General features: G+C 48.6%; 4 protein-coding genes across 12 annotated transcripts in view; 2 read left to right on the plus strand and 2 right to left on the minus strand.

The window, feature by feature from the left end:
- The window catches only part of LOC123463942 (GTPase IMAP family member 5-like), a 23,359-nt gene extending 21,552 nt beyond the window's left edge, over window positions 1–1,807 (plus strand). For all 9 annotated transcript variants that reach the window (XM_045160002.1, XM_045159998.1, XM_045160000.1 and 6 more), the window contains one exon: window positions 764–1,807. In XM_045160002.1, the coding sequence (XP_045015937.1) occupies window positions 764–1,650 (887 nt within the window). In that variant the 3' untranslated portion in view covers window positions 1,651–1,807. The remainder of the gene's footprint in view (window positions 1–763) is intronic.
- A 12,178-nt stretch (window positions 1,808–13,985) lies between these two features.
- Window positions 13,986–26,304, minus strand: LOC101607803 (GTPase IMAP family member 8). Its single transcript, XM_045160706.1, has 4 exons — window positions 25,995–26,304; window positions 22,543–23,200; window positions 19,338–19,383; window positions 13,986–15,257 (listed from the first exon to the last, which is right to left on the minus strand). Exons 1-4 carry the CDS (start codon window positions 26,090–26,092, stop codon window positions 14,626–14,628), a joined length of 1,434 nt encoding a protein of 477 aa, XP_045016641.1. The 5' UTR covers window positions 26,093–26,304; the 3' UTR covers window positions 13,986–14,625.
- An 11,602-nt stretch (window positions 26,305–37,906) lies between these two features.
- On the minus strand, window positions 37,907–43,757 carry Gimap6 (GTPase, IMAP family member 6). The gene is made up of 3 exons (XM_045160701.1): window positions 43,551–43,757; window positions 41,407–41,491; window positions 37,907–39,139 (listed from the first exon to the last, which is right to left on the minus strand). Exons 1-3 carry the CDS (start codon window positions 43,716–43,718, stop codon window positions 38,424–38,426), a joined length of 969 nt encoding a protein of 322 aa, XP_045016636.1. The 5' UTR covers window positions 43,719–43,757; the 3' UTR covers window positions 37,907–38,423.
- Window positions 43,758–51,409: 7,652 nt separating this feature from the next.
- Window positions 51,410–55,175, plus strand: LOC105945022 (GTPase IMAP family member 7). The gene is made up of 2 exons (XM_012952101.2): window positions 51,410–51,472; window positions 54,253–55,175. The coding sequence occupies exon 2, from the start codon at window positions 54,288–54,290 to the stop codon at window positions 55,173–55,175; it is 888 nt and encodes a 295-aa protein (XP_012807555.2). The 5' UTR covers window positions 51,410–51,472; window positions 54,253–54,287.
- The last annotated feature ends 6,776 nt before the right edge of the window (window positions 55,176–61,951 follow it).

The raw sequence follows: 61,951 nt of genomic DNA on the forward strand, positions 1-61,951 counted from the left end.
TCACGTCTGCTATGTTTTCCAGTGCTGCAAGCAGCCCGAGTCTTACTCAAGCGTCTCATGGATTTCTCTTTTACTTTCTCCTGCCCACCCAGCTGCCATTCCCCACACTTTGCCCTGGCATTAACTGCCACCTCCCTCGTCTCCAACTCAAGCCCTCACTTTCCTTCCCAGGGCATTCAGCTGGTCCTTGCTGGGGTCGCCACAGCTCCAGCACCTGGCCTCCTTTCCCCTCAAGGGCTGGGACGCATGCGCTGAGCATCTACATAGAGTGCCCGGGGCTTGTGTGTGATTCTGTTTCCTCATTCCCGAGTTCTCACCTCAGCTTCTCTCCACACTCACATTTATTTGGCAACTGGTTCTCTGTGAAGCTGCCCTGAGCTCCACAATAGCCTGCACTTTCCCACTCCATGACGGTTTGCCAGAAGAGAGAGAAGGCCTCCAGCTTAGTCCCAGCTTGAGTTCTCCAGGGAAGAGCACAGGTCCCCTTTTCTTCACAAGTTACACACGTGCCATGATCCCAATGAAGGGCAGAGGCCCTCCTGACCACAGTGGTTCTGACCTTAGCTGTGGGTCCAAGTTGGGCACTTAGGCTAGTTCAACCCAAGACCACCCAAGCTTGTATGCCAACATTTGGGTGTGTTTGAATAATACTTGTTTCCTTTCATGGGAAGAAGGTCTATAGTTTTGATGAGTCACCCAAGAGGACTCGTGACCTGCAAGTCACGAGAACCACCAAGAGAGGCTCAAATGTCTTTCTTTGCAGGGACAGGAGACGATGACTGGCTTGCAGCGTGTTCCGCACTGAGGATCCTCCTGGTGGGCAGGTCAGGCAGTGGGAAAAGCGCCACAGGGAACAGCATCCTCTGCAGGCCAGCGTTCGAGTCCAAGCTGGGGGCCCAGTCGGTGACCAGGACATGCCAGCGGGAGATGAGCACGTGGAATGGGAGAAGCATCCTGGTGGTGGACACGCCCAATATCTTCGAGTCAAAGGCCCAGAACCAAGAGATGGACAAGGACATTGCAGACTGTTACCTGCTGTGTGCCCCAGGGCCCCACGTGCTGCTGCTGGTCACCCAGCTGGGGCGCTTCACGGCCCAGGATGCCATGGCTGTGAGGAGGGTGAAGGAGGTGTTTGGGTCAGGGGCCACAAGATACATGGTCGTCCTCTTCACCCACAAGGAAGACCTGGCGGACGAGTGCTTGGATGACTACGTGGCCCACACGGAGAACCACAGCCTGCAGCGCCTGATCCAGGAGTGCGGCAGGAGATACTGTGCCTTCAACAACCGGGCCACGGGCCAGGAGCAGAGGAGGCAGCTGGACGAGTTCATGGCCCTGGTGGAGAGGCTGGAGCGGGAGTGTGGCGGCTCCTTCCACAGCAATGAGCTCTTCTTTCATGCCCAGAGGGTGTGGCAATGTGGGGCTGGTGCCTACCAGCAAGACTACAGGCACTTCCTGGCCGAGGTGAGGCAGCAGCTGGACAAGCAGAAGCAGGGGCTGGAGGAGCAGGAGAGGAACTGTGCGCTCAAGGCGCTCCTCAGAGTCAGACGGTGGATGGCTTCCCACGTCGCGCTCTCTGCTGGTCTCATTATCTGTGGTTTGATTCTTCTTGCCCTCATAATCAACTTGTGTATTATTCAATGGAAATGAGCCTTTTCAGGTGAAGTCTACAGTCATCACTCCCCCTGATTCACCATCTCTGTCTTTGTGGGTCACTTCTCCTGTCACATAATTTCACACTCAGTTTGGCTTCCTGGCATCAGACATGTCCTGTAATGCCTCTAAGTAAATAAAACGTGAATGAAAATGGTTCTCTTTTTTTTTTTTTGGTAAAAAATTATGAGGGAAAATAATAAATGGATTGGGATATATCTTCCAGCCCACTTTCCATATTACCTGTCCTTCCTCTTGATCCAGGTTTTTGCCCTCTGCCTCCTGATTCTTGTTGGCGGTTCTGTCCAGACTCCACTGAAGAATGGCTTCTAAACTTTGTTACTGGGAAGAACCTATGTAGCATTCCAAAGCGAACATAGGTCCTGAGGGGCACAATGCATCCAGATACTGCTTTGTGATGGGTACAACAAGTGAGTGCTCAAAATGAATGTGTAATCATGGAATCCCAGGCTCTATTATGGGTCAATTAAAAGTACTTTTTGGAGCAAATGGATTTTCTTGGTTCTTCCCACAATGATGGTTAATCTCAATTGTCAATTTGATTGAATCAGGAATCAAGTCATGAGACTGGGGAGATGGCTCCGTGGGAAGAGCACTTACTGTACAAGAAAAAGGACCTGAGTTCAATTCCCGGTACCCCTGTAGAAAGCCAGGTGAATCTATGAGTGCCCATGATTCCAGGGTAGAGGAGGCTGGGGTAGGAGGGGTGCTGGGGCTTGCTCGTCAACAAGCCTAACTGAGAAACATCTCGAACTCCAAGACTCTGCCTTGATGAAACCAGGTTGAAGAGCAGTCGAGGAGGACTCCGGACAGCCTCCTCTGGCCTCTGTGTCTGTGAGCACAGGCACACACATCTCCATGCATGTGCAGACACCCACAGCACACTTACTACTATGTGGGTGGTGAATGCATGTGTCTGCATAAATGCACAATTCCTGTGCACTTTCATGCACATGCATACTTCACACACATCAGGACAACTCATATAGGTAGAAATTGGAGGAATGTGTGAGAATGGATTTTAAGTGTGGGATGGTAGTGAAAGGAACATGAAATTAGATCAGATTGAGTTTATTGATGTGGGCCCATTGAGCAGAAACTTAGTGTTGCGGCTCACCATCACAGCTGACATCTCTTTAAAGGCTTCTCTTTATAGCAATGCCTTCCCTTCACACCTGTGAACCTCCACCTGCAAGCGACCTACCATGAAAATGGAACGCTCCAGTTTAAGTTAAACAGTATAATGTCACCAGTATAGACAGCATCCTTTTCATGATCAGATTTCAGAACTCTAAAAGAAGTGCATAGAGGCACTTGTTGGCTTTTTTTGTTTGTTTGTCTATTTTTATTTGTTTGAGAGCGACAGACAGAGAAAGAGGCAGACAGAGAGAATAGGCATGCCAGGGCCTCCAGCCACTGCAAATGAACTCCAGATGCATGTGCCATCTTGTACATCTGGCTTACGTGGATGCTGGGGAATTGAGCCTCAAACCTGGGTCCTTAGGCTTCACAGGCAAGCACTTAACCACTAAGCCATCTCTCCAGCCCTTGTTGGCATTTTTATTGAACAGCAAAAAGAAAAAAAAAAAACAACACAATATGTGAACAAGTAGTACATTGCATGAGAAAAGTTTAAGGAACTTTTTATGTTTTATTTTTATGAGGTGGGGGGAGAGGGAGCGAATAGGCTCACCAGGGCCTCTAGCCACCACAAACCAACTTCAGATGCATGCACCACCTTGTACATCTGGCTTATGTATGTTGTTACTGCATCTGTCCACAGGGAAGGGTGTCACAGGAGTTTCTGAGTAGTAACCAAATGACCTTCATGTTAGCTAAGTAACAAACATGCCAACCACAGAGGTACCCAACCACAACTGAAGCCAGCCAACCACATTTGTTTTGTCTTGGGGACTTTTCGTTCTGCCTGAACTTCTGCCATAGGTATCCCCAGATACCTATAGTCTTCTATCTTTCCCTCAATTCCCACCCCACAAAGTTGGTTTGCTTTCTTTGTATTTATTTGTTTGTTTATTTGAGAGAGGAAAAGAGGGAAAGAGAGAGAGAAAGAGAGAGAGAGAGAGAGAGAGAGAGAGAGAGAGAGAGGGAGGGAGGGAGGGGGAAAGAATGGATGTACCGGGGCTTCTAGCCACTGCAAAAGAACTCCAGATGGATGCATGCACCTCCTTGTGCATCTGGCTTATGTGGATACTAGGGAATCGAACTGAGGCCCCTTGGCTTTCCAGACAAGTGCCTTAACCACTAAGCCATCTCTCCAGTACCGGTTGGCTTAACTTCTGTTGGGTGTAGGGGTGACAACCATTCTGGCTGCTTTAATGATGGACAGGACCAGTGTAGGAGTTGACAATTACCAAAGGGGGTGAGCCAGTGGTTGGGAAGAAGCCACAGTAGTCCCAGATGGTGTCCCAAGGGTCCTCCGTAAAGGTGGGAATCATCCAGGATTCCAGATGCAGAATCATCTGGAGCTTTGTGGCCTCTAGGCAGGAGGAGACAAAATGTGCGATTAAGCTAACTATGCAAGAGCAAAATAATAGAAGTTCTAGAAGGAGCCCCAACCAACTAGCCAGGTGGAAGATCAAAGCCACGAGTTAGCTTTTTCCCTGATCTTAGAGGCTTGACCTCATTCATCTCTGACCAGTCCTGAGTTATTGTAGAAGAAACAACATTCCTCTTCTGGAGCCAGGCAGAATCCACCCTTGCTAGCAAGTACAAGAGCTAGCTAGGCCTCTTGGATTTTGTAAGACCATGCCAGCCAGGGAGTCCATTTGATATTGGAGGCAACTTAGTCTTGGCTACTTGGCACTGGGAATCTGCTGTAGCTTCTGAGAATTGAAGGGGTCAAGCTATCACTCTCTGTTCCCACCCTGGCTGAGACCCGTCCAGGGAACCAGTAAGGGTCGATCAGTCAAAGCCAACTGGACACTGGGATTTAGAAATTTGAGGGCACAGAGTCCAGTCCAATTGTTCGGTAGGCCTAGGTATACAGAGGTTCCACAGAGGAAAAAAGTCCCCCAAGCTGGGCAGACAGGGCTTTGGATGGGCCCTGGAGATGGCTAAGGAGGCCATGGTTAGTTTCTGAACCTTGTACTTGTTTTAGCGGTCATAGCCCAGTGGGGCTGGTGTGGCTGTGAGGGCAGTGGGCGAGAAGGAAGGGATGGGACAGGAAGTTAGTAGTTTTATTTTCAAGCATGAAGACGAAGTGGTCTTCATCTGGGAATATCCTGTGGCTCAGGACCCATGGTCATTTGTGAGCACTTAGCTTTGGTGTCCTTTCTGCAGGAAGGCTAGTAGGGTAAAAAGGAACTGGGAAAGGGCACCTGGGATTATCAGGTAACCTGGTACCGAACTGGGAGTTAATGTTAATGACAGAATGAACTAACTTGGGCGGGCCAGAAAAGTGGAAGGAGTTGACTTTGTTGAAACTTGATTTGATGAATGTGTACTTAGCAGCGCGTAGTGAGCCCACGGGGGAAGGAGAAAGAAGGCCTTGAGCATAGGGCGAGGCAGAGGGGAGCTTGGCATTCTAAGTGGACCCTTGTATAAAGGGTTCCTTCAATTACTGTCCCCAGTGAGAAGAAAAGTCCCTGAAACTGTGACTTCATATCAGCAGGAGAACGTTACTATCTTGGATATTGTTGTGCAGTTCTGGGTTCCACTGGTAAGAGGGCCACAGGGTGGAGTAAGAGTGGCCCCCAAGGAGGGAAGCAGGCTGACCCCGAGGTAGACTGAAAGGAAGGCGTATCCAGCAGTTAGAAAAGTAGGTAGTATTTGGTTTTTTTGCTAACTCACGTGCCGTTGAGTGTCAGTGTAGCCAACGTTTGATGCTTCTAGCTGGTGGAGGAAACCTAGAATGGGGACAACAGGAGACCACAGCCCAAGTAGGGAGTGGCGTGGCTTCCGAACGTTCCCGAACATCAAGCTATTGAAAGAGGTTCATTTGTAAATATGAGCAACCTTATTAGGCTAATAGAAGAAGAGAGCAAGAATAGACTAGGTAGATGTATTAGAAGTGACACGCGATCAGTTTATTGGGACAGCATGAAAATAAATTTTAAAAAGCCAGAAAGATAAGCGCCAGTTTTATGCTAACGACTGATGCCACCCCTTAGGGCTGGGGCTGTTCATTTTTAAGCATCTTAAGTATGAGAAGTAGAAACTTACTTTAGGGTCGAGCCGGCTGGCATCTGAAGGGCAGCTCTTCTACGGGCTCACAGGCGTAGGACTGTGCTCCTGCCACGTTGTGCCCATCATGATAAAGTACCCCCCCAAACTGTAAGCCAAAATAAACTGTTTTCTTATGTAAGCTGCTTCTGGTTGGATGTTTTGTCCCAGCAATGAGAAAGACCCTGCCTGGTGGGCCCAGCTACAGTTATAAGTGGAAGGCATATTTTGCCCTACAAGTTGTGGGAAGCTGAGTTTAGAAGAGATGGCCTAGTTCATCTAGTGGTAAAGAATGCATCATGTCATGACATTTAGGCAGTGGCATGGACATTGGTGGCCACATTTAACGTGATGTATTAAGAGCATCAGAAGCAAAAAGCAGAGTAGAATGTTTAGAACAGTTTGTTCAGCTAGCAAATGCGGCGACTCCAGCTATGGGCATCAGGGGAGAGAGGCCCGAGCGCTTTGCACCACAACAACGTGAGCGATGTCTGGAGAGCATCTCGGCAACTGGCAAGACTGCCCTTTGCAGGCGCAGGAGTTTGGAAGTGTGAACTTACTAGAGATGGGAGCAACCTGCCGTCGCAGGGAAGCCCAGGCAGCCGTCTGCCAGGACTGGGATCCGCTCCTCATGTGCACTCACGACACCATTGCAGGTCCTGGGAGAGTTTGCACAGGGGCAGTATATGACATTTTCTGTGTAATACTGATTTTCCAGGCAGGCAGAATGTAAGAGTTATGGGATTCTGGAGTCTTCAACCACAATTAAAAAAAAAAAATCAGGGAGACCAAGCAGGGTATGGCAGGGTCGGGATCCAGAAAGCAGCTCCTGTATGATGCGTGGAGATGTGAGAGGAGCCGCGTGATGGCTGTAAATCTCGATGGATGGATGGGTGTTAGTAGGAATGTAGGGTTTTTTTTTTATGTGATATCTATCTCTTGAGGAAGAGATCTAACTTTATTTATTAGAAATCAACCCTGAGGGAGCCAAATGGATGCAGTTACCATTCAATCTTCTGAAAGTACTTAGCAATCTCAGCAAAATGAACATGTGCAGTGGTGGAGGTAAAAAAAAAAAAAATCCCTTTTACATTTGTTTGCAGTTTTTTTTTGTTTGAGGTAGGGTCTCACTCTAGCCCAGGCTAACCTGGAATGCACTCTGTAGTCTCAGGGTGGCCTTGAACTCACAGCAATCCTCCTACCTCTGCCTCCCGAGTGCTGGGATTAAAGACATGCGCCACCATGCCCGGCTGCAGTTTTGTTTTTTTTTGAGATGGGCACCTAGCTATGTAGTTCTGTCTGGCCTGCTTCTGGCTCTGCACCCAGACTGGCCTTGAACTTATGACAATCCTCTGATTGCTCCTCTAGAATTCTATGATTAAAAGGTATGCTCCATCACTCCTGAATGTAAAGTATATCTTTTTGTAAAAAATATTTTATTTATTCATGAGAGATGAGAGAGTAAGAGACAGAGAGAGAGAGAGAGAGAGAGAGGGAAAGAGCGAAAGAGTGAAAGAGAATGGGCATGAACTCCAGACACATGGTTTACATGGGTACTGGGGAATCAAACCTGGGTCTTTAGGCTTCACAGGCAAGTGCCTTAACCACTAAACCATCTCTTCAGCCCCACAACCTATCTTTTTTGACTTATATATTTTAATTAGGCTTCCATATGGCTTATTCATAAACTCTTCACTTGTCATTGTGTAGTACGTGTGGTGTCCGAACATGCGTGTTCACGTAAGTGCACCCCATGCACACTCATGTGGAGGCTACAGAAAAAGTTGGGTGTCACCAGTGATTCCCTGGTCTCCTGTCTCACACCTCCACCAAAACTGGGGTTCCAGGTGTGTGTTACTGCAGTCAGCTGTTTGTGGGGGTACTGAAAGCTTGACGTAAGGAGGATTCAGGGGCCCTTCCAGACCTTCATCCTGGCAAGACAGGTGCTCTTCTCTCTTTTTCTCTCTCCCTCTCTCTATCTGCCTCTTTCTCTTGCTGTCTGTTGCTCTCAAATAAATAAATAAAAATTTAAAAAAACTTTAAAAATTATTTTATTTTTGAGAGAGATTGGGAGAGAGAGAGAGAATGGGTGCGGCAGGGCTTCCAGCCACTGCAAACAAACTCCAGATGCATGTGCCCCCAGTGCATCTGGCTTACATGGGTCCTGGGGAATTGAACCTGGGCCTTTTACCTTTGCAGGCAAGTGCCTTTAACTGCTAAGCCATCTCTCCAGCCCAAGCAGATATTCTTATCAAGCCATATCTTAGGGAGGTATTTACTGTTCGGAAGAGTATCATCTGTTTCTGGGCCTTTCTGGAGGTCAGCATGCCCTGGTTACTTTGTAACTCACTAACCCTTCAATTTCCAGGGCTTAGCTGTTCTCAGTGCTGTCCTTCAGTGGCCTTTCATTGTGATGGGCTGATCTGTGGAGAAGGTTCTAGAAAAATGTTGTGGTTGCTTCTTCTTTCTGAGGCTTGTGGGATTTCTTTCCCTTTAGTCTGTCCCAAAATTCTGTCTCTACTCCTAACACTGCTCTCTGTAATCCTGGAGGTGTTCTCTGGCACCCGCCCTCTGGTGAGAGCACACATCTTCCAGGTCGTGGAACTAAAACCCTCACCAGTGATGTCCATCTTAGGAAGAGTGAGTTTTCAGGCCGTGTCCTGAGAGGTGCTGAAAGAAAGGGGAGCCCTAGGGGAGAAAAGACTCGGTGACTGGGAGCCTAGCTCTGAACCCACACAGCCCCCTGGGAAGCAGGCACAGCTCACGAGGGGGGCCAGTGGTGCGCGACCCAGGCTGGCTCTGCCTTGCTTGGATCTCCTGCTTCTTACCTCTGGGTCTCCTTGTCCCAGATGAGGATAAAAATGATCACAGAACCCGAATTCTCTTTTGTTTTGTCTTGGTTTCCTGTCTCTGGAGCTCTACGTGGAAGTGTGTGGCTGTGTTCCTGCCCTTCCTGCTTCTGGTCTCACAGGCGGAGCTGCTCTTCTCAGGGGGGATTTTGAACCCCAATGACATTGTGCAGAAAAAGAAATACAAGCATCAGCCTTATTCTGCATAAATTCATACATCATGACACCTGTGCTCTCGCTCATCATCCATTCATTCCCCCAAAGGCAAAAGGAAGCCAGACAGTTCATGGGGCACATGGCCACAGGTAACTGCTCCTGCAACTTGTCAACCAGCCAGAGGTACGTCTCAGCGTGTGTGTGTGTGTGTGTGTGTGTATGTGTGTGTGTGTAACATGTTTGTATTAATGGTGTGTGTACTTGCATATGCTGTATTACTACACTGTATGTTTATAAGCATGTATGTAATTGCATTTCTGTGTAAAATGTGTGTGCTTTATTTGGATATACATATAGTTCACATGTGTGATTATACTGTGTATATGTATGCATTGTACAATTCTGTGTCATCTCAGACATGTGAATTCATGTGTGCTGTGTGTTCATATGTATGTGGTGGGCAAGAAAGAGGTGTGACTGAGAAGTCAATTTAGCAGTGAATTTAATACCTAATTGATATTTTTTTTACTCCCAGAGCCTTGAGCATACTAGGCAAGGGCTCTACCAGTGAGCTCTGCCCAGCTCCTCAGTGGAGAATGCTTAGTAGACGGTCTGTGAGTTTCACTTTCTTTCTGAGCATTATAATAAAGGTGATAACAGCTGCACTATCTGAGCTGGAGGGAAAAATGGCCAATGTGATCAGGGGACGTTGCACTGCCCAGTACAGAGCCAAGGGTGAGGCAGGGAGGCTGAGGGTTTAGACTCACACTTGGGCCCGGGCAGGGCAGGGTGCAGGGTCAGTAAATACTGCTCCCAGTACCTCCCAGTGGGTTCCACGCCCCACTCAGCTCTATCTGCGGGACATGGTTTTATGTTAAGCCACCTGATCTCTACAAATGAGGGACAAGGGTTCAGTGACAATGACCTGCCTCATTTCCTTGTAGGGAAGCCAGGGACAAAGAAACAGAGTGGCCTGTAGTTTGGAGGCCGACAGTCCAAAGACAGAGGAGGCAGTGACCTCCCTGTGGCCAAAGTCTCCTGCAGAATTGGAACACTGCTCTTGTCAGCGTGTGGCTGGCCGGGTCTGCATGAGGCTGTCCACCCAGCCTGCTTCCTCTGTCTTTCTGCAAAGCACCGAACCTTCCTCAGCTACTTGCATTCCCAGCCTGACTGCATGTCACTGGATGTCAGAAGGGCACGATCAGGGGCCTCCCGCCGGCTTGCTCTTGGGACCCGTAGAGAGCAGAGTAACTTGTCATTGAGGTAGCGTGGAGCGTCCCACCGTGCTGTGGTGCTGAAAATGCTGTCTCGGTCTCCTGCTACCCTAGAGGTTTCATCTGGACATGGTTAGCCTGGTTATCATGGTCCTACACATCCTGAAAAAGCAGACATGGATGTGCAATTTTCTGCCCAGTCCTACAGAGTCCACAGGCTCTGGAAATAGAAAACTACATTACACCATGAAGCCAGCACGTTGCCCTCCCACAAGATGGGTGACTGGGGTTCCTGGCTGGGAGTGTGGGGACCCTGATTAAAACAGAGAACTATGAAACCAAGAAACCAGCACACACTGCTATCCCACCGTGTGGGTGGTGGGAGTTCCCAGTTGGGGTGGGGAAGGGACCCTGCTTTGCAGAGAGAACGAAGAGCTGCTCTGATGTGTGGAGAGCCTGCGGTGAGAAGAGGACTTCACGGTCTTGTCTGGTTCATGCACAACCAGCGATCCCTCGTCCACGGCGTGGCGAGGGGCTCAGCTTCCAGCAGGGTCTGCATCTGCAGTGCACCGAGGAGGTGCCCATGGCTGCCCTCCTCCTCACTTGATGAAAACAACTTAGTCAGGGCTTAGAGACCAGTCCCTGTGTATGTGTCTCTGTGTGTGTGTGTGTGTCTGTATGTGTGTGTGGGGGGGGGTGTCGGCTGGCTTGAGTGTCCTGTTGGTTGACAGCCCCATGCAAGGATGTCCTCAGGGGCCACTGTTGGGAACTGGACTCAACCCTCTCACAGGTTCAGCTTTACCATCTAACTGGAGGAGACAGATTTTAAAGTGCTGGAGATCCACCCAGTTTCTGTCCAGAGAAATTATGTGAGATTTATTAGAAGTTTAGTGTGAATAGGGTTTTGCTTTATGAACTTGAAGTGTCGGGACAGTCAGGGAAATTTTCATGCTAACCTACCCACAGGAAAACCAGCGGCACATGATAATCTTTGTCCCCTCTGCCTACAGGAAACAAGATGCTGTGGTCAGCTCCAAACAGACACAGTTTATGTGAGGATGGGGCTTGTTTCATGCTTACAGATCCCAGGGAACGTTCCATCAGGAAGGAGGAAGCTGCTCCCTTCCACACACCCAAGCAGAGAGAAACAACAAACACCAAGCATCAAGCAGGGGCCTGCCGAAGCTCAAGGGCTCTCCACACCTCAGGGCTGGAATTCGGATCCATCCCCCATAGCAGGCATCGGCTGCCAGCTCAGTTTTAATAAAGTGCCCTAGTCTGTGGGGCTGCACTTTACATTATCACATTCAAACCAGCATGGAAGGTGACATAGTGATTCTAAAACTCTCCAGTCTAGCTGGGTGTGGTGGCGCACGCCTTTAATCCCACTTGGGAGGCAGTGGTAGGAGCATTGCTGTGAGTTTGAGGCCAGCCCGAGACTACATAGTGAATTCCAGGTCAGCCTGGGCTAGAGCAAGACCCTCCCTCAACAAAAAGAACACCCAAAAAACAAAAACTAAGAACTCCTCTGCAAGCCTGGAGAGAGTGCTCAGTGGTTAGATGCACTTCCCGTGTAGGCATGATGGCCTGAGGGGTCCTGACACTGCCTGAGTTCAAATCTCCAGACCCCTCACAAAACAATGCCTGTAACCTCAGTACTATGATGAAGCAAAGATCCCATGAGGCTCTGCAAGCTCCAGAAACATTATACAGTAAGACCCAGGGTCAAAACTACACCAAGCTTAAGAGCAGTCGAGTGGGAAACCCTGTGCTCCACAGGCAAGCCACCCCCCACCACAGGTGAACATGAGACAATGCCAGGGCTGTACACATGAGCCCATGACATCACACACACACACACACACACACACACACACACAAAAAAAAAATCTTAGCATTAGATTAACCAGTGTTTGGTTGGCACCTCCCAGTCTCCTCTCTCAGCCGATGGCTCTAAAGTACCATTGGGTAGTAATGTTCCACTCCAACTTGAAGGACGTGGGCTAAGAATGCGAGCCAAGCGGGGAGGGTTCAGGAAACATGGTTTGCTGCTCTCTGCCCCACCCTGGGATAGCCTGTCCCTCAACGTAACACAGGGACTCCACATAGCTAAGTAGTTTGGAGGCCGACACTGAATTCTCTTCACCATTCAGACAAGTATAGGGTGCAGTGGGTGTTCATGGGAACCCGCAATGTGTAGGCAGTACGTGAGAAGTGCTGGCGGCCTGGACTTGACATTGGCCTCTGAGGTGAGATCAGCCTTGGTGGGACTGAGCCACCAACTTGTGGTTTCTGACAGTCTCTCCAGGTTCCTTTAGTGAGAAGTGGATCTCATTGCAGGTAACCCAGCTAGGGTTGGAGAATGGGTCAGTGTCAGGAAATGTTCACACCTGTACGGTCAGAGGTGTGCTGTGTGGGTGTGTGGAGAAGCTGTTACGTCTGCTCACCTTGGCCTCCTGGTGTTCATGGACAGCTTAGGCATCCTTACAAAATGGTGGCCATGGGCTGGAGAGATGGCTTAGCGGTTAAGCGCTTGCCTGTGAAGCCTAAGGACTCCGGTTCGAGGCTCGGTTCCCCAGGTCCCACGTTAGCCAGATGCACAAGGGGGCGCACGCGTCTGGAGTTCGTTTGCAGAGGCTCGAAGCCCTGGCGTGCCCATTCTCTCTCTCTCCCTCTATCTGTCTTTCTCCCTGTGTCTGTCGCTCTCAAATAAATAAATAAAAATGAACAAAAAAAAAATTAAAAAAAAATGGTGGCCATGTTGCAAGGGCAAATACAAGTGAGAAATCTTAGGATCAGGAACATGGGAGGAATCAGGTCTGGGAGACAGACCTGAGAAGCAAAACCAAGAGATACTGAACAGCATTTCCCAATTTGAGCTTGTAAAGGCACATTACTTCAACAACCCTCTGTTTCTCAATGCAATGAAAAAGGCATCCATCCAACATAAGAGGAAGGGTCACAACCTTCAGTGCCCATCATTCATAATAAACACCTACTGGGAGGCGAGTCTGCCTGGGAGCATGCCAATCAGCATGGCCACCATGAAGCGTCTCTAGAGCCACTTGCCAGTCAGCCTCAGGAAGCGCGCTTAACTGGCAGCGTCTGAAGGCAGCCATTTAAAAGACCCACCCTCACTTTTGAGACGAACGCATCTTCTTCACAAGAAGTTCCCAGCCCCAAACGGAGCATAGCATGACTTGGCTGATGGCCAATCACCACTCCAGAGCTGCCACATCATCACAAAGCACAGGCTGTGTCTCCGAGGCTCTCGTGCCCCTCTGTGTTCCTGTTACAGGTGTCACACCAACACCACGGCCGTGCCCCATTCTGCTGCTTCTGTCATTTGTGTTCACGGTCAGGGTCCCTCGGTAAACCCAAACTCTCCTCTGGCTTCACATGCGCATCTCAGAGTGACTGACGTTGCCCCACACAGAAGTAGACCTAATGAAAAACCCCAATGTGTATTAGACTCTACTTGTAGGAAGAACCCATGCTCCTTATGCAGTGCATCCCTTGCCTCAAACAGGTTCCGGTGTCCCCTGCCCAGCCAGGGGTAGCACACAGAGAAGTGGTCCTGCTCTCAAGCAGAAGAGAAGTTCAGAAAAGAGACAGAGACTGCCTCCTAGACCTGATTCCTCCCATGTTCCTGGTCCTAAGATTGCTCACTTGTATTTGCCCTTGCCGTGGTGAAATGTCCAGAGTAGAAGATTCCTGAGCTGGCAGAGCCTTGCCATCCAAGGGACCTTCATCCACGTGAAAGATCCCCAGGCACCACACATGTGAAAACTTCACCTGGTTCAAGGCATCTAAATACCTCACTGGCCTCTTCACGGCCCTTCCCTGATTCAATAACATGGCATCAGAAGAAGAGGGGGAAATCAGAAGCCAATTCATCTTTATTGTTTGTTTGGTTCAATTTAATTTATTTACACACACATTTCTGAGAAGTTAATGTGTTAAGAAGCAGGTAGCATTCAACTGTATTAGTGGGATCACTTCCTGGACTTTGGGTTAGATCATGAATATTCATGGTGGCAGTCCATTCTCTTATAAATCATTTGATCTTGATGCACTAACACCGTCAGAGAGAAAAAACACAGATGACATAGATCCTGTCATCAAAGCACAGATTATTTGTGATATTATGAAGCACCTGACCTTCTTTATAGCTTGAAGAAGATTCTCATATTTCTCATCTCATATATTGCCCACCTCAAGCAGCTCTCAAGAGAACTTCCTGGGTTGTGGTAGGACACCGTGGCCTTGGAACCAAGAAGCACATTTCAAAACCACTCTAGTGAAGGTGGGGAAGAAAGACTGAATGAAGTTGGAATGCTGATGCCAACCCACCCCAGACTGATGACTCCTGGAGCTAACATAGCTCATAGTAAGACACACAAAAACAATTATTTTTTTCCTGGGTTTCTTGTCACACTCCTCCACGCCCATCCCTGATCACTCCTGCCTTATGCAGACCCTAACTGGTTATGTTCACTGTGCGTTTTAGCACATTTTAAATGTCTTGGAAAGTGTTTTTTTATATTAAGCTAGTTATGGACATGTATAAATGGCTTTCTTGTATCACCCCTTTCAAAGTCATACCCATGCCCATCAAAGTTCTTTCTCAGATCATTGACCATTTTCAGAAGTGTTTTCACCTGGTTTTCCTGGGCTGGGCCAGTCTCTCTGTTATTAAAAGCACAGACTCGCCCCTTACACTTTCGGAGTATTTTTTTAAGGGTTTTGTTTTTTGTGGCACTGATGTAATCTTCAAACTTGTCATCCCCAAGATCTTCCTTCCGTGTGAACAACACAATCACATATTTCATGACATCCTTCCCAAAAACGGTCTTAAGTTGCTTCACTGCTATTCTGTCCTCTTCAGTGATCCGTCCCACCTGGAGAACCAAGACGAAAATCTTTGGCCCCTTTGGGCAGCAGCGGCTGACCTGCTCCTTTATCCAGGAAGGGTCCCTTGGAACACCTCGCATCTGGTGGAACGACGGCGTGTCCACAACCACGACGTCCTGCCAGTCCACTCTCCTGGTGCCACTCTGGCAGGTCTCGGTGACTGGCTGGGCTCGGAGTTGAGAGAGGAAGGCGGTCCTCCCCAGGACACTGTTCCCCGTGGCGCTCTTGCCAGCCCCGCTCCTCCCCACGAGGACGATGGTCAAGGTTTCTGTGCAGGGGAAAGTGGAAAAGACTCATGACGGTAGCTGACAGGGAAGAATCTTATTAGACACTCACATAACAGGTTAAACCACTGAACTCAGGCAGTACCGAGCCTCCCACCCACCCAGCAGGGCCGTCCCCACACCTGTGAATGGCGTGTCTCTCAGTTCACATGGCCTATGAACGCAGAAGCATGACTCGAACCACAGTGTGACCGGTGCTCACCCAATGACACCGACTGTTCCTATCTATGCATCTGCTCTCCTCTCCTCCCCCAGACCTTCTCTTAATTCCTGGTCCTGCAATTGACACTGGACTTATATCTGCCTCCTTCATCTGGGTCAAGTGGACACATCTCATTTCCTACGTGACTCAGTCTCCCCATCGCCAAGTATGTGAACTGCCTGAGGTATGTGGAAAGATATTCTTTCCAATAAACTGTACATGAAAAACCCGATCACCTATCAATAGATGACTGGTTCCATTGGTTTTATCACACGAGGTTTCATCAAAAGCCCGAGGACTCCCATTGTATCTTTCACTGTTGAGTCAAAGGAGCCTCATGGTTACAACACCCAATGCCACTGCTCTGTGCAATGTCACTGATGGAGCAAGTGCCCCGAGCGTGGGATGTGCAGGTCACAGAGACGTGACTACTGGAGGTCTCTGGGGCTTTGCCCTCACACTGGCACTCTGTCTCCTCACAGCAGGGGCCCGTCGGGAGTTTCTTGTCAAGTCCCTGCATCCTCCTGGACGCACAGACAGAGGACAGGCTGCCTTGCTCTTCCTCCCGTGAGAAGTCGTTGGGCGGCTTGTGCTGAACTCACAGCTCATGAGGAAGCTCATGAATACCAAACAGATTCACCTCTGAGCCGCCACACTGGTCCTGTTCGCCAGTCCTGCTGCTGTTCCTATTGTGCAGGCTCTGGGGGTCGCGCCTCTCTGAGATCTGGTCACCTCCCTGTGCTGCAGTCCTGTCCCTCTGAGGCCTGTCTCCAGCAAGGCCACTCTCCTTAATCCCTCAGCCGAGACACGCTCCGTCGTCCTTTTCTCAAAGGTGCCAGCGTGCTCTCTGGGACGTCTCCCAGCTTCCACACGCCCCCTCCTGACCTCCTCTCATGTCTATGCCTCTTCAGGAGGCTCCCGAGAACCTGGTCCTCTGGGGGGAATGTGAAAGGCCAGAATCAGTGACACCCTTCACAGTTAGTGACCTTGGATGAGGACAAGTGCGTCAGAAGAGAACAGAGGAGGAGGAATGGGAAGGTCCCAGCCCAGGATAACGGAGACACACACAGGTGCTGAGACGTGAGTCTTCCTTTCCTCCGAGGTGAGCGCAGCGTGGCTGCCTCATGGGGACCCAGCCACCGAGAGCTCTGGGGCTCCCTGTCCTTGTCCAGTCTTGTGTCCTGACTGCCTTACGCCATTGCCATACTAAGTATTGCTGCCACTTATACTTTTAAATGGTTTCTTGCATTGCCTGGTTTGTGTGCTATGGAGTGTGCATGTGCAGTGCACACACACGTGTGTGCAGATGTGTACCCATTTCATATGGTGTGCAGAGGCCAAAAGAGAACATTGAATGTTCAACTTTTTTGCTCATCTGTGTGTTTTCTTGAGATAGAGTCTCCCAGTGGGGACAGAGCTGCTGCTTTTCAGTCACTCTCGCTGACCTACGAGTTATTCTTCGATGTCCACTTCCCATAGGACTGGGGTTACAGACACGTGTGGCCATGCTTACCTGTTTACGTGGGTGCTGGGAAGTCAAACTCAGGGCAACTCAGGCCCTCTCAGGTCCTCATGGTTATATAGCACGGACGCTTTCCCACTGAGCCATCTCCCCAGCCCAGCATGCTGCATCTCCAAAGCAATGAAGTGTCAATCCCGAGCATGTTATGTCTGCTATAATTATTGCTAAAATGCCATTTCGTTTTATTGTTTTTTCAATTTTTGTTTATTTTCATTTATTTATTTGAGAGTGACAGAGAGAAAGAGGCAGAGAGAGAGAGAGAGAGAGAGAGAGAGAGAGAGAGAGAGAGAGAGAGAGCCACTGCAAACGAACTCCAGATGCATGTGCCACCTTGTGCATCTGGCTTACGTGGGTCCTGGGGAATTGAGCCTTGAACAGGGGTCCTTAGACTTCACAGGCAAGTGCTTAACCACTAAGTTATCTCTCTAGTCCTCATTTTATTGTTTTGAGGTATTCCATGAAGACAGGGATCTTGCCTGTTTTACTTATTGCTCATTTATCTGTTCTTACCCTGTGTTGTTCCAGAAACAATCTAAAAGTGCAGTATGGAACATTGCACTTGTTAACATGTACTGACGTGTGTGTGTGTGTGTGTGTGTGTGTGTGTGTGTGTGTGTGTGCCAGATGCACCATTATTTGACCAGCATGTGGATGCTTCAAGGTGGTGTTGTCCATAAGGAGTCTACTTTGACCTTCAGGTCAGTCAAAATGGGCAGCACAGACCAGTGCTGTCGTAACCCTTAATCAGAGCAGCCTCTAAGAATTGGCTATGAGGGAGACTCAAAACTCATCAAAGTGCTGAGAATATGTCATGTGGAGTGCTCAGTTCTAAGTGATGCTTCTGTATAACTTCCTCCAGGGCCCAGGTAACACTGTGGAAGAGGGGATGGACAGAATGTAAAAGCGAGTGGATCGGGAAGAGTGCTGTAGAACACCGTTTCCATAAATGACATGGCTGATGCATTCACGCCTTCACAGTGACTGTCATCACCTGCACAATACTGGGCCCAACAACATTTCAGTCTTGATGGTAGAGGGGGGCAAAATCACTCCCAAACAGTGTTGGAGCAATGGCTTAGTGGTTAAGGTGCTTGCCTGTAAAGCCTAAGGACCCAGGTTCGATTCTCTAGGACCCACGTAAACCACATGCATCTGGAGTTGGTTTGCAATGGTGGGGGCCCTGGAACACCCATTCTCTTTCTGTCTTAAATAAATAAATAAATCCTCTTTCTTTCTCAAATAAATAAATAAATAAATAAATAAATAAATAAATAAAAGATTTTAGGGGCTGAAGAGATGGCTTAGTGGTTAGGCGCTTGCCTGTGAAGCCTAAGGACCCCAGTTTGAGGCTGAATTCCCCAGGACCCATGTTAGCCAGATGCACAAGCGGGGGCACATGTCTGGAGTTCATTTGCAGTGGCTGGAAGTCCTGGCGTGCCCATTTTCTCTCCGTCTAACTCTTTCTCTCTCTCTTAAATAAATAAATAAATAAATAAATAAATAAATAAATAAATAAATAAAAGAATTAAAAAATCCCAACATCTAGGCATCAAAACTGAAGAGGGTTTAGTTGGAAAACATGAAACAATTCACTGGAACAGGAATAAACGAAGGCAACAGGAGGGGATTGTGACCAAAACACACTGAACACGAGCATGAAAATTGTCAATAAAAACTTAAGAGGGTGCAGTGGGGGGGGGAGGGGCAGCGCTGGATCCAGGACCGGGAAGGGCAGGCAGAACCAGAGAAGAAGCTGTTGGAGACAAAGTTACTCCTCGACGTGGCGGAGGATGCTGGGGACGCCTGCACGATGCCCAGGACTGGAGGAGCCGTGGACGGCCCGGCACCTCCTCTGTGCGCAGGGTGGGAACCTGCCTGGGGTGAATCTCCAGGAGAAGAAATTTTCATTTTGCTGTTCGGCGCATTAAGGCAATATGTAAATGAAGCTGAGGAGATGCTCAGTGGGTAAAGTGTTCGCCACACAAGCATGAGGACCTGAGTTTTGATTCCGGCACCCACATAAAATTCCTGTACGGCAGCACACGTGCTCGTGATCACAGCCCTGACGGAGCAAACAGCCTGGAACCTATCGGCCACCCAGGCCAGCCAACTTGACTCAACGGGAGATTCTGTCTCCAAGAAAGGTGAGAGTGAAGGAGGAAGACATCTGACCTTGACTGACCTCTAGCCTCTACATGCACACACACACCACACACATCCACATACCCCCCACACACATGTTCATATGAACATGCATACACACACCCCACACACACACACACACACACTCGCAAAAAAGAAAAGAATGTAGATATGAGCTTTAAATGTTGACCAACTCACCACATGGACGTTCCCCTCCTTGACTTGGTGCTTCATGCCCGTAAGCCTGGAAAATAAAAAGGGGAACAGTGCACAGAGATCTGCCCGTGTCGTCTTTTCACAAAATAAGCATAGGGAGACACAAGTTCATAGCTCAGAGTGACCTTCTGACTAGAACCAGACCACAGCCGTGGCTTTGTTGATGTTTGTGGGCCTGTCAAGAGTGATAGATAAACCCATCTCACTGATGCTGCTGAGATGGGTTCCCAGGGGTGGAGACACCTCTGGCCCCTCCTTCCCTTGTGGGTCACCAGTTTAGAACTGGACCAGTTAACCATGGCACCTCCACCAGGTCCGGAAACTGGAGCTATAAGTACCATCCTCCTCTCCTGTGTGGAGGATGGTACTTATACTTCCTCTAAACTTCCTCCTACAGTGAGCACGGTGCTCTGCATCCAGGTGACCTGCTCCTAGTAGACCTGTCCTGGATGTCATTCTCATCTCTGTGAATTCCCCTTGCCAACCAAGAAAAGCCTCCCCTGCTTTCTTACCTGATCTCACCCTCACCCAACATCATGGATACCTTTGATTCTCATAGTCTCTCTCTCTCTTTCCCTCCCTCCCTCTGTCCTTCCACTTATATCTGATTTATGATGTTCTTTAGGCGCAAAAGATTGTTCTATTATATAAACCATTAATCACCTTCCTGATTCCCCAGTCCACCAGGAAAGAGAGTGATTGCCTCATCCGTATCCTCCTGTGTTTCCACGAATCCTGCAGCAGCAGCACACGCGGACACAGGAGAGCCGGGCGAGGCTGCTGAGTCAGCCACCTGCGGGATGCTCTCTGCTCAGTCCTGCACGCCAGTGTGCACAGAGCCACTGCGGGAAGCTCTCTCTTGCACAACCAGTGTGCACAGAGCCACTGCGGGATGCCCTCTCCTCAGTCCTGCACAACCGGTGTGCACAGAGCCACTGCGGGATGCCCTCTCCTCAGTCCTGCACGCCAGTGTGCATAGAGCCACCAGCATCTTTTTGTTTTTTTTTAAATTTATTTGTTGTTTATTTATTTGAGAGCAACAGACAGAAAGAGGCAGAGAGAGAGAGAGAGAGAGAGAGGAGAATGGACACTCCAGGGCCTCCAGCCACTGCAAACAAACTCCAGACGAGTGCGCCCCCTTGTGCATCTGGCTAATGTGGGTCCTTAGGCTTCACAGGCAAGCGCTTAACCTCTAAGCCACCTTTCCAGCCCCAATAGCTTCTTGTAGTGGAAACCATGGGTTCTACACTCTGAACACACAAAACTGGAGAAACCGCCCTCTGGTTGTCATCTTCAGGTTATTTCTGATTTTACTGTCTCAAAAGGTGCTGTGATGAGTGTCCCTGGACATCTGTGTTTTTAGGCACAAGTGCCTTTCCTTAATGTTTTCATAATTTGTTTGACCCTCATAAATCTCAACATTATGAAAGGAGCAACAACTACATTCTAACTATATTCTAACAACTATAGGACATCTACCCAGCTTCAGGTGAATGTTAGTGACTTTGTAAGCATCTCATTTAACGCCCTCGGCAATTCCTGAGGACATATTTCTATTCTACTTGTTTCCCAGACGACAGAGGGTGGAGTGGCCAACAAAACAGACAGGTTTTCTATCCTCGTGGGGTTTGGGGTGATGCAGCCATTTAAATCTGTCCTCGGAAGCCCCGATGGGGTGGTGAGCAGTGTGCGCAGGGCGCTGGGGGCAGAGACGCGGGCAGTGCAGGGCCAGGGAGGCAGGGGTGAGTTGGAGCGGGGTAATCGGGTATGCAGAAGTAGAGCTGGTGCCAGGTTGGGGGAGGAAGGACCGGAGCTGGGAGAGCCAGGCGCCCAGCACTGGCGCGGGCACAAGTATAACTCAAGGACCAACAGGAAAGAGCTGGGTTCAGGGCAGGAGCCGGGCTCGGTCAAGAGCTGTGCTGCACCAGGCGCGGTGACGCACACCTTTAATCCCAGCACTTTAATCCAGGGAGGGGTAGGAGGACTGCCGTGAGTTCGAGGCCACCATGAGACTACATAGTGAATTCCAGGTCAGCTTGGGCTAGATCAAGACCCTACCTCGAAAGACAAAAAAAATAAAGAAGAAAAAATAAACCTGTGCTCCATCGTAAGGTCAGCGGGAAGCATTTGGAGGGCGTCCTGTTCCCGCTCCTTTGGAGCCATGTCTGCTCTCTGCCAGCGCCCGGGCCAGGCCGCCCTCGGGGAAGAGACAGGTCAAGGCCGAGGGCAGCTTGCTCTCCTCCCGCCCTGCCTGCCTGATCAGTGCTCACAGCTGGGGTGTCGCTGAGCAGATCTTCCCAAGGCTCCCCTCTGCTTGACTCTTGCCTTGGTGACCACCCCTTCCGGAAGGTTCTGGGCATGTGTGACTCAGCTACGGTGTTGGTGCTTGTAAGGAAAACTGCATTTCTGTAACTCCAATGGCTGCCATTTCATTTTCCTTTCATCCTACACAACTGGATGCAGGTGACATCCTGGCTGTTGTGTGTGAGAGGGGTGGGCCTGAGAGGAACGTCCCTGCACAAGGAGGGACGCTGGCGGGCCCGAGGGTGCTCATGGGGATGGAGAGAAGGGGGGTCCGGAAGGTGACCCCCAGAGCTCGGCCTCCTGAGCCCTCCCTGGGAGCACAGTGCTCTCAAGGCTGACGCCAGGCCTCGGCTGTGAGCAGTGTGGTGGGCAACCCTGCCAGCAAAAGGCAGGGTGGGAGAGTCAAGAGGAAACTGGCAGGGTGCGCTTGGCAAGTGTGGGCCCTGTGAGAAAGCTCAGAGGGGTCCAAGACTCCAGCCCGGGCATCGCGGGCAGCACAGGGCCGCGCTAGGGCCGCTGCTCCGGAAAGTGTCGGGAAGGTGGAGCGGAGCGGGAGAAGCAGCGAGGACGAGAGCAGAGCCCCAGCCAAGCCCGGAGCATCACGGTGGAGAAGCCGGACGGAGGAAGAGGACAGACAGCCTTGGGAGGATGCAGAAAGGAGGGGAAAGGCAAAAGGAAGCTGATTTTCTGTGCAGCAGGGAAGAGAACCTCCTCTAAGCCTTGTGTCCAGCAGCAGGACAGCCCAAGGGCAGCAACACCCGCATGTGCCCATCCAGCTCAGCCCGCCAGTCTGGTCCCTCTTTCACTCCGCGGCATATGCGGGCATCTCCTGAGGAAGCTGCCACTGACCTGTGCTCTCCTCCTCCCAGTAGCTGATGCCTACCTGGAGTCGGCTGTCTTCTATGAAGTCCACAAGATATGGCCGAGGACTTTTCTCCACCAACCGCTGGACCATGCCAAGGAGCTGGCGCACCTGCGAGCCGCGCTGCCCCTCGTCCACCTTGTTGTTGAAAGCGCAGCAGCCTCCCCCAGCAGCTCGAGCCAGCTCCTGAAGAGACTCCTTGCTGTCGATGTAATCCTGCAGCGAGCCGTGGTCCTGCTCATCCGCCCGCGTGAAGACCACAACCATGCGCCTCATGGCTTCAGCCCCAAGCGCCCTCCGGATGCCCTCAATGGTCTCCTCGTCCTCCACCGTGTAGTGACCAATGGGGGTGACCAGGAGAAGAGCGTGGAGGCCTGGAGTGCAGAGCTCCTGGCATCTCTGCAGGTGGCCCTGCCTGACGTCAGCGCTGGTCCGTGCCAGTGAGGAGAAGAGGTCAGGAGTGTCGATGACTGTGACCGTTCTCCCTCTCACGACCCCGCTCTCTCTCTGGCACGACTGAGTCACCATGTGGTGACTGAACTCGGATTTGAACACTGCTCTGCCCAGAATGGTGTTTCCGGTGGCGCTTTTCCCTGAGCCACGTTTCCCCAGCAGGAGGAGCCTCAGCAGACCTGTCCCCTGGCTCTGCTCATGTGCGCCCTGGGGGCTCCCAGACGTGCTGTGGAGACAGGAGGCTGCGCATCAGTGTCCACTCCACTGAGCCCACCCTCAGTTCCCACAGTCTGCGCTGCGTACTGAGGGCCTGGCCTCACGCCGAACTGTCCCCAGGGTCTCCCTGTGCTCCTGACCAGAAGCAAATCCAGAGATCCTTACCAAGGGGAGCCGCAGGAGTCACCACCTGTGCTGTGCTGTGCATATTACACTGGCACCATAGGAAGCTGGCAGCTTTCACAATGGGAGCACAGCGCATCCCACAAGTGACAGTCACCACCACGTGTCACAAGTACAGACTTTACAGGGCTGGAGTGTGGTGCACAGCAGGGCACTTGCCCAGCATTCATGAGTCCCTGGGTTCAATCCTAGCACAATTAATCCATTAATAATACAGATTTAATGAAGACCTGCCCAGTCAGAATCTGAAATACTATGCAAATATGATTAGCAAACTTTGGGAAGCATTGCCCTATAAAAAACTGAAGGATTAATGGACCACTACCCTCAGACCGCCAACTAAGTTGACCATAAAACTTTCCTGGAATCCCATGAAAACCAAGATTATGGACTCCACTGAGAAGCTTCCTCCAGTCTTTGGCCAAAAGTGAGGTTACACCCATCAGAATCTCTCTAAATTAACAATGCTTCTAACCTTTAACCTAGCCTGACCTCACTCTCCATTGAAGAACCTGCTTTTCCCTTTTTCAGAAAGCAGTGAGAACCAAGGACCACCAAAATCTGTCCGCGGGACAAGGAGAGCTGAGTCATGTCAGCAGGCGGACCACCTGAGCCAAGGTGATGGAGACGGACATTGAAGATACCCAAAACGCATCAAAGCAGAAATCCAGAAGCTTCTGAGAGTTCAACGCTACTGTGGACTGACAGGGGATGTTGCGGAAGAGGGGGCAGAAAGAAGAGCCACAGGGTGGGGGGAATTACCCGCGGGCATTGCCCCCTCCCCCAACGACTGACTGCTGCTCTCATAACTCATAACCCACAACGGCAGGGTGAACACGGCAATGCTCTAAGGGGGCCCTTCAGTGGAGTGGGACCAGAGAGGGGAATGATGGTACCGACACTTGATGTATCCATACAAAGTTTCAAATTAATAAGGAAAAGACAAGACAAAAAGGGCCTTCTGTTACAAAGCAAGCTCATCACTCAAAGATTGGCCACGTTGGACTTCAAGAGCTACCAGGCCACCTGGGGAACGGCTCTAATCTGCTCTCAGCAGCCCATTATTAAAAACAAGAAAGGCCTGCCTGGCATGGTGGCGCACGCCTTTAATCCCAGCACTCAGGAGGCAGAGGTAGGAGGATCACCATGAGTTCGAGGCCACCCTGACAGGACATAGTGAATTTCAGGTCAGCCTGGGCTGGAGTGAGAGCCTACCTCAAAAAGAGAAAAAAAAAAAGAGAGAGAAAAGGCCTTATTTTCCCATTCTCCACTCCCAAGGAAAAGCAAACAGCACACAGAAATAACCAAATGTTTGTTTAACTCTACCCCATCCTGCAGCCCTTAAAAAAAAAAATCTCCAATCCTGGGCTGCAGAGATGGCTTAGTGGTTAAGGCACTTGCCTGTGAAGCCTAAGGACCCATGTTTGACTCTTCAGATCCCACGTAAGGCTCACGGTGACAAGAGCACAAGGCTGCACGTGCCCACAAGGAAGTGCACACGTCTAGAGTTTGGTTGCAGTGGCTGGAGGCCCCGGCGTGCCCGTTCTCTCCCCCCGCCCCTCTCTTTCTCTCTCTCTCTCTCTTTCTCTCTCTCTCTCTCTTTCACTCCCACTCTCTCACATTATGAAGAAAAGCCAGTCTATTGGGCTTGCCTCAAAAACATAAAAAATAAATCTCCAACCCCAAAGTGGGAGAGGGGAGGGAATTATCATGGTTTATTGTCTGTAATTATGGAAGTGGTTAATTAAGAATGTTTTAAAAAGACAAATAAATAAAACCTCCAGCCCCTCACACTCAAGCGCTGCCACCATGCTCATGCCCATGGGCGAACGGCTGCCCGTTGGCATTCCAAAACAAGAAGAGACTGGGCCGGCTGCTCTCTTCCCTCGAGTATTTCTCACATCACTCCAATCACTCCCGAATCCCAACAGTAACCATTGCGGCCTTTTCCACAGCACGGCAGCAAAAGTAATGTGAGGTGTGCCCAATGCTCTGAAAACGGGACCCCAGGGGACAAATGCAGACGCGTCCGTTTGAGGAACTCCTGAGTGCCATGTGTCACGGGGTGAAACGCTGCGCGGAAGTTGTACGTGTGACCGTGGACTTAGTCCAACGTGGACCTTTTCTTCTTGGTGCGTGTGTGGTGTGCACATGCATACGTGTGTACAGATGCTCACAGTCCGTATGTCTGCACGCAGAGGCCACAAGAGGACCTCGGGTGTCCTCTGTCCCTCTTCCACCTTATTGCCCAAAGACAGTCTCTCTGTGAACCTGCAGCTCCCCATTTTCTCAGTTAGGCTGGCTGACCAGGGAGCCCCATTCCTGCATATTGCTCCTCCTCATGCACCGTGCCTTCATCCTTTCCTCTTCCTCTTCCTCCCTAGGGTTGTGTAACTTGACCTGAGACACACACACAGAGTCACACACACACACAGTCACAGTCCCCTCTTGGGAGGAAGGCCCACTCCACACACTTCCCCAGGAAGTGTGCCCTGCTCCCCTCCTGCTTCGGGCCAGAAGGAGACCTCCCAGAGCTCCTGAACTCAAACCCAACACGGGCCCCACACCGCCCCCACCATGCACTCTGGCACACGCATGCCACACGCCGGGCACACACGTACCTTGGTCCTGTCCACAGCCCTCTCCCGGCCCCGAGACCTGCGCGCTCCGCCTGCCTCCGCCTGTCCGCTCCCGGGCTGGGTGGGGCAGCCGCGTCCATTCTCAGACCCCAGGCTGAGTCCTAAGGAGGGCTGGATGCAGCCAGGGGAGGGGAGGAGAGGAGTGAGAAGATTGTGAAGGCCCGGTTCCCCCAGCCGGGAGTATGTCCAGGTGTTCCTGAGGAGGAAGAGGTTTCTAGAAAGAGATTTCACATCAGCAGAGGCATAAATGCACTGGACAAACTCAGGAGCAGCTGAGGCTCAGGGAAGTGCCAGTGGGGGACAGGCACCCCTCCCTGGAGTTGTCCGTCCTCAGGGGCCACCGTGTGGCAGAAAGCTGCGGGTGCACGCTGGTCACAGGCTGCAGACTGGTGCTGAGCGAGGCCAGCTCAGATGTGTTCTGTGCCCAGGGCACAGGGAATCGACGTTTTGAGGCGATCCCCTTTGGGGTGGCTCCTGGCTGGGTTTTGGTCTCCAGCCTGGTCCCCACCTCCACCTCCCTCACCCTGGCCTGCACCCAAGATGTGGGGTAAAAACATAAATTGCCGGCGGTGGTGGTGCATGCCTTTAATCCCAGCACTTGGGAGGCAGAGGTAAGAGGATTGCCATGAGCTCGAGGTCACCATGAGAGTACAGAGTGAATTCCAGATCATCCTAGACCAGAGAGAGTTCCTACCTTGAGAAGCCAAAAACAAACAAAGAAACAAATAAACAAACAAACAAATAAATAGTTTTCTATTTTCTACCAATTCCTTGGCCTTGGGCTTGCTCTGACATGACTTTTACAGCTTCCTTTAAGGACTCCTGCTCTCCCTCTGGACGAGCTACTCCCCCAAACTCCCTCCTAGGTATGTGAAAGCTTTTCCCCAACTATCTACACACAGAAATACTTGAACTTTGGGTGTTTTCAAATGAACCACAAAATGAAATCCTTTTCTCTGAGAGAACCTTGTGTCCCAGCCACCCGGTTAAGAGCGCTTCCAGAGCAAGCATGAGAGGCCCGAGGAGGCCCAAGAGACTGTTTAAGATTGAAAGTTCTGGATCCTCATAAACAGCTGGATGTGGCCATGCACATCTGTAACCCCAGGCCCACATGGGAGCAGAGACCTGAAAATCACTGGGGCTCCTAAATTAAAACAAAACCTGCAAGTTCAGGAATCAGCAGGAGACTCCATCTCAAGGATGAGCTGGGGGAAGAGCAATGGAGCAGGAACCGGCATTCAATCCCCTGCACCGCAGGCACAGGCAAGCACATGGGCTGCCACGTGGGCACACGCACGTCCGTACAACACGCACACACCGTCTGAGTTTGATCCCCAGACCTGAGAGTGCCAGTGCCTCCCCACCATCTAAGGGGACCCAGTCCTAGCTCCTTGCCTAAGCATCTCCTACTAACGTTGACCAGCTCCATCCTTTCGCCTCCACCTACAGAACCAAACTCACATGTGGTCTTTTGCCTTTTCTGGACCTCTCAGCACTGAGGTGCCTCTACATGCCTTTCAGATACAAATCCCCTACCTTCTTTCTACTGAGCGTACCCTCTGGTTACGTAGAATCTTGGCACATATTCCAAAGAAAGCTTCTTGTAGATAATCACTGATCTCATGGAATTGTTTATGTGTCCTGTTGTCTGCTGAGGCATGTGTTAGCCTGTGTCTGTGATCTGATATTCTGTTGGTAGTGTGTTTTTGTGTGCCATCTTTGAGTGTATTATGTGGTACATTTACATGATAAAGTCTCGCCCTCTCAAGAAAAGGTGCCAGATTGCTTAGTGGTTAAGCCCTTGCCAGTGAAGTCTAAGGACCCCATTTGAGAGGCTAGATTCCCCAGGACCACTAGGTCTCTGTGTTTTCCATCTCTCTATTACTATTTCAGAATTCTTTGTAATAATGAGGAGGTGCTGGAGAAATGGCTTAGTGGTTCAGGACCCATGTTCCACCCTCCAGATCCCATGTAAGCCAGATGTACAAAATTGAGGCAAGTGCAAGGTCACACATGCCCACTATGTGGTGTTCGATTGCAGTGGCTAAGGTCTTGATGTGCCAATTCTGTCTCTCTCCTTTTGTCCCTCTCTCTCTCTCTCAAATAAAAATAAATTTAAAAAATAATGAGGAAATATACATGAGATGTTTCTCTGAGTTCTGGGTCGCTCTAGGAAATTATGCAGTCACGGGCACCCACAGTTGATAGGCAGGAGGCTTGGACTTCAGCTGGTGGTAGTTGGGAGGTGGCACATTGTTGGAGAAGGCGTGTTGCTAAGGGTGCTCCTTGGTGGTCTGTGAGCCCTGGCCTTGCAGTGCTACTTTGCATTGCTTTCCTGCTGCTCTTGTCCAGCTGGTGCTGAGAAAGATACGTGTGGGGCAGAGCTTCTGAGCTCCATCAGGGGCCGCACACTCCTGGGGAAGGGGGTCTTTTACAAGCCAGCCACTCCTGAGATCTTGTGTATACAGGTGGGTGTACAACTTAATCTGCATTTTAACCTCCTTCCGGGACGTGAGGCTGAAATTTCCAACTTTTTAGTCTTTTTCTGGTTACCCGGTGTACGATTAAGCTACAAAGGGGCCCATCTTATTAAATCTAACAAAGGTGGCTCATTACCAGTAATAAACGATATCACTCAGGCAATTCCAAAGGTTTGAGGAGCTCTGGCATGTACACTGTGAAAAGACTCAAGGTCAAAGGTGCTGACTGTCCCTCAGGACCTAAGGCTCCTGTCTGCCTGTCTGCTGAATTTCCACTGGCAGCCAGCAGCACCTTGCCATCCGTGCAAGCAGGCCATGCAGTGATGGCCTCTCAGCTGCCCTCCAGTCCTTCCACGTGAAGCTCCAAGTGGACAGCATGAGCCACCTTCACTAAGTGCTGACCAAATGGCCCATTTCTGGAAAAGGAACTGATTGAATTTTTGGATAGTTTCCTGTGTAAGATATTTAACTGAGAGAGTTGAACATTTCCCCAGCTCCTTACACACACTCTCCTGAAACCCCCACCCTGCATGCCTCTTAATAATTGCTAACAAATTAAAGAAAGACATGAAATTGTACAATGAGATGACATGTATAATTATTTCATTTCTTTAAACTCACCACACTGGGACACGAAAACTTGGAGGACACACTCTTAGCATCTGTAAACCCACTCAGGAATAACCTTAATTTTAAATATCCTGAATATAACTGACAGGTGTTTCTTGTGACTTTTCAGATCCACATAACACTCAGCAACTTCTTTTTTTTTTTTAATTAATTAATTATTTATTTATTTGAGAGCGACAGACACAGAGAGAAAGACAGATAGAGGGAGAGAGAGAGAATGGGCGCGCCAGAGCTTCCAGCCTCTGCAAACGAACTCCAGACGCGTGCGCCCCCTTGTGCATCTGGCTAACGTGGGACCTGGGGAACCGAGCCTCGAACCGGGGTCCTTAGGTTTCACAGGCAAGAGCTTAACCGCTAAGCCATCTCTCCAGCCCAACACTCAGCAACTTCTGCCAAAGGAGGGGATGAGACTGACGCATGTGGACTCAGTCGTAGCCTTTGTTCACTGTCTTTTCTCCGGGCTGCTGCTGCTGTTGCTCTTCTCTCCCTCTTCCTCCTCCTCCAAGTGTAAGGTCTTGCCTGTGCTAAACAGTGGCCTTCCACCAAGCCACATCCCTGGACCATGTCCCAATTTTGACCAATGTGAAGTCACTGTTTTCAGGGCTTTTCCTGGGACCTTGTTCCTCAGGGTAGTAGTGAACAGGTGGCTGAAACTTTAGGAGCCTAGTGGGAATTGACAAGACTGGTGCTTCCCTGCTCTTGAACGACCTGTCTTAGTTTGTGGTTTCTCCCTCACATATTAGGTCTCTGTGCTTCCAGGGCTCCTCACATCAAAACAACATATCATAGCCGGGCGTTTTGGTGCACACCTTTAATCCCAGCACTCGGGAGGCAGAGGTAGGAGGATCGCTGTGTGTTTAAGGCCACCCTGAAACTACATAATGAATTCAAGGTCAGCCTGGTGTAGAGTGAGACCCTACCTCAAAAAACCAATAAATAAATACATAAATAAAAACAGCAAGAAGCAGCAGAGAGAGCTAGAACAGAACATGTGGCAGGTACTCTATTTAAAGTACTCATGGTGCATCACAGGCACTTGGTTTGGTTTCTGAGTGTGTATGCACACACGCGCATGTGCGCCTGCACACACATGCATGTGTGTAGACCAGAGGTGCACATCAGATGCCTGGATGTCTTAATTGTTACCAGTCTTCTCCTTTGAGGCAGGGTCTGTCACTGAATCTCTGGCTCACTACCTCATGTAGACTAGCCAGCCAGGGAGCCCCGTGCACACGGTGGCACCCCACCACGCCTGCCCCTGCACGCGGGGCGAGGTGTTTGATTTCAGGTCCTTGTACCTGTGTAGCAAGTACTTCACTCACCGAGACGGCCTCCCCCCAAGAGTTGGCAGTTTCTAGTTAGTTGGTCTCCAACAACATCTATATCCTTATTAAAATCTAAACTTCTCTCTACTTTCATTGAATTATATTTTTGTCCCCTCTATTTTTTTTCAAAGACAGTAAGAGATAGTTTATTTTGGAGCCAAATATGAGTGATCAAGGCATGGGTACACCAATTTAGGTTATCCCAATACTCTCTTTCAATGCGGTAACAGTTTCATGTTTTTATGACAAAGAACAAAGAAAACCATTAATCATAATGCTTTCAAATACACTGAAAACATCAAGAAGGTGGGTTACAGCAAAGTGGAGAAATCTTTGCTATAGGCCACCTGTGCTATTTGATGACATTTGTAGAATCTCATGCGGATATAAAATGACGTTGTGAGCTGGAGAGATGGCTTAGCTGTTAGACACTTGCTGGTGAAGCCTAAGGACCCCAGTTCGAGGCTCGATTCCCCAAGACCCATGTTAGCCAGATGAACAGGGGCGGGGGGGGGTCGCATGTGTCTGGAGTTCATTTGCAGTGTGTGCTCTGGTGTGCCCATTCTCTCTCTCTCTCTCTCTCTCTCTCTCTCTCTCTGTCTCTTTCTCTCTGTGTCTGTCAGTCTCAAAAAAATAATTAGAAATAAACAAAAAAAATTTTAACGTGAATATTGTTAATCTTTTTTGAAACTCACTGTAAATGATGAGACCTGAAGGTTATTTCTCCCTGTCTTGTGGTGGATAGATTTTTTTCCTTTGTGTTGAGAAACAGATTGTTTGAAGTAACCATGTGCCTTCAAGCTCAGGTTAGACCATGTCATTATCTCCTTGCTTTCTTCTCATGCTTGCCTTGGCAACGTGGCCACCATGTTATAAGTTTATCTAGGCTGTCCATGGATATGGAGAGGCCAACATGAGACAGCCTAGAGTAACAGCTTCTCCACACACCCCCACAGAACACCTCTGAGAGTGGGGGTGTGAAATTTTTCCTCACACTGACCAATTCTCCTGCACTACCTGGGTCCAATTCTCACTATAGAAACCTGGAGAGACTGTCAGAAACCACAAGCTGATGGCTCAGCTTGGCAAGACTTGTTTTTAACGTCAGAGGCCAATGTCAACTCCAGGCCTCCAGCACTTTCACTCACTGCCTATAGATGTGGGGTTCCTGTGACTATCTATTGAATTCTATAATTGTCTTGAATGGCTAACAGAATTCAGAGTCTCTTCGGCTATGTCTAATATTCCAAGATGCTCAGCAATTGGAAAAGCCTCATGGGAATATGTTTGCAACAGACATGTGTGGGTGCAGACCTTCTGTGCAGGATCAATGTGTATAAACATCCAAGCACTGGGGTGTCTTAATGAACCCTTTATGCAGTCTTGTTCAAGGATTTTCAGAGACCTATGCTGTAACCTTGACCTTCTTTACTGAGGTTGAAAGAATGAGAACGCTCCAGCCATGTAGTGTTTTCTTCTGACCAGCTCCATTAGGAAATTATATAGGGTATCTTTTAAAAAATATAGTTCTTAACTAATTTAAAATGCATGATAACAAGAGGCCCCATTACCAGCAATAAAAGTTATCCTTGAGGCAATTCCAAAGGTTTGGAGAGCTCTGTGTCAGGGACTGGGAACAAAGTCTAAGAACCGCGTACCTTGATTGAACCTCAGGACCTGCAGCTCCTGGTGTGCTCCACTGGCTGAATTTCCATGGACAGGCAGCACTGACGTGCCTGCCATGCAAGCAAGGTGACATCAGAATGGCCTCTCAGCTCCTTGAGTCCCTCCAGATAGGTTTCAAGTAACCAAGATAAGCCATCTTCACTGAGTCCTGTTTAATGGCTCATTACTGGCAAAAAAAAAAAAAAAAAAAAAAAAAAAAAAAAAAAAAAATCAGTTGTCTTCAAGCCTGAACTTCAGACAGTTTGTTGGCTAAGAAACAAAAGGAACAGTTAAACCTTTCCCCAGCCCCTTATATACAATCTCCCGGTACCTCCATCATGCTTGCCTCCCAACAGATGCTCACAAAATTTAAAAGACATAACCTTGTATAGTCAGAAAATAAGCCTCTATGGGGGAAACTTGAAAGCCTAAGTCCTGAAAATGATGTGTTAGCTGCACCGAGAAGCTACATTATCAGCCCATTATCCAAGGAGCCTTTGTCAAAGAAGCACCACACTTCTGCACCATGAAATGAGTATCCGTGATCCAGGGAGACTGAGGAAGTGACAAATATTCTACTCTTTTCCATTTCTTTCAAAGTATAGCCTAGTCTGCTTTGACGACTTGTATAAAAAAAAGTACCAGAAACTAGACACACACACACACACACACACACACACACACACATATTTGAGAGAAAGATACATATATTTGAAAGAGAGAGAAAGAGGTAGAGGTAGAGAGAGAGAGAGAGAGAATGGGCACACCAGGGCCTCCAGCTGCTGCAAATGAACTACAGATGCATGCACCTCCTTGTATGTCTGGCTTATGTGAGTCCTGGGAAATCAAACCAGAAACCAGGGTCCTTTGGCTTTGCAGGCAAACACCTTAACCAATAAGCCATCTTCTCCAGCCCCGAAACCAGATAATTTTCAAAGAAATAAGGTGGATGCATCTCACGGTTCTGAAGGTTCACGAGCAATGGCACAAGTCTCTCCTCAGGTGTGGAGTCAGAGCAGAAGTGGTGTGTGAGGTGAGAGTCAACGGATGCTCCAGGCTGCCTTGGAACACCCCACTCTCCTGAGAACTAAGCAGGTCTCATGGAGCCAACACTGAGCCCTGTCGAGGGTGCTTCCCCAGGACCTATTACCTTCTGGTCGGCCTGATTTCAAACTTTCCCTACTTCAACATCACCACACTGTGGGCCAAACATCCAGCACATGACCCTTTGGGGGACACATTTTAAACCACATTTAAGCCGTGTAAGGGGCTATCCTGACTTTAATATATAGACTCTTATCTAAATATCTTCATTTTGTGTCAAACTTTATCCTTTGCTTCTGCATAACCATATAACATCTTTCTTCACCCAAAGGAAGAGAGGAACTCACAGATATGGCTTCTCATCTGTAGCCCTTGTGTTAGGACTTCCTCTTGAGTTTTCCTTTTTGTAGTTGAATTGCCAGGAATTGATCCAGGGTGTTGCCCATTCTCAAGGCTCCACTACTAAGGTACAGCCCCAGCCCTCCCCTGAGTTCCTGCCAACAGAATATTGCTATTTTGATGTGTTCCCCCCACCCACCAAGGGTTTCTATGTCGGGACCTTGGTCTTTAGGGTGGTAGTCTCTAGGCTGTGAGAACTCTAGGGGATGGGACCTAGTGGGAGGTCACAAGACTAGTTCTTACCTCTTCCTTACTTGCTTTCTTAGGAAGTGACCTCTCCATCACACATGAGGTGTCTGGATATTCCAGCTCTTAAAGTTGTATTACTCAGTTATGGAAACAGGTGGGAGCCATGGTTTATGCTATGGATATGACAGGGCTTGTCCCTGAACGAGTCATGTGCTTGATCACGGTCCTCTGTGTGGTAGTGTTGATGTTGTGGACACTTTGAGAGACAAGGCTGCATGGAAGGCTGGGCAGATCCATGCTGTCTTGCAGGACTGGGTCAGTCTAGAAGGGGAAGAGTTTCCAGGAGCGTGAGTTGTTACAAACAGGCTGTCCTCTCTTTCCCTGGCCAGGTGTCCTGTCTCTTACTCTTGCGTCTGCTCCCCTGTTACGCCATCACTGTATTAGTTATTTTTCTCATCACAGAACTCTATACTTCACAGAAGCAACTTAGTGGAGGGAGGATTTATTGTGGCTCATGGTTTCCGAGGGTACAGTCCCCCGTGGCAGAGAAGGCATGCCAGCTGGAGCACACAGCCGGGGCTCCTCACATCCCAACGGCAGACACGCAGTGGAGAAAGCTGGATTGAGTTGGAATCAGGGGTTGGTATAATCTTCACGGTAAGCACTTACTTGTCCAGTGAGCCATATCCCCATCCTTTGAAAAGTCAGGCTTATGACTGCAAAGACTTTCTCATAGTCTGTGTCTTAATATTACTTTTATTATTTCTTCCTGCTTATCACGTTTAAGATGCCAAATAGTTATTGAAAGATAGCTCCCCAGGGAACTGAAATTTCCCCTAAGAATCTCATTCTGAGAAAAGGCAAAGGAGTTCATGCCAGTGAAGACAACTTGGTAGATCACCTTGCGAGAGAGACTGGAGCCAAGGAAACTGTGGGAGGGGCCTTCCCTTGACCAGGACTTCTTAAGCATGCCAGCCCTGGCCTCTATTTAAGTGTCACGCTTTCCCGACTGAGGTAGCAGGACATGATCCTGGCCTCTGTTTAAACCCAAATCTCAAGTCAGACCCTGAAGATGTATTGAGAGACATGTGACTAATCTTGTCTGCTCTCTTCCCAATGTGGCCACCTTGAATGAACGTCCTTTCTCTGCTTTTTCACTATGAACTTGGCTGTTTTAAATGGCTCATTGAGGACAGGTGGTTATATTAATTCACACATTTATTAGCTTTCATTGACTGTGCTTTTGGTTGTTTTAGGTTAATAAATAAAGAAAATAAAAGTATTTTTTAGAAGTTCGCTCCTGTATGTGTGCATGTGTACGTGTTTGTGGGTGGTATGGGCGGTGTGGGCGGTGTGGGCGGGGTGGGTGGTGTGTGTGGGGTGGGCGGGGTGGGTGGTGCGTGCATGTGCAGGTGCCTCTGAGAGCCAGGCACTCCCATGTAGCAGAAGTTGCTGCCCTGAAGGAGCCGGAGTAGAATGCCTGGTGTCAGGCTACATTGCCTGTCTGCCTGGTATTATTTCCAGAGGTGATCCAGAGATTCTCAGGGCCTTTGCTCCCCTGTTAGATTGTGATTACAGGAGCAGTAGCCACACCCACCTGTTTTACATGGGACCTGGGGACTTGAACTCAGGCACTCTCTGGCCGCTTCAGGCCCTCACTCTTTCCCGAGAAGCACACTTAACCTCTGAGCCATCTCTCCAGACTTGTACTTCACAAATCTCAATCAATCTTTGTTATCATTCAAGAGGATTTATTTATTTATTTATTTATTTATTTGGTTTTCAAGGTAGGATTTCACTCTAGTCCAGGCTGACCTGGAACTCACTCTGTAGTCTCAGGGTGGCATTGCACTCATGGAGATCCTCCTACCTCTGCCTCCCGAGTGCTGGGATTAAAGGCGTGCACCACCACTACCAGCTTCAAGAGGATTTTTTTTTTAATGGGCAATTGTCTTATAGCATATTTGGGAATTTTTTAATGGTTTATAAAAAGTTAATATGTCTTTCTACCAATTCCAACAACCATTCCATATCTGAAGGAACATTATTAACATATTGCTCCAATTCAAATGGGAACAAATGGACTTCCATAATATGTTGGATTTGAAGTTTAGTCAGTGTGACCCTGTGAGTGAGAAAAGTTGGTGTAACAGACAGAATATTCCGGGCAAAGCGGTGAGAAATAGCAGTCAGTTTCCTACTTGGGAAAAGTGAAAGTCTCAGGGGACATGTTGCAACCTTTATCCAGCTATCCCAGCATCCCAAAACAGACAGAATACTGCCAATCCCAAAGAGGTGGCTCATGATGTGTCCCCACAGTCACATCCTTTGTGTGTGGTGGACTAGCAGTGCCTCTGGCCACACACAGAGAAGGGACTGACTTCAGGAAAGAGTGCCCAGCGCTGCCTGCTGGCCCTTCCCTACCACAGAGTCTCTAGCAAAGCGACACCATGCTGAGCCTGGGTCACGATGGCGGAAGTCAGGAGGAGTACTGAATTAGGAGGCTACGTGTCTGGGAAAGACGGGTGCCTTAGGCTCCAGTGGGTGGGGCGTGGGGCTATACGTCTGCTCTGCTGTCTGATTGTGGGATTCTCTCGAACAAGCAAATAGTCAAGAAGACGGATCTAAAGCCACGCTGTCAGATTATTTATTTATTTATTTATTTGAGAGCCACAGACACAGAGAGAAAGACAGATAGAGGGAGAGAGAGAATGGGCGTGCCAGGGCTTCCAGCCTCTGCAAACGAACTCCAGACGCGTGCGCCCCCTTGTGCATCTGGCTAACGTGGGGCCTGGGGAACCGAGCCTCGAACCGGGGCCCTTAGGCTTCACAGGCAAGCGCTTAACCGCTAAGCCATCTCTCCAGCCCCGCTGTCAGAGTTTTGAGAGTTACCCACATCACCACCCTCGTCTCTACTTCCCACCCTTTGCAGGGGAAGGGAGCTGGAGCCCTCTAACGTCGCTGTGTGAAGAAGAGAGAAGAGGAGCGTTGGATCCTGCCTCCTCCTCCTCTTTGCTGTCAGTTTCCCACTGACTGGTCACACCCCAGGAACTTCTTGAACTTCAAAGAAGTTAAGGTCCATCTAAGGCACATCAACCTGAGTAGTTGGGTTAAACTCATCAGAAGCCACACCCAGATCTCGGTCCTGTCTCTTCCCTTGGCTGGTCTCTGTAGGGCCATCTTTGCAGGAAGGCAGCCTTGCGGTGCAGAGTCTTCAGCAGAGCAGGCCGCGCACTGTTGATGATGTCTACGCACCCACCCGCTTCCTTTACAGCTCCCCTCCCTTCCTGCCTCTCTCTACTCACCCCTCCACAGAAACCTTCCCAGGGCTCCCAGCCATAATCCTAAGAACATTCCCCCAACTGCCAAGGGAGAGGACGTTCGGGTAAGTGTGAGGCTTTCTGATGCTAGAAGTCAGATCCTATAAAGGGCCCCAGGACTCAAGGAAAATGAAGAACTCAGGAGTGTGACCTCCCCAGTAGAGGTGTCTGTCCTCACCCCTGGAATCTGCAGGGGCTCCAGTGTCCTATAGCTCAAGACTGGTCCCTCCTTCTTGTTCAGGGCTGGCTCCTTGACACCATGACCTATCACACCATATGTGTCCAGGTCATTGTGGCTACCATACCAATCTGTCCTGGGTTCTTTTGTTCAGAAACAGGAAAATAAAAACGAGGAAGCGAGCGTTGCCAGGGGAAGGAGGCTTTACTGAGGGTGCGTGCTGGAGCTCTGGGCACTGGGCGCCTGCTAACGCCTGCTTGCTGTCCTGCGCGGGCGTACTTGGCAGTCGCTGCACATGGCTAGGGATGTCTGAGGATGTCCTGTGTGACTTCTGTTCTCCACGCCAAGGTTTTTGCTTACAGGGTGATCTGCTCACATGCATTCTGTCCAAGTGCACTTATCTTGCAAACGATGGAGTGGATGTGAGTGCCCCTGGCCAGGAAGCGGCCGCCGCTCAGAGTCAAGCACTGGGCTGGTATGGGCATCACGGCAAAGTTTCTCCCAAACTTAAAGAATATGTTGGCTTTAACACAGCCATAGAACATACCTAGTGAGGTCACTTACATCTGGGAGGAAAGTCCTGGTTGAAGGGTCTGGTCTTCTCGGTTCAATCTTACTACCATCTATTCCCCATGTCCCCTCCCCCCACCCCGCCCAACAGTGGTATGCCTGTATCTTTAGGAATAAGATGGAAGCCCAGGAGATGTACAGCTGTCTGATCCACAGCTGACCCCGGGTTGAATCAACTCTGACCCAGTCCCATGACTAAGCAGCTGTGGGCAGGAAACACTGACAGCCCCTCCCTCCAGAAGCTTAGCTCTATCAAGGAGCAGACATGGACCCCAAGAACGGAAATACCTGTGGGGTGGAAAGTCCCATATAAGCTAGTGTGACTTGGGGGTGAGCAGAGGGCGAGCACAAGAATTCTGGAAGAATCTATGAAGACCTTTATAGGTGTTCACCGTGAACTTAGCTCTCCCCACCAGCTACACCTGATGCTCGATCTGGGGAATGAACTGCTCTCTGTGGCCAAAAATAAAAAGCAAAAATTAATAGGTATTGGACACAGAGTGTGGCCAGTGAGGAAATCTACCCACATCCAGCCTGAGCTCAGATGCAAGCCTTCACCAGGAGGTGTCTAAATGTCTTCTCAGGGTTCTGTGTTAGGACAACCCTTCCGGTCAAGACTCCATGCAGGGCGCCTCCTCAGAACCTTGCTCCTCGGGCATCGGCCTTTCCTCTGCTTCTTTGGACAAAGCTTTCTGCTGGGAGCACTGATAAGCCCTGGTGGTGTAACACTGGCCCTCGTTTTCCCACAGGATCCCATCGATTTCCTTCATCAGGTCCCGCAGCTGGGCCTCCTGCTCAGCCCCCCGCGCCCCGTTGCTGAAGCCACAGTGTCTCCGCTCACACAGCACATCCAGCTTGGCCAGGCTCTCCTCGCTGCTCTCTCGCACGTACTCGTCCAAGGAATCTCCTGCCAGATCTTCCTTCCTGGTGAACACCAGGATGGTGTGAGCCAGGATGCGTGCTCCAAAGATCTCTTCAAGGCGCCTGGCAGCCTGCTGGTCCTCCTCGGTGAACCGGCCCAGCTGCATCACCAGGAGCACCGCGTGGGGGCCCTGCAAGGTCAGGTCTATGGCCTGACGGATCTCAGCCGCTGCCTCCGGCTGGACCGGAAGGGACAGAATGTCTGGGGTGTCGATCACCTCCAGCTCCTTCCCAGCCCATTCTCGGCTCCCTTTCTGGATCTTCGTAGTCACTGGTCTAGGACTGAGTTTGGACTCAAATACTTGTCTGCCAAGGATGCTGTTTCCTGTTGCACTTTTCCCACTTCCTGTTTTACCCACCAGAATGAGCCGAAGTATTTTGGGGGTGGGTTCTTTCTCCTTCAGATCTAGAAGGATTTTAAAACAAAAGAAATAAGCAAAAAGAACTGGAGTTAGCGTTCATCTTCTCCATTTATCCAAAGTCACCTGTGTGGGTACTCTGCATTATGTGAGGGGCAGACTGTCCCAGGATGGAGCAGGAGAGAGAAAGCATCTATTCCTAAGACACACCCTTGGCTCACATTCTTAGCCCATGTCGCTGAAGGTGGGGATGAGCATTACTACCCAATGGCATATTAGAGTCATCAAGTGAGAGAGGAGACTTGGAGGTGCCGAACACCGCTGAACCTAATGCTAAGATGTGTGTGTTTGTGTGTGTGTGTGTGCATGAATATGTGTTATGTAGTATGTGTGTGTATGTGTGGTGTATGTGTGTGTGGTGTTTGTATATGTGTGGTATGTGTATGTGTGTGTGTGCATGGATATATGTGTAATGTAGTGTGTGTGTGCGTATGTGTATTTGTGTGGTGTGTGTGGTTCATGTGTGTATGTGTGTGGTTCATGTGTGTGGTTTATGTGTGTGTGTTCATGCATGTATGTGCACCTGTGTGGCAAGGGAAGAGGTTGCTGTCAGGTATCTTCCTCAGTTTGCTCCCCACTTCTTTTGTCGTTGTTTGTTTTTTCGAGGTAGGGTTTCACACTAGCCCAGGCTGACTTGGAACTTACTATATAGTCTCAGTGTGGCCTCAGACTCATGGTGATCCTCCTACCTCTGCCTCCGTAGCGCTGGGATTAAAGTCATGTGTCACCATGCCAGGCCTCCACTTATTTTTGACAGCATCTCTCACTGACCCGAGGGCTCATGGGTTCATAGGCTGGCTAGTCAGCAATCCCTGAAGGATGTGCCTGTCTCCGTGTCCCCAGCATTGAGGTTAGAGACATGTACCATGCCCAGCGTATCCTGTGGGTGCTGGCGACCTGCATGCAGGTCCTTGGGCTTCACAGCAAGCACTTCACCTCCTGAGCCATCTCCCTAGCCTGCTAATGCCAAGTCCTGGGGTTGAAGGAACCCAAAGGAATTCGCATCTCATGGTCTTGAAGGTAAGATCCAAAGAATACAAAGAGGAGGCAAGTGATATTTCCAAATGAGGTCCTCACAAGATCAGATCACAGCACGTTCTCTATCCTTCCTGCAGGCAGCATTGCCTTCTAAGCCTCCTTAGCACTGATGGGTCTGGAGAGGATTTTCAGACATCTCTGTGTGTGTGCGTGTGTGTGTAGGGGGTGTGTGCACATGTATGTCCCTTGTGGCATCCCATACTCTCGCCTGCAGACTGGGTAGCTCGGCTTTGGTGTATGAAGTACAGCAACCAATGACCAGCTCTAATGTCCAGCTCTATTTCTCTTCCACCTGGTCTGTTTTTTTTTAAGCCAGAGTCTGTATTTTATCTGTTTTGAGAATTTACAGGACTGTGGATTCTAGCGTCTCTGCTCTGTTGCAGTACTGGGATTACAGGTGCTATCTGTAAAATAATATAATGGGAAGTGGAGCTTGAACTTGGGCAGTCTCGGGTCCCATAGGGTCCTTGGGTTGCATAGGAAGTGCACCTGACTACTAAGCAATCTCTCCAGGCCCAGAGGATTTTTTTTTTTTAAAGCTCTGTCACCTTGGATTCCATAAGCTGAGAAGAAGCTTATCACAGGCTGATGGTTTTCCAGTGGGCAGATTAGCATGAAATTTTCTCTGACTGTCCAGGTCCTTCAACTTCATAAAATTGTTCATGCTAAATATTTAATAAATCACAAATAATTTCTTCTGGACAGAAAATGGGTGGGCATCTAACACCCTAAATTCTATCTTCCCCAGTTAGATGGCAAAGTTGAACTCCTGAGGGGGTGGAGTTCAGTTCCCAGCAGTGCCCCTGAGGACAGTACCCTGGCTTGCATGGGGCTGCCAACCTATATGACATGCTGGAGCCAGACAACTCCCCACAAAGGGATTGGTCTCCAAGCCCTGGCTAGGTCATTTTCATCACTCCCAGCGCTGGCACGTCCTTCTCAAGGAAAACAGCTCCGCGTGTGAAGACCCTTTGCTTTGGGACTGGATTTCTCATCTCCCTTTACCCACTATACCTCTCACAGGTCCATTTCCCTATGGTAAAGAAGGGCCCCGACCTAAAGAACCTTTTGCCTTATTTTGGCTGAGGTGGGCCAATCTCTGTGACCAGAGTCTTCAATGGCCTGTCCCAGCACTCCATGGGTGAGCCCTGTCCATCTGCACCCCGGTTTCCATCTGCCTCTCTCTGGTCCATCTCTGCTGGGAGAGTGGTCATACCTCCTGAGACCTCTTGTGCAGGACCCTGAGGCAGCGGCCCCATGGGATTCCCCTGAGGAGTCTGTCCACAGTCTTCTTCCTCCACCTAGAGGACATCAATAGGACATGGGCTGATTTTCCAGGTACATTGTAAAGGGCGCCCCCCTTTTACCTTTGTTCTGCTAGAGGGAAATATGTTTTTGCACTGATGGGAGGGTGCTGGATGAGTGGGGTGGAGGGGTCTGAGACACTGTCCACAGGCTTTAGGGACCCTGTGCCCCCATGTAACAGTGGTCTCCCTCACCAGAGTAAGAGGGTTCATGTCGTGAAGGAAGGAGCCAGCAGCCTGGCAACCGAGGAATGGAGGGAAATTGTTTAGGTGGACAGGGTCTGTAGCCATGGTCTACAAAGGAGGAGGAAGAGGCACAAAGCAGGTGCTGCCCTGATCTACTCTGTCTCGGATCACGCAAGGTCTCTGGAGTGAGTGCACATGGAATGCATGGCAGGAAGTTACTGGGAAAGACTTCTTCTACTGACTTAACCCAGAAAGAGCAAGTCAGGCATTTTGGGCAGTGAGAATTGGCAGGGCTGAGAGCTGGTGTCCAGGCCCAGCTGCCGTGGGGAATATGGCAGCCGTGGGAACCTTCTGGGTGCTCAGTAGATCCTGCTGGGAACTGAGCCCCTCGGTACACCATGGTGATAGTGAGTGTCTAAGATGTCCCCACTGTTTGGGCCTTGATGTCTCTGCAGGGTGACTGTTGTGATGGAACCAGAAGAGACCATGAAGCCTCTTTACTCCCATAGTCACAATGGATTTGTATCTACAAAGCAACTCTTAGTCCCTTTTGCAAAACAGGGCCCCAAGCAGGAGCTACCATCACATCCTAGGTAGGAGAAAATTGTGTGTTGGCTTCATGGATGTTTCAGATACTCAGAGCCCCATCACCCCAGCCAGAAATTCCCATCTCCCACCTGGTGGGAGCCCAGTGTGCCTGCCTCATGGGTAATGTAGTTCTCCATATCCCGAGTCTGTGATAGGACGGGGGTGGGGGGCGGCGGGGGGAGGTGGGAAGGAACTGCACATGCATGACTGCTTTTTCAGGATGTGTAGGATCATCGCAGCCAGGTGAAGGTTCCAGGGTGTGGGGAAGCCCAGGTGAAGGAGCACTGGACGCTCCTCTTATCACCATGGTGCCACAGTGCTGTGGGGTGTTCTCCGTTCCACTGACATGCTTCTTTGTTTTTCTTCCCCAATTCCCAAGACCCAGCCAGTTAAAGGCTCATGCAACACAGCTCCGTGTGACATTCAGCTAGGCTGGGAGTGCAGGTGGCTGAGAAAGTTTGGAGGCTTCCCCAAGAAGAGAGAAGAAACAGGCAGGCACCCAGCCTGACTGAGACCAGTGTTCCCAACTCTCTAGGACACTTGGGCCACAGGGAAGTCACTGCCTCCTACATCTGTGGACTGTTGGTCTCCAAACTACAGACCACTCAATCTTTTCCTCACATGTCTGGTGGAAATGAGGTAGCACATTGCCACTGAACCCTTGTTCCTCCTTTGGAGAGATCAGGTGGCTTAACACAGAATGATGGCCCGCGGACAGAGCTGAGTGAGGCACCTAGGCGCGGTATTTACTGACCCTGCACTCTGCCCTGCCCGGGTCCAAGAGTGAGGCTTCACCTTCAGGGCCCCCCTGCCCCCCTTACTGAATGGGGTGACACACCCTGGTTATACTGGGCATGTTTTCCTCCAGCTCTGGAGAGGGAGCAGGTGTCGTTACCCTTGCTGTTTTGCCCAGGACGAAAGTGAAACTCACAGAATGTCTGCTAAGCAAGAACCACTGCAGAGATGGGTTCAAAGGTCGGTGGTAGAGCATTTTCCTGCGTGCTTAAGGCTCCGGGTCCCATTCCCCCGGAGAGAAAATCCATTAACGTTACTGTGGAACTGACTTCTTAGTTACAGCGCTTTCTAGCCGACCAGCACAAACGCAGTCACACATTTGTAAATATACAAACATATATGTACAACACATATATAATAACAGTATATTCACATATAAACATCCAAACATGACAGGTACACCATACACATAGATGCAACACATACGCACACAAGCCTGTAAATACACGAATATAACACACACACACACACGTGTACACGTCCTTACCTCTGGGCTGCCTGTCAGGCAAGAGGAGTGGCTCTGTTTCCCATCTCCTGTGGCCACGCACTCCTGTGAACTCTCGATCGTTGCATTCTGAGATAACAGAGTGCCACAGCCGCTTTGGAGGAGTGAGTGGAGGACCGAGAACACAGTGTTCACAATGTATGCCATCATGGAGGGCAGCCCACTCTTCCCTTGTACTTTTGTCTGAGATCACAGCTCTGCCTGTGAGACCAGAAGCAGGAAGGGCAGGAACACAGCCACACACTTCCACGTAGAGCTCCAGAGACAGGAAACCAAGACAAAACAAAACAGAATTCGGGTTCTGTGATCATTTTTATCCTCATCTGGGACAAGGAGACCCAGAGGCAAGAATCAGGAGATCCAAGCAAAGCAGAGCCAGCCTGGGACGTGCACCACTGGCCCCCCTCGTGAGCTGTGCCCGCTTCCCAGGGGGCTGTGTGGGTTCAGAGCTAGGCTCCCAGTCACCGAGTCTTTTCTCCCCCAGGGCTCCCCTTTCTTTCAGCACCTCTCAGGACACGGCCTGAAAACTCACTCTTCCTAAGATGGACATCACTGGTGAGGGTTTTAGTTCCACGACCTGGAAGATGTCTGCTCTCACCAGAGGGCGGGTGCCAGAGAACACCTCCAGGATTACAGAGAGCAGTGTTAGGAGGAGAGACAGAATTTTGGGACAGACTAAAGGAAAAGAAAATCCCACAAGCCTCAGAAAGATGAAAACCACAACATTTTTCTAGAACCTTCTCCACAGATCAGCCCATCACAATAAAAGGCCACTGAAGGACAGCACTGAGGACAGCTAAGTATTGGGGATGACATAGTTACCATGTGATTTTAGAACGTTCACATTTCATAAGCCGAGCTTACTGTACAGGGAGAGGAGAATGAAACTCCCTGAGCCATTGACAACTGCCAGAAAAAAGGGTTCAGGATCCTGAAATTGAGAGATTGACAATGCTCTCCAGCCCATAATTCCTACTGCCCAGCAAGGATGAGGATGACTGTGAGCAGAGCACGGGGCAGCTGTGGTGTGGAGCAGCAGCAGAGGCATGGTGAGAGAGGGTGAAGCTGAGGGTCTCCACACCCCCTAGCCTGCCTGTTACAGGGAGGAGCAAAGCTGATCACAGGAAGTTAGAAGTGGAACTTGCTAGAGTATCGTGGGACAGAACTAAGACAGAACTAAGAGGGTGGGTGCTTCCCAATGATGAGGAAACATTACGGTCCACAGTACCGTCTATTTCATGTTTGTCCATTTTCGCCAGCATTTTTTATTAAATAATATTTTTACTTTTTATTCTTTAATGTTTTCGTTATTTCCTCGTTTGTACCTTAAGGTGTCCAATTGTATTGTAAGTTGTATCTCCTTGGACAAGGCTTTAATGTCGGTTCTTCATTTTCCTAAGCCTAATATGCAGTATTTTCTCTAGTAGCCCATCTGCTTTCCCTCTCGTTATTTTTTTTTAATTTATTTATTTGAGAATAACAGACACAGACAGAAAGACAGATAGAGGGAGAGAGAGAGAGAATGGGCGCGCCAGGGCTACCAGCCTCTCAAATGAACTCCAGACGCGTGCGCCCCCTTGTGCATCTGGCTAACGTGGGACCTGGGGAACCGAGCCTGAGCAGGCGTCCTTAGGCTTCACAGGCAAGCGCTTAACCGCTAAGCCATCTCTCCAGCCCCCTCTCGTTATTTTTTATCCCTTCTTTCTCTTGTCTCCATTCCTTCCTTATTTTAATTCTTAGGTAATGGTACAGTCGGCACTAAAAGAAAACAGAGCAGCTATGATGCTCGCTCACCCCAACCGGCACCCCAGGGTCATGGTCTTTGCACCTTGGAGGGGACGATGAAGGACATGAGTATCTCGTGCAGCTCACGCTGGAATTAATGTCAAGCCTTATCATTGTTACTGCTGTTGGCTTTTCCCCTGAATATAAATCCAGGTGAATTCAACCCATTGGGAGGACTGACCTTAATAAGACAAACAAAAACAGTAGGAAAAGAGAGAAAAACTAACAATCACAGAAAACCTACAAATGAACAAAACACCACAAAATAATATGATAAAAATAGCAGTATTCATTTCACTCTGACACCACCTCAAGCTGACAAAGGCTCATTCCTGGAAGACAAAGCTGGTGAGACAGTTGAAACGTCTGTAAAGACTTCAGAGCCCTAATTCTGAAAGGGTCCATAGCCACGTACAAGATTCAAGTAGACAGACTAGGAAGCAATTCATGCCAAGAAAGTCACCAAAGTGGTGGAGATGTCTGTAGCTTAGAGGAAAAAAAATTAAAGCTTAGAGGAAAAAACTCAGCATGGAGATTGACAAAATAAAAAGAGAACCAGAAACAAACAAAATTTCTGGAAAGAAAAGAATCAATTAATATGTCAGTTAAAAAAAAAAAAACCCACACCAGAAATGATAATCAATAGACAATGCCAAGAAGACAAACTTCAGGGATAGAGGACTAAGTCAAGACAAGAACATACAGGTATGTAGATTGAAAGTATCAGCAAGCATGACCAAACTATCTAAGAATTTGAGATAATTCAATAGCTCAAATGTAAGAATCTATGGGACAAAAGGAGGAGCAGGGATAAAGTCTATAGCCTTGAGCTTTTTTTTTTTTTTTTTCAGGGTAGGGTCTTGCTTAGGTCAGGGTGGCCTTGAACTTACAACCATCCTCCTATCTCTGCTTCGCAACTGCTGGGATTAAAGGTGTGCACTACCACACCTGGCCATTATTTATTTATTTGCAAGGAGAAAGAGAGAGAGAGAGAGAGAGAGAGAGAGAGAGAGAGAGAGAGAGAGAGCGAGCAAGAACAAGCATGGGCATGCAGGGCCTCTTCATGAGAGGTGGCAATAACCAAACAAGAGTCAGGAAAGACTCAACTGTGTCTAACAAAACAAACCCACAAACCCCTCATGTTACCACAGAAAAGAATCACCTAACCAGAGGCCAGCCCAACACTCTACGACATCGTTAGCGATAGACAAGCACTCTCAGTAATAACTATGAGCAAAATTGGCCTCAACTCACCACTTACGCGATGCAGAAGACGGACGGCATTAAAAAACAAGAGCCAGCTGTCTGTTGTCACAAAGAAACTTATGTAACGACCAAAGGCATCCATAAAGCAAGAGCCAAAGGTTGGAGAGCAACTTACTAAACCAGAGGAAGCTGTAAGTATGCTGGTATAGCAACTCCCATGCCTGATAAAGTCTGCTTCTAACCAAAGCTACCCAGGAGACACAGAGCCCCTGCGTGTGAATAAGTGGAAGAAATCATCACGAAGCTGTAACTAGTGTAAGCATTGGAGGGCCAAATCTTGGGGCTGCCAATTGCATAAAACAAATGCTTAGGGGCACAAGAGGTGAGGGAGGCTCTGCTACAGTGACGGTAGACATTTGAGTACCCACTCTCATCTCTGATAGCACTTCTCAAGTGAAAGTCAGCAAAGAAATTTTAGAGATAAATTATTCTATAGATCAACTGGATTTGACAGATATTTTACAGAATATGCCAGCCAACAGATAGGTAATGTGCATTCTTACCAGCGGCACATGGAGCATTCTCTAAAATTAATCACTTTACAGGCGACCAAGAAAGCCTTAGGAAATACAAAAACAATGACGTATTTTCCTGTTTATTAGCAAACCATAAAAGAATGAACCCAGAAAGTGTATACTCAGAAAGTATACCAATATGTGGAGACTGAACATTACACTTCCTATTGACAGCTTTCATACATGCATATGATTTATTGGATCCTAACCCTCTTCCATCACTTTCTTTTATTTCTCCTTACCTGTCTTCCTACCACTGAACTCTTTCTTCTTTCTGACAAATCCCTCCATGATGACATGTGGATGGGCCCAGTATTGTGCGGGCAATGCCAGCCAGTGTGAGGTCATGAACGCACCAGCCATTTGGTGTCCAGAATTTGGCATCTCAAAGCACTCTTCCCATCCTTTGTTACTTACATTCTGCCACTTCTTCCTCAGGGTTCTTTGGGTCTCAGAGAATGTGACAGAGATGTCTCATTTAGTACTGAGAACTCAACTTCACTTCTCAGCACCTTGACAAGCTTTAAGCCTCCCCACAATCTCTGCCATCTAGAAGAACAGTAGGTTTCTTGATGGAATGGGAGAGCAGTACTAACTTATGCACACCAAGTTAGAGGGAAATTTGATGGGCACAGAATATCTATTTAGCCAAATAACAGTAGTAGCCTAGGCCTTCCCAGACAGACTTTTGATTAAGCTATTCTGGTACCAGGCAGAAATTTCCTCCCATAACCGGGTGTGGCGGCGCAAGCCTTTAATCCCAGCACCCGGAAGCCAGAGGATCACTGTGAGTTCGAGGCCACCCTGAGACTGCATAGTGAATTCCAGGTCAGCCTGGACTAGAGTGAGATCCCACCTCAGAAAAAAATAAAATTGCTCCCACGTAGCAGGCCTCAAATCCAATCAGAGAGTGATCGGTTACCTCCATAACCGGCACGCCGCCTGTGCACCAATATCGTGCCTTACTTTCTTGTTGTGTAACGTGCAGGGTCCACTGCTGTTTAAGACGGGTGATCACTTTCCTTCTTTCACTAGGCATGTCTTCAGCAGGAAGGAAGCTCCCAGCTCAGTTGCAGCTTGATTTCTCAGTGTCCTGCAACCGATGCAAGTAGTATCTTCAGCAATAGGGTCTTACCATCTAGCTCCGGTGGGCAGCCAAGAGCAGTGCCAAGAGACTGTACTGTTTGGGGCCTTGGGAACCTCTCTGACCAAGAGCTCACAAGGGAGATATCCCACTCTTTAAAAAAAATAATTTTTTTTTATTTATTTGAGAGAGAGAAAGAGAGAGAGCACACTGGATGCAAAGCAAAACTCTGCTTCTTTATTTATACTTTTACAATACATTATATTTTTTTTGCAAGCAAGACGTAGCAACTTATTCATGTAGTTTCTATTCTCTAAGAAATCTTGGACAATATTCCTCGTTTCCCTTGGTTTCCCCTGCATCTGCTTAATTCACAAATATCTCGCCCCATAGACATTCTGATAACATCTTAAACAAGAAAGTCAAAGTTTGTAAGCTGGTTAATATCTTACCCAGGCTCATGGAAACTAGCCAAGAGTCCTGGAAGGCAGCTCTTGTGGCCATAAGGTGATAGACTTTTTTTTTTTAAACCTCAGAAAGGGCGGTGTTAGCCACTCTCTACATAATCTTATCTTGCAGCCTGAATAACAGTGTGTTTCTCTATTTCTAATCCAGTACTGATTTAATTGTCTCTCTATGACCTTCTTTGTTGCTCCATTTTACACTTTTTTTTTTTACAATTTTTTTAAATTTATTTATTTATTTTGAGAGCGACAGACACAGAGAGAAAGACAGATAGAGGGAGAGAGAGAGAATGGGCTCACCAGGGCTTCCAGCCTCTGCAAACGAACTCCAGACGCGTGCGCCCCTTGTGCATCTGGCTAACGTGGGACCTGGGGAACTGAGCCTCGAACCGGGGTCCTTAGGCTTCACAGGCAAGCGCTTAACCGCTAAGCCATCTCTCCAGCCCCCATTTTACACTTTTGTCCTGACTTTGCAAGTCTCTCCATAAAAGGAGGATTTTGATATTTAACTCTTTTCCATCTTTCCAGACCACCCTTACTCCATTAATGTATGTCCCTGTATACGATAAAGATTGATCTATACAACCAGTGATGTCATTCCTTTAGGAGCCCACCAAACTCCATTGTAAATTTTGAAAGTTTCATATTTTGTTTGACTTCCTTCTGTGGGTCCAACCTGATTTGAAAGAAGTTTACTTTTGCTCCCTAGCAGTTCAGTTTCTTTTTCCAGAAAGTCATCTGTAGGTTCAGGAAATGTATCCATTCATTCTTGTAATCATAAATAATGTTTCTTGGGAACAACTGGTAAGGCATGTAGAATAGAATTGAGAGGAACATGTCTCATTAGGTGAAATATACATTTGTGGTATTGAGAAGCTTTGCTCATTCAAACTAGTCGTAGTTTCAGGATCCATAATCTGTTTACCTGTTTAAACATTACAGCCCCAGAAATTTCTATAGAAACATTCTTTTCCTGTTTAATCATTGGTGACTGTGTACACACATATGAATTGGATTCCCCTATTACTACGGAGAAGGGGAAAAACAAAAGGAAAAATAAACAGTAATGAATTTATAATAACTCCAAAAATTCCAAGGAAAAGATAGCAATAGTGCAAACTGCCAGACAACAGGCACTCCAGGAGGTCGCTGAAAGACTTCTTGGCCCTGGCAAAGAACGTCTCGGATGCCGCAGCCCCGTTGAAGGGGGCGCCATCAGCCCCACACTCCAGAGCTGACCACTGCTGCCGTTTGCCCACCATCATCTTGTGGTTTTCTGGTCCTGTCGGCATGTCTCTGACATTTTATTTAATACCAGACCTACTACAACATATAATGCAAACTGAACAAGCTCCTTTGCTATAAGACTTTGTGTTAGTGTTTCTGTAAGTTGCACTCTGTTTAAGGTCTGCTGTCTCTGTAGCAGCCAGGGGCCTCGTTTATCTCATGTATGCTTATTCTGTTCCTTGTTACCTTGGATGTCCCTAAGAATCCCTCGTTAGTCAGAGTATTGCCTCTCAGTTCTCTGAGGGATGATTTGTAGCTTTTACACTACAGCTGTGAAGATGACGTAGTGAGGAGTAACCGTGGAAGAAGAGGGGGGCACGCAGGCGAATGCAAGGCCACACCGCACACTTGCGTGGAAACCGTTGGGAAGTCGGCACCTTTGCCCTCTGGGCACACGTGAGTTTAACTCAATATAAGTGCTTTCAAAAGCCCCTGCATTATTTTTTAAGACAGGAATGGCGAAATGGTAATGAAGTAGAGATTTACATCACTCATAAATACAACCAGCTTTTCAAAGGTGTGTGACCATTGTACCATACGACACAGTCACTAGATCCCTGCCCAAGGTGCTTCCAGCATCTCAGCCCACACAAAGCCCTGACCCTTAGATGCAGCTTTCTGGGGTCGCAGGGTGAGTACACGATGTTGACAGGGGTATGCAGGTGTGGAGATTAGTTAGGCTTTCCCCTGGGACCAACATCTGTAAGACACTGGAGGAAGTAAGAGGGATGTGACAAATGACAAGGCCTAGAGAATCAGTTCAGTAAGAGCTTAAGAACTAAGGTGGAAGCCGGGCGTGGTGGCGCACGCCTTTGATCCCAGCACTTGGGAGGCAGAAGTAGGAGGATCACCATGAGTTCGAGGCCACCCTGAGACTACATAGTGTATTCGAGGTCAGCCTGGACTAGAGTGAAACCCTAAAACTAAGGTGAGACCCTGGATAGATCCTAAATTGCCACTAACGGACAGGCCTTTATACCTCTGTCCTGATCAGCCAGTCATTGGTTTGGAGCTTCCCTGGGTACAGAAAATGGCCCTTTATGAAGCGACACTATTCAGCTGAGAGCAGTCCTCAGGGGTGTCACAGGCTCTGCTCAGGGCGATCGGCTGTCAGAACGCCGGTCAGCTGGGAGATGGCAGCTTCATTCCTGCCTAGGTGGTGCAAGGTGCAGGTTGCAGCAGACGATGGAGTATGATATACTCAGCCAGTGTGTGTGTGTCATGGGGTCTTCAGAGCCCCGCTATTGCAGGAAACAGTGGCTATGAGTGGGCATCTCAGGAGGACAGCGGGCACAAGGAGGAGGAGGAGGGTTGCCCTGGGCTAAGCTTGAAGTATCAGCCACATCGTGGGGCAGAGTTTCCTTTGTCTTTCAGACTGAACCTTAAACCCCAGCCCCGCCCCTGGCAGCCTCCATGCTCAGAGGTTTGAAAGCAAACTGAAGCAGGAGTGGCAGTGAGGCAGCTTCCTTGGGGACGGCTTGAGGGCTCGTCATCCTGCAGAAGGTGAGTCTAGTGGGGTGAAGACCACAGAGCATGGGCAGGAGGGAGACGACAGAGTGTGCACCCCAGATAGCTTCTCCATGGGGTAGGTAGAGAGGTCCCGAGGGTTGCTGAGGGACTCCTTAGTGTGAGGTCTATCAATCTTGTATTTAACAGGGCAGACTTCTGCTAAATGGGCACCTTTTACTCACTTCTCTTTGATGCTGTTGCCTGAACACCCATCACTTTCCCTTAAAAGGTGCCTACTGTTCAGAAAAGCAGACTTTTCAGAACTAGGAGGCAGATTAGAGGTCACCAAGTATAATGTGCCACAACTCCACTCAAGTCCCACATGCCATTGAGGGGAACAAGGTGAGAGTAAACTCCAGGTACTGCCTCCATGCGAAGGTGCTCCCAAACACTTCTCCTGAAGAAGGCCCTTGATATGTGGGAGATGCAGGCTCAGCATGTGCTGTGCTGAAGGACCAAGGTGATCTGCCATCCTGCCTGAGCCTGTGATTTGCAGTGTAGCTCTTGTCCCTTGCTTGTGGTCTGCATATCTATCTACCTACCTACCTATCTATCTATCTATCTATCTATCTATCTATCTATCTATCCATCCATCTATCTATCTATCTACCTATCATTTTCTTCTTTTGGGGTGCTGAGGATGGAACTTAAGACCTTACGCACGCTAAGTGAGCACTCTTCCTCAGCCTTCATGGTTTTCCGTTGTACCAATGACCTTACACAGTGTCAAAGTCCCGAGTGATGCTCACCCTCAGCTCTGTAAGAGACTTCCATAAAACTTACCTTGTGGAGCCCGCGATGACCCCGCCAGATTGGTTGCACTGTCTTTTTTCCACAATGGAGAAACCTAAATCTCACAGTGTTTCAGAAACGCTCTACTTCCCAGACCTACATAGCACAACTTCTTATTCCAACCCTTGACACCAATCCCTTCGCTTCATCACCTCAGTGTGTCTTTGGGTACATTCTCAGATTTACATTTTCAATTCAGGGACAAATCCTTGAGTGTTCCTTTCTCACAGAGCTGTACCATTTAGCCCTCATATCAGCAATGTCTGAGAGTTTATGTCCAATCGTATATGCTACTATACCCTTCGAATTTACCAAATATATACATGAAAACTATGTTCTGGAACTTACCACTTTGCAGGGACTCTGGGTTCTTGTATTGGGGAAGGAAACTTAAACACCAAGATCAGGATGTTTAATGTACCTGTTTCTACCAGGTGTCATTTCCCCCAGAGATTCCTTCTAGCAGGCAGAGATAGGACAGAAACATCCACTTACTTAACCCTGAAAACACACGCACACACAGGCACACACAATGTGTTCATTTCTTTTTCACTTCATCTACCTTCTTTGCAAAGCACTAAGTTGGCCCCACAGGATAGTGCTAACTTAAAATCCCAGCACCTGGGATTTAGAAAAAGGAGGATTAAGACTTTGGGATCAGAGTGGTCTACATAGTGAGGTCCAGGCAAGATTCTGCCTCAGAACACCCATAATTATTAGAACTGAAATTTGAAAACCAATAAATTCCACTGGTGCCTTTCAACAATCCACACTAGGTATTTATTCTATCTGCTCTCGTCTTTATTTGTGACTTCATTGTCCATTATTATTTGCAAGAGCTTGCTTATGTGTCCAGTCTTGTTATACATACTGCTAGTCCACAGACCTGTGAGAAACTCATTGCCCAACACGTCTTTTCTCTAGCTTTACGACCTTCAATGAAAATACCATTGCCTCCTACCCATAACTGAAGGCTAATCCCACAATGCACAACCCATATTCCCAAACTAGGAGGGTCTCTTTGGAGGGGGAAGGACAGGGAGGAGGCTAACAATGGTACCAACTTGATTGTATTCACTGAGTACAAAACTAATTAAAATATACCCCTTTGTTTCTTACTCCTCTAATTATATTTGCTTTCTGTCTGAATTGACACATTCCTCCAATACTCTGGGAAAATAGAAGAGGCATCAGGATTTTAGTAGTAAACTGTTTTGTTTTGTTTTCTCCTGGTAATAACTTGTTGGCTGGCTTGAAAAAATAACATGGAGACAAGAGAGAAGGATAAAAATTAGATAGGAAGAATGCATTAATTCATATTTCATGGAACTTTCTAAAGACAAAGTAAGTGGTAGATTATGTTAATAATTTCCCCCTTTGTCATGTGTCATATTTTAAATTGTTGTAGGATTCCTTTTGGCTAAAACATTGTTATGATTTGATTCATCTGCAGTTTTCTCTTGTGGTCAATCTTTGTCTGCATTTTCAGGCCTCAGAGTTACATTAGCCTCACAGTAAGCATGTGGAAGCTTCCCTCCCTTCCCTGGGCACTGGGAACTAAAACAGCACTGGAAAGTTTTGGTCACTATGGATTCAATAGAATTGTACTGAGAAATGTGTCCTGATGGAGAGCTGGTTAGGGGCATTCTCTGTGAGTTCTCTGTGGTCAGCTGCCCAGTTCACCTTCTGTGCCCATTGCAGTTGGCACCACAAGCGTGCACAGGACAGACGTGGGATGTGGGATAGCTTCCCTGCTTTCTCCTCAGCTGGGCTGGTGTGATTGTTGTGAACCACGTGCTATGGAAGACCACAGTGCATCTGCGATTGATCCTGCACAGTGCAGAATCTCAAAAATTATGTGGTCTCACTGGGTCAGAAGACTTAACTTTAAATCTGCAGGAGGGGAAGAGATAAAGATGTGAAGGGGCGGGAAGTTCCCACTTCATCTAAACCACCTTCTTCTTTCTTTCTTGCGCCCACAGTCACGGGCACTGATCTGGAGCTTCCTGACGTGGTCATGGCTGCCTGCGGAGCCCACCCTCTGAGGATCGTTCTGGTAGGCAAAACTGGAAGTGGGAAAAGTGCCACAGCAAACACCATCCTTGGCGCGAAAACATTCACCTCCAAAATTTCTGCACACGCCGTCACCAAAGAATGTCAGAAGGCTTCCAGGAAGTGGCGGGAGTATGACCTGCTCGTGGTGGACACGCCGGGGCTCTTCGACACCAAGGAGAGCCTGGACACCACCTGCAGAGAGATCAGCAGGTGCGTGATCTTCTCGTGCCCGGGGCCCCACGCCATCGTCCTGGTCCTGCAGCTGGGCCGCTACACCGAGGAGGAGCAGAAGACCGTGGCCCTGGTCAAGCTGGTCTTTGGGGAGGTGGCCATGAGGCACATGATCGTCCTGTTCACGCGCAAAGAAGAGCTGGAGGAGCGCAGCCTGCAGGACTTCATAGCGGAGTCGGACGTGACCCTCCGGAGCCTCGTGGGCGAGTGCGGGGGCCGCTGCGTGGCCTTCAGCAACAAAGCCTGCGAGGACGAGAAGGAAGGTCAAGTGCAGGAGCTGGTGGGGCTCATCCAGAAGATGCAGCAGGCCAATGGGGGGGCTTACTTTTCTGACGCCATCTACAGGGACATAGAGCAAAAGCTGAGAGAAAAAGCAGAGATCTTGAGGAAAATTTACACTGAGCAGTTAGAGAAAGAAATCAGGGAAGTGGAGGAGATGTATGAGCACAAAGGCCCTGACAGTGTGCAGGAAAAAGAGGAAAAAATAAGATCAATTCAGAAAAAGTATGAAGAAAAGATAAGCAAGGTTAGGGAAGAAGCAGGGAAAAGTATCTTTAGTACTATTGTTCAGTCACTTAAGAACTCTCTTTCCAAAATATGGCCTTTTTCCTGGAAGTAATGCATATTTTTTTTCCTGTTTCTTATGAGCATTTCTCTACCTCATTCTTGATCAATTTTTCCTACTGGGCCTCTCTCCATAAACACCAGAAAACTTCAGAAGTTGCAGGATTTCTCAGCATCAGGCTACAAGGCCAAGGACTCCACACTCAGCTTCCTGAGCCTCTCCTCACTACCCTCCATGAAGGACAGAAATCCCTCAGTGACCCTAAGCCAAAATAAAACCTTTCTCCCTTAAGTTGTTTCTGGCTGGTGTTCTTCCACAACAACAGGAAAAGTAACTAATACATCAACTTATCAGTTTATAATCTTGATTTTGGCGTAAAAGTAGGTCACCCATGGTGTTAGAACAATATGTGAACTTCGTTTTGGATTTCAGAACCAAATTCTTCACTTTACCCTTGAAACCCCTCCCCACCCCACATGTGTATCCTCTAGAGATCTGCCCCAGGTTTTCATTTCTAACCCTTAGAAATTGTCCTTTTAGGGCTTATTAAGCCTACCCCCATCAGCCTCTGGTATTCTACGTGCAATGATTTACCTTCACACAAGTGTGGTTATAGGATGGGGCGTGGGGACGAGGGGAAGGAGCGAGTGAAGAGAGAATGGAGCATCTGCCTACAGTCTCCACGGCTCCCTCCAGTGTTGACCCCAGGGTTGAAGGTCTAAGCAGCGAGGTGCTGAATGGAGAAGGTAGGCCACTGCTCCTCCCCTGACGACAGGGAGCTCGGGAGCACTGTGGGCTCAGGCAACTCCATTTCCTGGTCATCCGGTATTTGCCTTGTTTCTGTGTATTCCATGTCATGAAGACCAACTAGGACGTGAACCTAACAATCCATCTTTTTGTTTGGGGGGGGGGTTTCGAGGTAGGGTCTCACGCTAGCCCAGGCTGACCTGGAATTCATTATGGAGTCTTAGGGTGGCCTCGAACTCACAGCAATCCTCCTACCTCTGTCTCCCGAGTGCTGCAATTAAAGGCGTGCGCCACCACGCCCGGTTACAATCCATCATTTTTAAATGGCAATAAGAAACAAGAAAGTCACCTACCTAATATGCAGGTATCAGAATCTTCTGCCAGATTCCACCCCACTCTCTGCCTTGAACATGGGTGCTGTAACTGAAACAGGGTGTCAGGGGTTCAGGAAAGCCCTTGAACCCCAAACTCTAGGTTCATTTCTAATTTTTTTCTTTTCTTTTTTCAAGGTAGGGTCTCATTCTAGCCCAGGATGACCTGGAATTCACTATGTAGTCTCAGGGTGGTCTCGAAATCACTGCATTCTTCCTACCTCTGCCACCTGAGTGCTGGGATTAACTCATGTGCCACCATACCCATATCATTTCTAATTTTAATCAAAGAATTGAATAAAAAAGACAGAGAAGGATAGTTAAGGAAAGTACATAGCTAAGGAAAGGCACCCACGTGGCTAAAGTACCCACATGGAGGGCCTGAAGGAAAAAAAAAATCACTGTGGAAAGAAAAGAGAGAAAGGAAAGTTCAAGGGGCTCCTGCTATGTGGGGAGGTGGAGGGAGTAAAGAAGGGAGAAACTCACCCACAGCTGGAGTTTCCAAGTGGTCAGAGAGCCTGCCCTCTCCTTGCAAAGGTATTTATCACCTTGCATGGTGGGCTGTCTTCTGGCTCAGGGGAACCAGAGGAGCTGGTCAGTTAGGGATCAGGGCTATTGCAGGAAGAGGCTAGCCCTGCACCAGGGGCTGAACTTGAGCAGCCACAAAGTTTAAGTCCTATGAAAGACCTCCCACCCACAAGGGGTCCTGGTTGTTTGTGGGGGTAAAAAAACAGGTCTAGGGAACTAAGCAAGAGATAAGAAGTCAGGTCATCTAGCAAGTGTAGACTTTCCTGTCTTGTTTTTTTAACTTCCAGGGGTCGAGTCACCCTAACTGTTCTCCCTCTCATAACTATGTTCTCCTATTTAGCCTGCTTACCTGCAATGGAGGGCCTTTCTGACCCACAGCTGAAACCCATTTCTTCCTCTTCTTATCTTGGCTGTGTTGGTACAGTGGGTGGTATTACAATTTTCTGATGCCAGCTAAGGGTCATTTTCTGTTAGACTGTTCTAGTTGCTGTGGTCTCTGGCTCTTTCTAGCTAGCTTCTGAGTCCTCTTGATAGTCTGTGAACCCCAGAAAAAAGCAGGCACGGTATAATTCCATACATCTTTTCCAATGGAGTGGGTGCTGCCTGGAGGCCAGAATCCATCAGTGGCCATGTGATTAGCAGGGTGAGCAGAATGCACACAAAACAGCACCCCGCGAATGGTGCTCCTGCTACTCTCCTTGAACACAGTAGATAATATGAATGGCTCCATCACCAGCAACATTGTATGTAGGGACTACTTTCAGCATAATTCAGTGAGGGCCAGTGTTTACATAAATACATACATATGCACATGAATTCGGAGTGATATTTTGAGGATAAACTCCTGACCTGTTCTTACACTCATCTATTTACATTGGCAAAGCCTGACATCATATGCTGGCTACTAGGAATAGGATCCATGTCTCATTTGCTGATTTCAACTGACTCTCAAGTTCTGCTCGGTGGTCTAAATTACCCCTATGTTAAAGTAAGAGAAATCAGGCTCAAATTTGCTAAACGTCAGTTATGTGACACCCCCCCAATAGGAATGAAGTTGCTCATAGGTTCCATCAGCTGTTCTTGTAATGTCTGTCCCTCATGTTCATGTTATTTTTCAAAACAAACCAGCTCTCTCCCTCCTTTAAAAATTCAAGAAACCTTGAATTTGTTGGCCCAGGGTCCAATGCATCATTATTTCACAAGCTCAAAACATCCATCTCTCCCAAAAACAAGTCCTAAGACCTAAAACTCAGATGCTTGCTCTGCACCAACCACTTCATGTGGATAGTTTTTCTTAACATCTTATTTTTATTTATTTGTTTGACAGAGAAAGAGGGAGAGAGAGTGAAAGAATGGGTGTGCCAAGGCCTCCAGCAACTGCAAACGAACTCCAGTTGCATGCACCCCTTGTGCATCTGGTTAATGAGGGTCCTGGGGAATCAAATCTAGGTCCTTTGGCTTTTCAGACAGACACCTTAACTGCTAAGCCATCCCTCCAGCCCTCACGTGGATATTTTGTTCATGCTTCATAATGACACTATGAGGGTCATTGTGCTACAGATGAAGATGTCAGGTGACAGCTCCAACCCACAAGCCCTGGTTCCATAGCCGAGTCTCTCCCACCCAGACTGTAAGACAGAGAACAGAAAGCCCTGGTTCCTGCCCTGGCTTCTGTAATGAGAGTCAGGTCTATATGCACGTGAGGGTCATAAATGGCAAGTGCCAGAGACCAAAGTATGCACAGGGCTAGGAGGAGGAAACGCTCTTCTGGGCTGAGGTGGAATTGTGGTTTACAACATACTTTCCAGAGATAACCTTTCACTGGGTCATGTGAGGCCCAAGGGTATATGCTTACGTGAGGAATACAGGTCAGTGGCAAGAAGAATTTTACAGGCCAAAAGAATGATGCCAGTGTCAAAGAATATGAGGGTGATGCACCAGGAAGCCCTCAGCATGTGTGAGGCTGGGTAAACTGATTGAAGTCTGGCCAGCTAGAACATTAGTTGGTAATAAAAATAAACAACCTGATACTGATAGATACAGAATGGACACATTTCAGTGACACAGTACAAAGGGGAAAGGCCAGATTCAAGATATGAGGTGCTGCCATTGACAAATCACTTTGCCACCCACACTAACTAGATGGTAAGATCCTATAGCTTAAGACACCATAGGTTATTTGCATACGACAAACTGTACTTCAAAATGTCATAAATAAAATAATACTTTGAAAACCTTCCAGATTCAGTGCCAACTAAGTAGCAATAGCATGGAGGCTATGTCAGGGTACTCCAGACGGCTGTATGAGTTCTGAGTCAGCAGTGAGTACATATGGTGCTGTTTCTTCCACAGCCAGTATTCACGAGTCCAGGAACCAAGGGGTGGAAATGGGAATGGTTCCACTCACTGTCACCCACTAGCAAAATAATTGTTGCTTCTTCTTCCTGCAACTTCATGCTCTGCTGAACTAGAAATTTTGGTTCAGAATGAGTATCCTATCAGGAGGTGCAAATATCATTCCATTGACTTGGAAGTTAAGAATCTCCTATGGCCACTTTGGGTTCCCAATATCTTTGGGTGAAGAAAAGAATTAATGCTAATGGGGCTGCTTGATCCAGACTACCCAGGTGCAATTGGAGGGGAGAAGGAGACTGTGGGAGTGCAGAGGAGGATGTCAGGTGTCCTCCTCTACTGCTCTTCTGACTTACCTCATTGAGGCAGACTCTCTCGCTGAACCAGGAGCTCGCAGTGATTTCCAGGTAGACTTGCTGACCAGGAAGTGCCAGCAATCCTCTTGACCCAACCCCCTCTGCTCTGGGATGCTAGGCAGGCACAGACCTACCTGGCTTTCTATGAGGGTGCTGGGGATTGAACTCAGGTCCTCATGCTTGTGCAGCAACTGCTCTTGCCCACTGCACCACCTACACAGCCTCCTCACCTTACTCCCGATCCAACCAAATTGACAAACGAGATTAACTATCACTATGGTTTGGCTACAAGGAGACCCAGGAAAATCCATTTTTTCCCCAGAAACATGATTTCAATTGACCAACCATAGACCCTGGGACTCCATAATTAGACAAGATAATCCCTCCAGGCCTAGAGGCTAACTTGATCTAGGCAATTCCTCTCACTTGATTCTAGGGATTGGCAAATTGTCAATCGGTAGAAACCATCACACACAGGGAGGAAGGGGCTGAGGTATTAAGGAGAGAGGATCAAATCAAGTCCTAAATGTTGCAGGGCAAACGCAAACCCACAGCTGCAAACCCAGTATCTAGAGCTTGTGATGGCATCATCTGGGATCCCATGCCCATAGCAACTGCTGTACCTCCTGCAGCACATGTAGCCCCTGTTGAGCTAGACCCCAAAATGCTGAGCTAAAATAAATCCTGCTTTATTTTTTAATATTTACTTTGAGAGTGAGGGAGAGAAAGAGGCAGAAAGAGACAGAGAATGGGTGCACCAGGGCCTTCAGCCACTGCAAATGAACTTCAGACATGTGTGTCCCCTTGTGCCCATGTGTGACATTGTGTGCTTGCATCGCTGTGCATCTGGCTACATGGGACCTGGAGATTCAAACACAAGTTCTTAGGCTTTGCACACAAGCGCCTTAACCTCTACGCCACCTCTCTAGTCCCTGCTTTCTTTAGGTTGCTTTAGTTGGGTGTTTTGTCACAGCAACAAGAAAAGTAACAGAAATAGAAGGGTTTTCATTTTAAATGGTTGAAGAAATTGGAAGAAAGACAATGTTTTCCATCCACACAGGAAAATTACAGGTAATTGAAAATTCAGTGCATGTCCAGTTTAAAGGGGACATGGCCTATTGTTCATGATGGTATTTGCCTACATGGTCAGCTGAGTGGCCATGATGTTCACTACCCAGTCAGCGAGGATTATGACATCTCCTCCTGCCTTTTGAACTTCTGATAGAAGACCTTCTGGTCCCAGCATTTCCTCTTGGTGATCCTACTTTCCGTCGGCAACACCCACCCTGCTGCGTTGACAACCTCCTCTGACCCATCATGTCCAAGCCCCTGACGTCATTGTCTTCTATACCTCAGAGTCCTTGGTGTCATGCCCACTGTCCTCGTCCCCTCCTCTCATAGTCTGAAAGGTGATGTGGTTCTGCCTTTTAGAGCCGTGCACAAATTCAGGGTATGTTTATGAATAAAATAAGATTCTACTAAGAGCAATGCAAACACATTTCTCCTCTCACCTCTGTAGGAAGCACGGTCCAGGGTAAGACATGCCTACTGCCTCACAGTTGATGCAGTTTCTTCCTTGTAGGTCCACAGAGTGAGCATGAGAGTGGCCAGTGCATTTATCATTTGCCTTCACACTTCTTTTTGATGTTTTGGTTTTTTGAGGTAGGGTCTCCCTCTAGCCCAGGCTGGCCTGGAATTCACTATCTAGTCTAAGGGTGGCCTCAAACTCACTATGATATTCCTATCTTTCCCTCCTGAGTACTGGGAATAAAGGCATGAACCACCACTCCTGGCCCTTGACAATTTTATACAGAACAAAAAAAGAAGTATTTTTCATTAGGTTATATTTACCTAGAAGCATTACAGGACATGTCTGATGCCAGGAAGCCAAACTGAGTGTGAAATTATGTGACAGGAGAAGTGACCCACAAAGACAGAGATGATGAATCAGGGGGAGTGCTGACTGTAGACTTCACCTGAAAAGGCTCATTTGCACTGAATAATACACAAGTTGATTAAGAGGGCAAGAAGAATCAAACCACAGATAATGAGACCAGCAGAGAGCGCGACGTGGGAAGCCATCCACCGTCTGACTCTGAGGAGCCCCTTGAGCGCACAGTTCCTCTCCTGCTCCTCCAGCCCCTGCTTCTGCTTGTCCAGCTGCTGCCTCACCTCGGCCAGGAAGTGCCTGTAGTCTTGCTGGTAGGCACCAGCCCCACCTCGCTGCAGCCTCTGGGTGTGAAAGAAGAGCTCATTGCTGTGGAAGGAGCCGCCACACTCCCACTCCAGCCTCTCCACCAGGGCCATGAACTCGTCCAGCTGCCTCCTCTGCTCCTGGCCCGCGGCCCGGTTGTTGAAGGCACGGCACCTCCTGCCCCACTCCTATGGACCTTCTTCCCAGAAAATTAGCACTATTCAAACACACTGAAATGTTGGCATACAACCTTGGGTGGTCTTGGGTTGAGCTAGCCCCCAG

Source organism: Jaculus jaculus, chromosome 10, assembly GCF_020740685.1.
Source record: "Jaculus jaculus isolate mJacJac1 chromosome 10, mJacJac1.mat.Y.cur, whole genome shotgun sequence".
NCBI lineage: Eukaryota > Metazoa > Chordata > Mammalia > Rodentia > Dipodidae > Jaculus > Jaculus jaculus.

Bases quoted from the DNA above. Each gene is read 5' to 3' on its own strand.
- LOC101607803 (XM_045160706.1), bottom strand. From the start codon at position 26,092: ATGGACGCGGCTGCCCCACCCAGCCCGGGAGCGGACAGGCGGAGGCAG. The intron at 23,201-25,994 runs GTACGTGTGTGC...CTGTCTCCACAG, and splicing joins GGGCTGTGGACAGGACCAAG to CACGTCTGGGAGCCCCCAGG. The intron at 15,258-19,337 runs GTGAGTTGGTCA...TCCCCTGCACAG, and splicing joins AGGAGGGGAACGTCCATGTG to AAACCTTGACCATCGTCCTC.
- Gimap6 (XM_045160701.1), bottom strand. From the start codon at position 43,718: ATGATGGCATACATTGTGAACACTGTGTTCTCGGTCCTCCACTCACTC. The intron at 41,492-43,550 runs GTAAGGACGTGT...GATGTCCTCTAG, and splicing joins GCCTGACAGGCAGCCCAGAG to GTGGAGGAAGAAGACTGTGG. The intron at 39,140-41,406 runs GTATGACCACTC...AAATCCTTCTAG, and splicing joins TGCACAAGAGGTCTCAGGAG to ATCTGAAGGAGAAAGAACCC.
- LOC105945022 (XM_012952101.2), top strand. From the start codon at position 54,288: ATGGCTGCCTGCGGAGCCCACCCTCTGAGGATCGTTCTGGTAGGCAAA.